Source organism: Oratosquilla oratoria, chromosome 38 (genome assembly GCF_046742065.1).
Source record: "Oratosquilla oratoria isolate Oo_2021 chromosome 38, ASM4674206v1, whole genome shotgun sequence".
Lineage (NCBI taxonomy): Eukaryota > Metazoa > Arthropoda > Malacostraca > Stomatopoda > Squillidae > Oratosquilla > Oratosquilla oratoria.
Window position 1 is genome coordinate 7,542,146 of NC_134814.1, and position 72,089 is coordinate 7,614,234.

At 39.2% G+C, this 72,089-nt stretch overlaps 3 protein-coding genes across 6 annotated transcripts; 2 read left to right on the top strand and 1 right to left on the bottom strand.

Annotated features, from left to right (window-relative positions):
- The first annotated feature begins 11,140 nt into the window (after positions 1–11,140).
- Positions 11,141–12,070, top strand: LOC143019781 (uncharacterized). The gene has a single exon (XM_076175766.1). The coding sequence runs from the start codon at positions 11,141–11,143 to the stop codon at positions 12,068–12,070; it is 930 nt and encodes a 309-aa protein (XP_076031881.1).
- Positions 12,071–15,109: 3,039 nt separating this feature from the next.
- LOC143019782 (uncharacterized) lies at positions 15,110–16,039 on the top strand. The gene has a single exon (XM_076175767.1). It carries the CDS (start codon positions 15,110–15,112, stop codon positions 16,037–16,039), a length of 930 nt encoding a protein of 309 aa, XP_076031882.1.
- Positions 16,040–24,862: 8,823 nt separating this feature from the next.
- Positions 24,863–52,576, bottom strand: LOC143019957 (uncharacterized). 4 transcript variants are annotated; one of them, XM_076175994.1, is made up of 5 exons: positions 51,780–52,576; positions 34,202–34,251; positions 33,536–33,652; positions 32,790–33,024; positions 24,863–26,776 (listed from the first exon to the last, which is right to left on the bottom strand). In XM_076175994.1, exons 1-3 carry the CDS (start codon positions 51,989–51,991, stop codon positions 33,621–33,623), a joined length of 294 nt encoding a protein of 97 aa, XP_076032109.1. In that variant the 5' UTR covers positions 51,992–52,576; the 3' UTR covers positions 24,863–26,776; positions 32,790–33,024; positions 33,536–33,620. The 4 variants fall into 4 exon arrangements, 3 of the variants coding, with proteins under 3 accessions (XP_076032109.1, XP_076032110.1, XP_076032107.1); XR_012965869.1 differs by lacking the exon at positions 51,780–52,576 and having other exon boundaries at positions 24,863–26,013; positions 26,171–26,776; positions 33,536–39,424; XM_076175995.1 differs by lacking the exon at positions 32,790–33,024.
- Positions 52,577–72,089: the final 19,513 nt, after the last annotated feature.

A 72,089-nucleotide genomic window follows, 5' to 3' on the forward strand; every position in this document is an offset into this window, starting at 1 on the left:
ATGCCGACAGGAGACCTTTTGATCCATATCTAGGTCGGATGCAAAAAAAAAAAAAAAAAAAAAAAAAAAAAATCATATTAATAATAAATTAAAACTATAACAATGTAAATAACAATTAAAATACATAAATAAATGCATTGGTATAGTTGAATAACAAACAAACAGGTAAATAGTAAATGATAATAAATTGACATATAACTAATAATAAATGAAAATCAGACAGACAAATTATAACAAAACAAAAACAAATAATATAACATAAATTATAATCATTACAGCATCTTACTTAGGTATTTATCTAAATGATTCTTAAAGCTTCGAACTGAACTACATTGCACTACCTGTGCAGGAAGTTTATTCCATTCATTAACTACACGGTTGGCAAAGTTGTTTCTACCTACTTCCAAATTGAATCTATTTCCGGACAGTTTGAGACCATTGTTTCTTGTCTGATTCTCATTCAATGTGAAAATTTGGTCACTTTTGATGTTGTCAATTCCCTTTAAAATCTTAAAGACCTGTATCAAGTCACCTCTGAGTCTACGCTTTTTTAGGGAAAACAGATTGATGTGCTTAAGTCGATTTTCGTATGATTTATTTTTGATATTTGGAATCAGTTTTGTGGCTCTCCGTTGTACTTTTTCCAGTCTGTCAATGTCTTTAATGAGATTCGGTGACCATACGGAAACAGCATATTCCAAATGTGGACGAACTAACGATTTATATAGCTTGTTAATGAGTGATGGACTTTTGAAATCAAAAGATCGCGCAATCAATCCCAGAATCTTATTTGCTTTCTCAGAGGCTGAAATACACTGCTTGGATGATTTGAGGTCGTTACTGATAATTACGCCGAGATCTTTTTCACTATCCACTTTTGTTAACGAATTTCCAAATAACTTGTAATCGTACTTGCTGTTATTTTTACCTATGTGCATTACCTTGCATTTACTTGTGTTAAATTTCATTAGCCACTTTTCAGACCATTGCTGTAATTTATCTAAATCTTCTTGAATATCTAATTGGTTTGAGTGATCATTTGCCACTCCGCACAGTTTTGTATCATCAGCAAATTTGGAAACAGTAGATTTTAGTCCATGGTCTATATCATTTATATATACTATGAATAGAAGTGGCCCAAGAACGGAACCCTGAGGAACTCCACTTGCAACACTTTTCCATCCAGAAGTTTTTCCATTTAAAACAACTCTCTGTTTTCGACCTTTCAACCAATTACTAGTCCAACCTAATAGGCTACCACTTATTCCATGCAAAGCTAATTTAGTAAGAAGTCTTTCGTGTGGGACGGTATCAAAAGCTTTTGCAAAGTCTAGATATATTAAATCTATATTGTTTCTTTTGTCAAAATTCGAGACAACTGTGTTGTAGAATTCGAGTAAGTTAGTCACGCAAGAACGTTTCCGTCTGAAACCATGTTGGCTATCATTTATCAAACGGTTACTTTCTAAATGATATTCGATAGCATCTCTGATGATAGTTTCCATTATTTTTCCTACGATCGAAGTCAAACTAATAGGCCTATAGTTATTTGGTTTCTTTTTGTCACCTTTTTTGAATATGGGAGTAACGTTAGCTAGCTTCCATTCTCTTGGGACATCTCCGGATATGATGGATTTCTTGAAAATAATTTCTAATGGAACAACAATCTCATTTTTCATTTCCTTTAAGATTCTTGGATGCCAACCGTCAGGCCCTGGTGTTTTATTAACTTTGAGTTTGTCTATACACCTTTTAATTGTTTCTTTTGTTATATTTACCGTAGTGAGTAAGTTTACCCCAGACTTTTCACAGGTTTCAGTTTGGAATTCACTTTGAGGTGTTTCGTTTACGAATACCGAGCTAAAATAATTGTTTAAGAGATTACACATTCCTTCATTTTAATATTCAAGTTGACCGTCAGCAGATAATAGTGGACCAATGTGATTCCTAACAACCTTTTTATCTCTAATGTAACTATAGAATTCTTTGGGATTCTCTTTGGATTTCTCAGCGATGTTCATTTCGTATTGTCGTTTTCTTTTTCTTATTGTCTTTTTTAAATCTCTCTGTATTGATACATAACTTTCATAGTCATTAGATGCACCCGAGCACTTATATTTCTTATAAGCCTGTCTCTTTTTAGCAATACTTTTTTCAGTTTCTTTGTCGAGCCACTTTGGGCGAGCCTGATTTGGGGGACGTCTGTCCTTAAAAGGAATGTAAGTTTGAATCATCTTAGTGAGCGTATTTTGAAATATTTCCCACATCTGATCTACAGGACTTTCGTTTAATTTTTCCTCCCAATCTGTAAGCTGAAGCTCCTGACGTAGTTCTATGAACTGAGCTTTACTGAAATCGGGTATTTTAGAAGCACAAGTATCTATTCTAAAATTGTTTAGGAGTTTGAATCTGACTAAGTTGTGATCGCTATTTGCAACAGATTCACCGACTTCTACATCAGTTGCCATGCTTTCGCGGCTAGTGATCAATAAATCGAGTAAGTTTCCATATCTTGTGGGCTCTTTTACATGCTGAATTAAGTAATTGTCACCAAGAAAATCAATCAAGCGACTACCTATATGGCCATGTTCAAGGGTCATCCAATCAATGTCAGTAAAATTGAAATCACCCATTATCAATAAATCCCGGTTGCAGAAACTAGACAGTTCTTGAAATAACAGTTTGTCGTCTGCTAATGATAATGCCTTTGGCCTATATATTACACCTATATTCATTTTTTGTCCATTTGTTTGGGTTAACTCAACCCACAAACTGTCATATGCATCCTGTTTCACTTTCTCTAAAACACAAGCATGAACATTGTTTTTAACGTACAATAGAACACCCCCACCTTTCTTGTGGTTTCTATCCTGATGAAAGTGTTTAAATCCCGCAATATTAAATTCAGCTTCGAACTCTGTACCATTTAACCATGTCTCAGTTATTCCTATCATATCGAGATTTTCGCTTTTGACATACGCCTGTATTTCTTGAAATTTGTTCCTAATACTACGAGCATTAAAGTACATAGTTTTAAGAAACTCCTGATTATTTCTTTTTGACACATTTTGAGTTTCAATATCATGTCTTATATTATCATTTTGTTTTTTATTTATGCCTTGCTCTATATTATTATTATTTGGTCCTTCATTGACATTCAATGCCTCATTAACATTTCTCCTATCAAAATTAACATTTCCCCCATCACGGACATCTGGTCGATTACGGTCATCCGATCTATTTTGTACATTTTGTCCCCCTACGTCACCGTGATTCACGCCGGCCTCCCGTCGTTCAGTGACATTATGTCCGGCATCCCTTTCTAAAATTATATTTTGTCCTCCAGTGACATTATATCCTACCGTGATATTTTTTCCTCCACTATAATTACATCCCATCGTGATCTTTTGTCTTCCACTGTCATTACATCCTATCTTGATATTTTGGCCTTCATTGACATTCTGTCCGGAATCTCTTCCTAAAATTATATTTTGTTCTTCACTGACATTATATCCTACCGTGATATTTTCTCCTCCATTATCATTACATCCTATCGTGATATTTTGTCCACCACTATCATTATTTCCCATCGTGATCTTTTGTCCTCCACTGTCATTACATCCCATTGTGACATTTTGTCCTAAGACATTACATCCTAATGTGTCATTTCGTCCTCTAGCGATATTACATCCTATCATGATATTTTGGCCTTCATTGACATTCTGTCCGGTATCCCTTCCTAAAATTACATTTTGGCCTTCAATGACATTATATCCTACCGTGATATTTTCTCCTCCATTATCATTACATCCTATCGTGATATTTTGTTCTCCTTTATCATTACTTCCCATCGTGATCTTTTGTCCTCCACTGTCATTATATCCCATTGCGACATTTTGTCCTATGACATTATATCCTAATGTGACATTTCGTCCTCTAGCGACATTATATCCTAAAATTATATTTTGTCCTATACTGGTACATTGTTCTACATAAATGCTATACTCTACACTGATTTCCCACGTACATTCTATTTCCCCTTCCACTGACCAGCATGTTTGCCATACGTGTTATCACTGCAGTCCCTAGAGACGTTATTCTTATAGGTATAATAATGATTAATAATAATAATAATAATAATAATAATGATAATAATAATAATAATAATGATGATGATGATGATGATGATGATGATGATTATGATGATGATGATGATGATGATGATGATGATGATGATGATGATGATGATGATGATGATGATGATGATGATGATGATGATAATAATAATAATAAATAATAATAAATGATAATAAATGAATTTATTTGGCAAAGAATCAATATACATGAAGTGCAGATAATGACAAGAACACATAGTTCGAAATAATAATTGCAAATTGCCGAGGATAACACAAAAAAGCGTGTACGCTTATTTCCATTGTGGTCCTCATATTGAATGGTGTCCTAATGCTGTGGTTATGCTGATAACCCCATCACCACCCTCGCTCTCAACCCCGGCCTGCAACATGCTTCTTGTGTTATATATTCAGGCCAGGACGGGTAGCCCCTCTTGGCTCGAAGAGGCAAATCGATTGAGCAGCCTAGAGTGAGTCATCAAATCAGGCACGTCTAAAGCCATTGAGCTACCGCCTGGGCCGACACCGTATTGTCTACATTCGTTTCTTCCTAGTGCCTGGGTATGTATACTTTCCGACGAACCCCGGGGCTGCTAAGTTAAAGATCCAGTGAAAAACTAAACTCTGCCCTTTCTGAGTGAGGCTAAAGAGGCTGTAAGTTGAAGAGTGGAAAGGCGGGTTCTATCTGCAACGTCTGTCAGCACAGAATTCTTAAAAAATCAGAGGTGAGACTATGATCCCTGGGTTGCATGGGGTACTGTCAGTCTTATGGCAGTCCAATACTAATCCCATTGACTAAAACAAAGGAGCTGGTTCTTCCTATCTGAGGTGGGAAAAGATATTGGCAGGGATGTAGCAATAACCACTGTATTGCATAGTGTGTCGGGCAAATTATTTGCCCATCTGTTGCTGGCACGAATTCGTTCACACCTGCTAAAGTTTCAGAAAGTTTTACAGGTCTGAGCAGTTTGGGTTCATGTCCGACAAGTCAATAGCTGATCGAACACTTGTGGTCCGTGGCCTTTGTGCTCTAGACAATCGTTTGGCGACCATCATTGAGCCATGAACGATCATCGCTGAACGATAATCGCACCGAGAAAAACGTATCTTTAAGCATACTAGTGTTGCTGATCAACTATGGACAACATTCCCCATCTAGGCGGCGAGAATTGTAAAGGAAAAGTTTGTGAGCCATATTAGTTCTTGCCTATTTCCTTCTTAAACCTGAACTTCTATTGGACAAATTTAGATTTAAAAGAGAAATAGGTAAGAATTTGTTTACCAAGAGAGTGGTTAACAATGTAGTTATCCACGTAGTGAGCGCTGAAATAATTGATTATTTTAAGAGAAGATTAGATCAATTTGATCGTCGTGTTGCCATATGACAAAAAGATAAAAATTTAAATAATTGTTCAAGAACCCTTTATAATTAAAGGGTCGACCTTTTTATACCCATTAAAAGCCTTTGTGGACCTTATTTATTTATTTATTTATTATATATATAGTTATTTTTATTCAATAATTTATTTTATTTATTTATTTATTCTTATTTATTTATTCATCTATTATTTATCACTTTTGTGCTGTTGTCATTATGTTGCCATTAATGATATCGTTATTGATATTAATGTATAATTATCTAATTATTATTGTTTATTATTGATTACATTATTACAGTTATTATTGTTATTATTATTATTATCGTTATTATTGTTGTTGCTGTTGTTGTTATTACTATTATTATTATTATTATTATTATTATTATTATTAATATCATTATCATCATTATTATCATTATTGTTATTACTATTGCTATTATTATTATATTTATCATTATTGTCATTATCACTGTTTTTATCATTATTATTACAATCGTTCTAAATTACCTCTAACCTGAACCATGTGCCAGGAGACGGGGATGACCTAAGAAAGGAAGGGACAACGAATGTTTGTATATATGCAGTGACACGGCTACCCCCCTGATAAGGGGGAATAGGCATTTTAGTACATACTGTTCTTCATGTCTTTATCTATTTACTTTTTATCATTTGTTTGTTTTTCATTTATTCATATGTTTATTATTTATTTATTATTTATTTATGTTTTTCTATTTATTTCTCTAATTATCTTTATTTATTAATTAATCTATCTATTTATCCAATTATTTATTCATTTATTTAGATAAAAAGGTCGAAGTAGATTCTCCACTCTACCCACTTCCTCATTGGTCTCTTAGAATTAACAAATTAAATAATAAATGATAAATAACAAATGATAACGTAAAGTTTCTATGTACTTTTTTGTTAGTAATATCTGCCTATATTAATCTATATCAATTTCGATCTATATTCTATATATTTTTGTTTTTGATTGATGTACATAATTATACTGTATATCTTATGAATGCAATTTGTTTTATTAAGTTTATTTCATTTAATCATTTTATTTATTTATTCACTTATTTACATATTGTTTTATGTGTTTTAATTTTTATTAATTCTTTTATTTTGTCTTTATCAATTATATTTGTATTTTCATGTTGTTGTTTTTATTTTTATTATTTATATTCTCAAGGGACAAAAACACCTTTACGGGTTTTTGGGAGGAAAATATCGACTGTATTTAAGTCGATGTGAGGAAATTACTACAGTATTTCTTTCCCGTTAGAGGAACTCAATGTGGGATTTTTTTTTTTTTTTTTTTTTTCTTATAAGACGCGAATATAACAAAAAATTAACGATTTTTCTGCCAAATGTGAAGGAAACATCGACATATAAAACCAAAATCGACGGCATTTTTCCTAGTGTGAAGATGGAAATCGACAGCATTTTTGCTGTCGATTTACATGAAAATCGACGGTAATTTTGCTTAGTGTGTAGATGGAAATCAAAGGAGGAAAATGACGGCATTTTTGACGGCTTTTTGCCCTGTGTGAAGGAGGAAATCGACGGCATTTTTACCTTGTGTGAAGATGGAAATCGACGGTATTTTGGCCTAGTGTGAAGATGGAAATCGACGGTTTTTTTGCCTAGTTTGAGACGACATGAAAGGTAAAGATGTCATGGTATCAGGGAGCGAAATTTTCAGGTCAGCACCTGGCCTTACGTAACACTGAACGAAACATTCTGAGAAAGCCGTGTAGAGAAAAAAATTTTAAGAAGAAAAGACGATGAATTTTGACAATTGTGTTTTTAATTAAACTGAGCTAAACATTCTGAGAAAATCCTTAGATACATGTAGAGAGAAACGTTTTAAAAATATAGAAGAGACGATGAATTTTGACAATTTTGTTGAACGAAACATTCTGAGAAATTTTTTAATCACATCGAAAAAAAGATGATGGATTTTGATGCGACGTGACGTCATAACGTCGGCTTCAGAGCGCGGGAAGATTTTTCGGTCCTTGTGTATGGTCATGGCGAATAAAACAAAAAATAAATGTGAAGCAAGACGTCGACATAGAAAACCAAAATCGACGGCATTTTGCCTTGTGTGAAGGAGAAAATCGACGGCAGTTTTGCTTAGTGTGAACATGGAAATCAACGGTATTTTTGCCCAGTGTGTAGATGGAAATCGACAGCATTTTTGTCTAGTGTGAAGATGAAAATCAACGGCAGTTTTGCCTAGTGTGAAGATGAAAATCGACGGTATTTTTGCTTAGTGTGAAGATGAAAATCAACGGCAATTTTGCTTAGTGTGAAGATGAAAATCGACGGTATTTTTGCTTAGTGTGAAGATGAAAATCAACGGCAGTTTTGCCTAGTGTGAAGCTGAAAATCGACGGCATTTTTGCCTAGTGTGTAGATGGAAATCGACAGCATTTTTGTCTAGTGTGAAGATGAAAATCAACGGCAGTTTTGCCTAGTGTGAAGATGAAAATCGACGGTATTTTTGCTTAGTGTGAAGATGAAAATCAACGGCAATTTTGCTTAGTGTGAAGATGAAAATCGACGGTATTTTTGCTTAGTGTGAAGATGAAAATCAACGGCAGTTTTGCCTAGTGTGAAACTGAAAATCGACGGCATTTTTGCCTAGTGTGTACATGAAAATCGACGGTAATTTGCCTAGTGTGAAGATGAAAATCGACGGCATTTTTGCCCTGTGTGAAGGACAAAATCGACGGCAGTTTTGCTTAGTGTGAACATGGAAATCAACGGTATTTTTGCCCAGTGTGTAGATGGAAATCGACGGCATTTTTGTCTACGGCAATTTTGCTTAGTGTGAAGATGAAAATCAACGGTATTTTTGCCTAGTGTGAAGTTGAAAATCGACGGCATTTTTGCCTAGTGTGATGACGTCAGAAGGGAAGGGTATATATACCCTTAACCGGATGCCGGATTACACTGTGGCTTCAACAAGAAGGTAAGATGGACACTACCAGCTCCCATAAAGAAAAGATCAGTGACGAAGAACTATCAATACTATATAGTGAATACTTTCCGTGTGCACAATACTTAGACCATTGGGACAACCCCCTCCACAATTGGGCAGCAATACAACTAGGAATATCAACAACAGAAGACATAAACACATACGACAACAACGTACACAGACTCGCCTACTGGGCCTGGGAGATAGTAAAAGAAAAAAGAATAAGACTCCAAGATATAGGTAAGTAAAGATCGGAGCGGATGATACCAATAATATAGTTCCATCGGATGAGAAGCTACATCTCTTCCATTACTAATTCTTACCATCCTTCCTCTTCCACAGATCCAGACCTCATACAAGAATACATATCAACCCCTTACACAGGCAGTTCATCACCAGACCTCAGCGAAGATGGATCCATGGACGGAGCCGGAATGCCCACCAGCGACGAACTACAAAGGATACTCGATCAACCCGAGAGTATGGATAGCGGACATAAACCCAGAAGTGAAACTAGTGAAAGAAGAACTCCAGAACCTACTATGGAACAACCCTCCAAAACAGGAATTACTTCAACAGGGGAACCCAAGGATAGAACTATGGAAGACACCAAACTATTACCAATGTCTCCTGATGATCAATATTTCGAACATATCGACGAGGAAGATCTTATCCAACTACTTACTCAAACTAGTTCACAATGGACTAGCATCCCTGATACTGATAGACTCAGCATTCAACACGGAGGAACGGATCGACTTCCCAACGCAAGAATCAGTGAAACTCCTGATGCTGGACTCAAAGAAAACGAGACAAGACAACCAAATACAAACGGATCTCCACGTTCCATCCCACTACGGAACGAAGCAATGGACGATACCACTATTCAAACCCCGGACAGAAGAAGACAAAATGATCTCAGAGCTACTAGCATCAATAATGGAAGACGAACTGAACACACCCCAAGTGACACCGACGAAGAGACGGGCAACAGAACCCTAGGACGACATCTTAGCGGAAGCAATGCTGGAAGCGGAGATTCCGACGACGAAATACGATCATCCAAGAAACGTAAACGCGAACCATCTCCCGACGTTCCTCAAGGGACTTCCAGCGGACAGAACGAAGTGGACTCCGGGAGATTGGAAGAGGATCAAAATGATCAACCAACGGAAACGCTCTGGACTTTCATCATCCACCAACGACCAGAACCAAAACGAGGAGGGAAACAACCAAACTTCACACTCACAGACCACAACAACCATTGGCACATCACCTTTCGTAGTCACCCAAAAAATGTCGCCCGTAGACGAGACCGTATTGCAAAATTCCTTCAAATATCTGCAGAAGCTATCGGAGAAGCTACATCAACTACTATGGTCGTCAGAAACCTTCAGCGATTCGTGCGTTACCTCCTACGGATGGGACTTAACAGGCTCACCACATTTGGGAATATCGATCCAGCCATCAAACGAATTATTAAATATGTTTCAGACACAGTCTACGAAGACACAGTAGATGGACCCTGCCCAGAAATGGAAGCTAAACGCGAAGAAAGAGCAATACAGGCATCAAAAACAAGGAAAGACGCCTACTACCTAGTGAAAGAAGCAGTAAAAAAATACAACATCAAAACAACATACGACATCTACAAGAAACTTCCAGAACACGAATACGAGAGACTCATAACACTCGTAGGAGACGATTTCAACAAGAAAATCCAACACCAAATCCTAAGAAACTCTGCTCTAGAATACCTAGAACAAAGCAAGACAAGCATCTGGGACAACATCAGCAACAACTTACCAAGGAAAGAAAGACCAGCAAAAATTCAACAAGAGAACAGAGAATGGCTTTCCAATCTATTCCAGAAAAACGATATCAGTATACCTGAATTCTTCGCATGGTTCACCATCATTGCAGACAAGAAACTCAACAAAATAAACACTCTCGTCCTCCAAAGTCCTACAAACACAGGCAAATCACTCATAGTAAACGCCTTCCTCAAGAACCTACAAGTGGCAACAGTAACAAGATCAGGAGACGCATCAGCCTTCCACCTACAAAACATGCTCCACAAAGCCTATGCCATCTACGAAGAACCACGCATCACACAAGCAACAATGGACGAAATGAAAATGGTCATGGGAGGAGAACGAACGGAGGTAAGTATCGGATGATAACAAATATAATATATATCTGATAGGAAGATACAGTCCTTCCCATCCTATACTAAAACATTACTACATCATCCTATCTTCCCTTCCAGATCCAAGTGAAGAACAAGGCAGCTCAACCACTAGACAGAACTCCAATATTCGTAACTACTAACCGGCAACTCGGGTACTGGATCCCACTCATCGACGAACAAGCCTTAAATTCAAGGAACAAGACATTCTTCTTCAATAAGAACATAGCCCGTCACCACGAGAACATCGACCGGGACAGTCTCCCGCCGCCTCCAAACACAATCCTACCAGAGGACCTCTACATGCTCTTCCTGGACCAAGAAGCAGATATCCTAGAAAACATAACAAGGATCATACACCATGGCGTCTCCAGTTAAATACGTCGAAGCAGACACCCACGGAACTCCTCGAAAAAGAAAACGACGCTCAGCAGACGAGGATGATCCAATGGGGGAAAACGGACACGGAGAAGGAGGCAGCAGCAGCAACGACATGTACCAATGTATGCCACTCCCCACTACGCAAACATTCGTCTTCTCAATCGTCAAACGATGCAACTGGGAATTTGCAGTGCCAGAAGCAAACCAACTTTACTACATCCCATGGGACAAGACACAATTCTACACACAAATCAACTACAAGAACGTGAACGCTCACCTTCAACCATTCAGCGATGTAATCAACATACTGAACAAATACGGAGGCAGAGTCCTAAAATGCGGCGTCTCAATGCACTCCCTCATCCCAATGATAGACGAAACAACAACAGAAGCAGGAACAACAGTAGAACGAACAACACACAGCGACACTCCATACCTAGAAATCTTCAAAGACACAAACTACCAACACGAAGCCTACAAAGTCTCCAAGAAAGCCGACAAAACTGAACCAAAACAAGAAGACTGGAACGACAACCCACAGCTCATAGAATACGACACCTTAGCCAATGCTAACTACGAAGACCCGCTGTGGAGATTCGCTGAAATGGAACAAATGCATGCAGGAGACAGAAAAGCTTTCACATACACACCTGACAACCACGGCCAATGGTATAGCGGTTGGGGACAAACAGGATTCACACAAATACCAGCATGGGGAGGAACAAAGAAAATCAACAAACCAGAAAACGCTAACGTACCGCCAACAATCTCCAACGCTAATTGCAGAGGCCAACCAGCTTTGCTTTGTAGAATGACTCCTGTCAAAAACGTAGCTAACAAGATTAACAAATTCAGGTGCCGCGTCCAAGCCGACATCTTCATGAGCATAGAAGCCCGAATCAGTCCTTCAGGACTGCCACACGACGCAGCCATGAAAACACGCATCCATCAATTCCAACAAGGAGATATGACTTTGTTATACCCATTCCATAACTAACAATTGTATCTTACAAAATAAAACAATAAAATGTATCCAATATATCAATATCCTACTCACAAGGGTGAGGCCGCCCTACTGAAGGCATTGGGATAGGAAGGGATGATAGGAAGATCTAACAAATATAAACAACGGATGGGAAGACCATACCTTCCAACATAAATAAATATTACCCCATCCGATCTTCTCTTCCATTTAAAACCACAGTGTAATCCGCCATCCAAAGAAAAGGCCGTCAGGCCGTACCAGAACCTGAAGTGATGACGTAGGAGTGACGTCAGCAGTGACGTCAGGTGCAAAGCGCTTCGCACCTGACGTCTGTGATGACGTCAGAAGGGAAGGGTATATATACCCTTAACCGGATGCCGGATTACACTGTGGCTTCAACAAGAAGGTAAGATGGACACTACCAGCTCCCATAAAGAAAAGATCAGTGACGAAGAACTATCAATACTATATAGTGAATACTTTCCGTGTGCACAATACTTAGACCATTGGGACAACCCCCTCCACAATTGGGCAGCAATACAACTAGGAATATCAACAACAGAAGACATAAACACATACGACAACAACGTACACAGACTCGCCTACTGGGCCTGGGAGATAGTAAAAGAAAAAAGAATAAGACTCCAAGATATAGGTAAGTAAAGATCGGAGCGGATGATACCAATAATATAGTTCCATCGGATGAGAAGCTACATCTCTTCCATTACTAATTCTTACCATCCTTCCTCTTCCACAGATCCAGACCTCATACAAGAATACATATCAACCCCTTACACAGGCAGTTCATCACCAGACCTCAGCGAAGATGGATCCATGGACGGAGCCGGAATGCCCACCAGCGACGAACTACAAAGGATACTCGATCAACCCGAGAGTATGGATAGCGGACATAAACCCAGAAGTGAAACTAGTGAAAGAAGAACTCCAGAACCTACTATGGAACAACCCTCCAAAACAGGAATTACTTCAACAGGGGAACCCAAGGATAGAACTATGGAAGACACCAAACTATTACCAATGTCTCCTGATGATCAATATTTCGAACATATCGACGAGGAAGATCTTATCCAACTACTTACTCAAACTAGTTCACAATGGACTAGCATCCCTGATACTGATAGACTCAGCATTCAACACGGAGGAACGGATCGACTTCCCAACGCAAGAATCAGTGAAACTCCTGATGCTGGACTCAAAGAAAACGAGACAAGACAACCAAATACAAACGGATCTCCACGTTCCATCCCACTACGGAACGAAGCAATGGACGATACCACTATTCAAACCCCGGACAGAAGAAGACAAAATGATCTCAGAGCTACTAGCATCAATAATGGAAGACGAACTGAACACACCCCAAGTGACACCGACGAAGAGACGGGCAACAGAACCCTAGGACGACATCTTAGCGGAAGCAATGCTGGAAGCGGAGATTCCGACGACGAAATACGATCATCCAAGAAACGTAAACGCGAACCATCTCCCGACGTTCCTCAAGGGACTTCCAGCGGACAGAACGAAGTGGACTCCGGGAGATTGGAAGAGGATCAAAATGATCAACCAACGGAAACGCTCTGGACTTTCATCATCCACCAACGACCAGAACCAAAACGAGGAGGGAAACAACCAAACTTCACACTCACAGACCACAACAACCATTGGCACATCACCTTTCGTAGTCACCCAAAAAATGTCGCCCGTAGACGAGACCGTATTGCAAAATTCCTTCAAATATCTGCAGAAGCTATCGGAGAAGCTACATCAACTACTATGGTCGTCAGAAACCTTCAGCGATTCGTGCGTTACCTCCTACGGATGGGACTTAACAGGCTCACCACATTTGGGAATATCGATCCAGCCATCAAACGAATTATTAAATATGTTTCAGACACAGTCTACGAAGACACAGTAGATGGACCCTGCCCAGAAATGGAAGCTAAACGCGAAGAAAGAGCAATACAGGCATCAAAAACAAGGAAAGACGCCTACTACCTAGTGAAAGAAGCAGTAAAAAAATACAACATCAAAACAACATACGACATCTACAAGAAACTTCCAGAACACGAATACGAGAGACTCATAACACTCGTAGGAGACGATTTCAACAAGAAAATCCAACACCAAATCCTAAGAAACTCTGCTCTAGAATACCTAGAACAAAGCAAGACAAGCATCTGGGACAACATCAGCAACAACTTACCAAGGAAAGAAAGACCAGCAAAAATTCAACAAGAGAACAGAGAATGGCTTTCCAATCTATTCCAGAAAAACGATATCAGTATACCTGAATTCTTCGCATGGTTCACCATCATTGCAGACAAGAAACTCAACAAAATAAACACTCTCGTCCTCCAAAGTCCTACAAACACAGGCAAATCACTCATAGTAAACGCCTTCCTCAAGAACCTACAAGTGGCAACAGTAACAAGATCAGGAGACGCATCAGCCTTCCACCTACAAAACATGCTCCACAAAGCCTATGCCATCTACGAAGAACCACGCATCACACAAGCAACAATGGACGAAATGAAAATGGTCATGGGAGGAGAACGAACGGAGGTAAGTATCGGATGATAACAAATATAATATATATCTGATAGGAAGATACAGTCCTTCCCATCCTATACTAAAACATTACTACATCATCCTATCTTCCCTTCCAGATCCAAGTGAAGAACAAGGCAGCTCAACCACTAGACAGAACTCCAATATTCGTAACTACTAACCGGCAACTCGGGTACTGGATCCCACTCATCGACGAACAAGCCTTAAATTCAAGGAACAAGACATTCTTCTTCAATAAGAACATAGCCCGTCACCACGAGAACATCGACCGGGACAGTCTCCCGCCGCCTCCAAACACAATCCTACCAGAGGACCTCTACATGCTCTTCCTGGACCAAGAAGCAGATATCCTAGAAAACATAACAAGGATCATACACCATGGCGTCTCCAGTTAAATACGTCGAAGCAGACACCCACGGAACTCCTCGAAAAAGAAAACGACGCTCAGCAGACGAGGATGATCCAATGGGGGAAAACGGACACGGAGAAGGAGGCAGCAGCAGCAACGACATGTACCAATGTATGCCACTCCCCACTACGCAAACATTCGTCTTCTCAATCGTCAAACGATGCAACTGGGAATTTGCAGTGCCAGAAGCAAACCAACTTTACTACATCCCATGGGACAAGACACAATTCTACACACAAATCAACTACAAGAACGTGAACGCTCACCTTCAACCATTCAGCGATGTAATCAACATACTGAACAAATACGGAGGCAGAGTCCTAAAATGCGGCGTCTCAATGCACTCCCTCATCCCAATGATAGACGAAACAACAACAGAAGCAGGAACAACAGTAGAACGAACAACACACAGCGACACTCCATACCTAGAAATCTTCAAAGACACAAACTACCAACACGAAGCCTACAAAGTCTCCAAGAAAGCCGACAAAACTGAACCAAAACAAGAAGACTGGAACGACAACCCACAGCTCATAGAATACGACACCTTAGCCAATGCTAACTACGAAGACCCGCTGTGGAGATTCGCTGAAATGGAACAAATGCATGCAGGAGACAGAAAAGCTTTCACATACACACCTGACAACCACGGCCAATGGTATAGCGGTTGGGGACAAACAGGATTCACACAAATACCAGCATGGGGAGGAACAAAGAAAATCAACAAACCAGAAAACGCTAACGTACCGCCAACAATCTCCAACGCTAATTGCAGAGGCCAACCAGCTTTGCTTTGTAGAATGACTCCTGTCAAAAACGTAGCTAACAAGATTAACAAATTCAGGTGCCGCGTCCAAGCCGACATCTTCATGAGCATAGAAGCCCGAATCAGTCCTTCAGGACTGCCACACGACGCAGCCATGAAAACACGCATCCATCAATTCCAACAAGGAGATATGACTTTGTTATACCCATTCCATAACTAACAATTGTATCTTACAAAATAAAACAATAAAATGTATCCAATATATCAATATCCTACTCACAAGGGTGAGGCCGCCCTACTGAAGGCATTGGGATAGGAAGGGATGATAGGAAGATCTAACAAATATAAACAACGGATGGGAAGACCATACCTTCCAACATAAATAAATATTACCCCATCCGATCTTCTCTTCCATTTAAAACCACAGTGTAATCCGCCATCCAAAGAAAAGGCCGTCAGGCCGTACCAGAACCTGAAGTGATGACGTAGGAGTGACGTCAGCAGTGACGTCAGGTGCGAAGCGCTTCGCACCTGACGTCACGGCATTTTTGCCTAGTGTGAAGGAGATCAACGGTATTTTGCCTTGTGTGTAGATGGAAATCGACGGCATTTTTGCCCTGTGTGAAGGAGAAAATCGACGGTATTTTTGCCTACTGTGAATATAGTAATCGACGGTATTTTTGCCTAGTGTGAAGAAGGAAATCGACGGCAGTTTGCCTAGTGTGTACATGAAATCCGACTATTTTTGCCTAGTGTGTAGATGGGAATCGACGGCATTTTTGCCCTGTGTGAAGAAGGAAATCGACGGCATTTTTGTCTGGTGTGAAGATGCAAATCGACGGCAATTTTGCCTAGTGTAAAGATGGAAATCGACGGTATTTTTGCCTAGTGTGTAGATGGAAATCGACTGTATTTTTGCCCTGTGTGAAGGAGGAAATCGACGACATTTTTGCCTTGTGTGAAGATGGCAATCGACGGTATTTTTGCCCTGTGTGAAGGAGGAAATCGACTGTATTTTTGCCTAGTGTGAAGATGGAAATCGACGGTGTTTTTGCCTAGTTTTAGACGACGTGATAGGGAAATCAAGATGTTGTCATGGTATCAGTGAGCGAAATTTTCAGGTCAGCACGTGGCTTTACGTAACACTGAACGAAACATTCTGAGAAAGCCGTGTAGAGAAAAATATTTTAAGAATATAGAAAAGACGATAAATTTTGACAATTGTGTTCTTATTCAAACTGAGCGAAACTTTGAGAAAATCCTAAATACATGCAGAGAGAAACGTTTTAAAAATACAGAAAAGACGATGAATTTTGACAATTGTGTTGAACGAAACATTCTGAGATTTTTTTTAAACACGTGGAAAGATGTTTTAAAAATATATAGAAAATATGATGGATTTTGGTGCGATGTGACGTCATAACGTCGGCATCAGAGCGCGGGAAGATTTTTCGGTCCTTGTGTATGGTCATTGCGCGTAGGCAACTTTTTCCTTGACTTTTGGCGATGAAGACATGTTTCTGTATTTTGGGGACCAAAAACTCGATGGAGATAATCAGGAAACTTAATATATACATATATATACAAAAATTGCGTTTTCTATCGACGTCACGAAAATAATGACGGCAATGGAGCGCGGTGCATTGTGGGATTAATGACGTCTTTCCCAATGTGAGAATCTAAAAATTAGTGTTTCTCTTTTTCTTTTTGTCATCTATGCATGAGCACAGTCGTATGATTAAGCAGTTGTTACACATAGATTATATTTCTGACAACATATTTCCACCAAAATGTAAATATTTCTTGTCCAAACTGACCCTTTTTGGCGCATTCCGTATACTGCAAAGTATATACATTAAATACAATGTCTTCATTTGATTTCTTCTTCTTTAAAGAACCTAATATTGCAAATTAATCGACAAAAGTAATTATAAAGATACCAAGTATCAAGATGGTATAATGTTAATCATCAAAATTCGCAAACACAATAGCAAATGTGCTTCCAACCTCTATTTGAATAACGACAATATGACTTCCGTTGCAGACATCTAGACGTCTCTAAGGACATATTCAACAGCATATGACGGAAAGATAATTTGTTGTTTGGAGCTTTGAAAAAATTGAAATTTGTAACCATATATCAAAACCCCACGAATCAAAATACCATAGTCAATATTATCCCATTGTTCATAATCACACACATAATATTCCAGGATGTTGATAGTATTAATAAACACTATATGTTAAAGTATAATTTCATTGGATAAATTTATTAATGAATATAGGCCTAGGTTAATTGGCGTGGGATTTTTACCAATGGGATTATGACCTTCTGGGACTCTGTCATGGATTCGACACAGGCAAGGTCATCATATCAAGACAACAGGTCAGGACTCGCAGTAATGGATTTAAACTGGACAAATTTAGATTAAGTTGTTTTAAGAAACGGTTAGACAACTTTATGCACGGGGATGACAGGTGGTAATGGACATGGAACTGCCTAGTGTAGGCCACATGGTCTCTTGTAATCTCCTTCGTTCTTATGTTCTTAACCCACTGGGCGCCGACGACCGTTGAGAGTTTGTCCGAGTCAGAAACGACTTCGGTGCCAAAATTCAAATATTCAAATATTTCCGTTACATCTAGCAAAGATGAAGGATGAACGAAGAGATTGTGTAAACCTAGATACGGATGTTAGACATACTGTTGAATTGTTCTTAGGGATGTCTAGGTTTCTGTAATAAGCGAAGTCATATTCTAGTTATATTCAAATGTTGGAGGTTGGAGGTAGGATGTTGGAGGAAAAATAGCCCACTGTGATAACCTTCCTGGAGGTCAGCCATATTGGATTTGCAAGTCTGCACCTAGATGCTACGCAAGTTTGACGACAATTATTAAAAGATCAAACTATTTATAACGAAAATTCCCTTAACGATAAGAAATATAAAATAATGATAATAATATATATTTTGGCATCCGGCGAATTCACCGACAACAATTCATCGACACGCTTAGTTCATCGATGTACACAATTCATCGAAAAATAAAATTAAAAATATTCTAATTTGAAATATATAACTAGGTCGTGTTTTCATCCTTGATTTAGCATAATTTTACTTTTGATAATTAAATAATTACTTTCATAACCTTTATTTAGGATAAGAATTTCTTTTCGTAGTATCTATCAAGAATAGTTAAAATTCTTTAATTACAGAACTATTGAAAATGACAAATTATTTTCAACTAAACTTATAAATTGGTTTACTAGTGATAAAGCTAGGTTATGGGCTATTGCCCGCAAATAATCAACGACGTTGCTATATGAAGGATATCTCTACAATGTTTTTTTTTATCCGTTCAGAAGTCACGATATTTCTTTCTTTGTGGTTGAGATGAAGTACCAGCCAAGTATTGATCGACTTTGACTTCATTATAGTTTTGTTCTTTCTTCAGGCAGTCGAAAAAATTCCAAATATTAGGGACGTGGTGTCCAGCAACATGTGTCTCAAATGTCCTATGCAATAGTTTTAAGTACTAATTTGTCATTTTCAATAGTTCTGTCATTAAAGAATTTTAACTATTCTTAATAAATACGAAAAGAATTTCTACCTTGTTTTTGTAGTGTTCTAAATAAAGGCTATGAAAGTAACTATTTCATTATCAAAGGTAAAGTGTGCTAAATCAACGAACAAAACTATAATGAAGTCAAAGTCGATCAATACTTGGCTGGTAGTACTTCATCTCGACTACAAAGAAAGAAATATCGTGACTCTTCTGAATGGAAATAAAAAATAAAACATTGTAGAAAGATATCCTTCATATAGCAACGTCGTTGATTATTTGCGGGCAAACATGTTTTGAGGTGATGTTTGACCGTGTGAGTGGTTGTCAAACATATTTGAAGTTATGTTTGACCGTGGGAATGTTTGACAAACCGTTTGACCGTGTGAATGGTCCTTTATACGTGAATATCTCCCTTCGACATGTCGATTTGTACACAAACATTTCACATCGATACGTTTAGTCAAACGGTTTGTCAAACACGTTCGACAAATGTGTTTGAAGTGACGTTTGACCGTGTGAATGGTTGGCAAACGGTTTGTGCAACGTGTTTGAAGTGATGTTCAACCGTGGGAGTTTGACAAACATGTTTGTCAAACGTGTTTGAAGTGGTGTTTGGCCGTGGGAATGTTTGACACACATGTTTGTCAAACGAACTTGAAGTGGTGTTTGACCGTGAGAATGTTTGATAAACCGTTTGACAAACCATGAATATCTCCCTTCGACAAACATTTCACGTCGACACTTTTGTCAAACATTCCCACGGTCAAACATCACTTCCAACAAGGTTGACAAACATATTTGTCAAATGGTTTGTCAAACATATTTGTCAAACATTTCCACGGTCAAACATCACTTCAAACATGTGTGTCAAACATTCCCACGGTCAAACATCACTTCAAGCTCGTTTGACAACCATTCACACTGTCAAACATCACTTCAAACACGTTTGTAAAACGTGTTTGACAAACCGTTTTGGAAACCGTTTGACTAAACGTGTCGACTAAACGTATCGACGTGAAATGTTTGTGTACAAATCGACATGTCGATGGGAGATATTCACGTATAAAGGACCATTCACACGGTCAAACTGTCAAACGGTTTGTCAAACATTCGCACGATCAAACATCACTTCAAACATGTTTGACAACCATTCACACGGACAATCATCACTTCATACACGTTTGACAAACCGTTTGACAACCATTCACTCGGTCAAACATCACTTCAAATACGTTTGACAAACCGTTTTACATGCGCGTTAGACAACCAAATACTCCATTCACACGGTCAAACATCGCTTCAAACACGTTTGACAAACGTGTGTTTGAGAGCCACCATTCACACCAGTGCTACACTTGTACAGCATCTTACTTAGGTGTTTATCTAAAGACACGGGAGCGCCATTATTCGTACCAAATAATCAAGCCTGAACAAATCAGGTACGCGGCTATAGGACATCCATTGTGATCGTTTTCTTCCATGCCCTGAGGCACCCAAACTCCTGCATACAAGGTATTCCTTGTCAATTAAATACTGACGCCGTGCGAACTCTATTATCTTTTTTCGTCAGATATGCAATGCCGAACCTTGTGAGTGGATGTGTGATTCACTACCATTGTCTTGGATCACGTGTTGGACTCGTGATCGACAGCTGTTTCCCTCCCGGAATTGAGCTCAGAGCTCGTATGACCGATCTATGGGTAATGCACGCACACCCACACACAACTCCCTGCCCAAGAGAGTTGGAGTAACGACTCGCGACGTAGCGACACTGAAATTATTTCAGCCCTGGGCGGGATTCGAACACCGGACCGCCGTAGTGGCGGCTGGGAACTCTATCACTGCGCCACGAGTGTGCTATAGAATTAGTGTGTGTGTGTGTGTGTGTGTCTGTGTGTGTGTATCTACCTAGTTGTATTATACGAGAAGGGAGCTATGCTCGTGGTGCCCCGTCTTTGCATCTTTCAGCATAATTTTTTTTCTTAAAATCTTGAATGGTGTTTGCACACACTGCTTCTTTGTCTAATTTGTTCCAGGTATCTATCACTCTGCGTGGAAAGCTATTTTTTCAGATTTCTTCTGTAATTATCTTTTTTGAGTTTCTTTTCGTGTCCTCTTGTTTTTCCATTGTCCCATTTCAATAAATCATTCTTATCTAAGATTTCCATTCCTTTCATAATTCTATAGATAGTTAGTAGGTCTCCTCTTTCCCTTCTTTGTTCCAGAGCTGGTAATTCCAATTTTGACAGTCTTTGTTCATATGTCATTTTGGAAAGAGTTGGTGCCAGTTTTATTGTTGTGTTCCTTCTATTTTTTTTTTTTTTTTTTTCTTTTTGGTACTAGGTGTCCATGGTGTTGCTACGTACTCGAGTTTTGGTCTTATTAGTGTAGTTATTTATTTATTTATTTACTTTTTTATCATTTCCTCATCCAAATAGACAGATGCCACTTTTATTGACCTCAATAAATTGTAGGTTTCTCCGACTATTTTATTAATATGTTTGTCCGGTGTCATGTCTTTGCTGATCATCACTCCAAGGTATTTTTCCGAGTTTACGTTTTTGACCTCTTCTTCACCAATTTTATAATCTCGATATTCTGTTTTTACTTTTTCCAAATTCCATTATACAATATTTCTTGATACTGAATTTCACTTCCCACTTTTGAGTACATTTCTAGATCCTGTCCAAGTCTTTTTATAATGAGTTGCAATCCTCCTCCGTTCTTCCTTTCTTTAGTATTTCTCCGTCGTCTGCAAAGAAATTCAAATAACACTACTCCTTCATCCATGTCATTTATGTATATGGCAAACATGATCGGGGCCAGTAATGATCCCTGCGGGACACCACTTATCATTTCTTTCCAATTTGAGAATTTATCTCTAATTACTACTCTCACTTTCCTCACAGTCAGGAAGTCTTTCATCCATTCCAATAATTTTCCTCTGATGCCACCTATTGACTCTATTTTCCTTATTAGTTTCATGTGTAGTACCTTATCAAATGGATTTTGTAGGTCCAGAAAGGCAGTCTGCCCAAACCATCTCTCTCTCTCGAATTATATCTATCAATATTGAGTAGAAGCAGATCAAGTTTGTTGTACATGGTCTTCCTTGTCTGAATCTAAATTTATTTGGATTCAGTATAGTTTTTTCTTCCAAATTTTACCCATCTATTTTTAATGACCTTTTCACAAATGTTTGCTACTGTGCTTCTCAGGAGACCGGTCTGTAATTTGATGGATCTTCCTTGTTTCCTCCCTTATAAATCGGTACAATATTTGCATTCTTCCAGTCCGTGGGTTAGGACTAGGTCTGTGTTTTGATTTTAAATTCACCAATATCTTCAAATAAGTCTCTGTATGATACTAAAAGCTTAAAAACAATGTAAAAACGTGTGAGCGTACTAAAGAATAAATGCAAAAAAACAAAATAAAACTAAAATGTCTGTAAACGGAAGAAAACAGTGATTGTCGTTTGCTAACTGCCCTGCCCACGTCTAAAAAAATAATAAATCGTTCATTTACAAGAGTGTTTATTTGTAGACTCCCATGTCGTTTTCTTGAATATAAGTATTATAAAAGAAAATGTGGAGATATTACGCCACTCAGTGCTGATCGCACCCATCGTTGTTTACGAAACAAAACCGGTAAAAGATGACCGCAAAGACGTGGAATCTGTTTTGGGGTTCTTCTTTTGTCAAAGCTCCTTTTCAAAATGGTGTTGGTCGGTACGTTCAACAGTTGCAACGAATTGCTTTTAAATTTTGTAAAAACCATGGAGGAAGCAGAGGAATGAGGTAAGTTCACAGCCTATTCGTTTTTATACTAATTCTTAAGCAATTAATACAGGTCGTTTCGCTACATTGCCAGTTCGCTACCAACCAGTTCGCTAGATTCTTTGGTCGTTTCGCTACATTCTTCGGTCGTTTCGCTACATTTCTTCGGTCGTTTCGCTACATTCTTCGGTCATTTCGCTACATCCTTTCGGTCGTTTCGCTACATTCTTCGGTCGTTTCGCTACACTGTTTTTTTTTTTCGCATTTGAGATACGAATATGATAAAAAATAATATAATGCAAGTTTATAAAGTACCTGTTACCCATAGGACGTTTCGCTACATGGCCAGTTCGCTACTAACGATTTGCTACATTCTTCGGTCGTTTCGCTACATTTGGCTACGTTGTTCAGTCGTTTCGCTACATTTGGCTACGTTGTTCGGTCGTTTCGCTACATTCTTTCGGTCGTTTCGCTACATTGCCAGTTCGCTACCAACCATTTCGCTACATTCTTTGGTCGTTTCGCTACATTTGGCTACGTTGTTCAGTCATTTCGCTACATTCATTCGGTCGTTTCGCTACATTCTTTGGCCGTTTCGCTGCACTGTTTTTTTTTTAACGCATTTGAGATATGAATATGATAAAAAAAATACGATGTGTGCAAATTCATAAAGTAATTTTGTAGGCTACGGAAGCATAATTTGCAAACTGGCCATGTAGCGAAACGACCTGTAACCGCTACAATCTTCGGTCGTTTCGTTACATTCTTCGGTCGTTTCGCTACATTCTTTCGGTCGTTTCGCTACATTCTTTCGGTCGTTTCGCTACTTTTTTTTTTTTATCGCATTTGAGATACGAATATGATAAAAAATGCGATGTGTGCAAATTTATAAAGTAATTTTGTAGGCTACGGAGGCAAAATTTGACTAATGTGGCGATTTGGCGATAGATAAAATTGTTTTCATCGGCCCTTGTTTTATGCAGTCGTCAGGCAGATTAATTATTAGGCAGGTAATTATAAAACTGACTTATCGTGCACATTACCAGAGCTGGGCGCGTTCCGCTTTAGTTTCGCCGCGGCTAGCGCTCCCAAAATATTAAAGCAATACAGGTGCCGGTATAGTATGTGGCCTACGAAAAATTTCTTTGGTATAGTGTTGGAACAAGTTTTGTGGCTGGCCGTTGTACTTTTTCCATTGTCAATATCGAGATTCGGTGACTATACGGATACACCATATTCCAAATATAGACGAACAAACGATTTATATAGCTTGTTTGATGCACAAAACATATTGATACTTCTGTGAAACTATTGTGACAAGCTGAGGTAAGGGGAGATGACACAGGTCTTGGTCAGATTTTCTTCCAGATTAGTTCTGCACTGAAGAGTCTCCCTCAGTGAGAAACAATCTCAAACAACCGTTTCATCATCACACAGTGGGAAAATAATGTAGCCATATATAAAATTTGAATTTTTATTTACAATTGCAATTTCATTATTTCAAGAACCAATTATTGTATTCTTGGGATTTGGAGAACATTTTGCATCCAGCAACGAAATATCGTTACGTCATTTTTATTATACTTATTGTATTTCACATCACTTTAACTTAACATTTTCACGTAATTTAGTTACTAGTCGGGAGCCTAGAAAAGAGGGAGAGAGGGGAGGTAGGGGTGTGAATGGGAGTGGGGTATGTGGGGATGGAGCCCTAGGTACATGTAATTTGGGCAGGCCTAGATATATTTTCCGGTTGCGAAATGCTCACTGTTAAGCATTTACCCTAACCTGGTGTATGTACTGCAATTTCGTGGAAATGCTTCCCGGTGATCAACATCATAATTTCCACACAACGTTTCTCGCGAGTTACCTTGAATTGTATATGCTGGTTTAGTCGAGGGTATCTATAGTTTGGCCAATAGTCATGTTTACGGTATCAAGTTGTGGAGAGGGGTATTGCGGTTTTGTAGCCCTGGATTTTGATGAAGATGTTGCCGATTGACAGTACAGTATATATGAGATTAGGTACTTGTGGCAGGGTGCTGCGTACATTGGTTGTCTAGCAGTGTATGTGTTACTGTAGCGGGAGCCTTTCACTGGTGAACGGGTCTTGTCCGATCAAGTGGCCCAATCTGGACTTCAGGTTATTGCTTGTACATATATTTTATGAACATTTTAATTATTGCATTGAATGCAAGGGGGGAGGGTTGTGGATAACATAAGGCAATAGCGAAGAGTTGTGAATTGAAGACAGAGGCAATGGGATCCAGCTCGTAGCAGTTCAAGACATTGCTACTTGACCCATTCCCAAGGTCGACCAGACGCTATTGATCGTTGATGTTTGTTGAGTGGGTAGATGGGTGGGACCAATTTTGACCGGATGGTTTCAATTGACATTTGATCATGTTGGTGCGGTTAAGATGAGACTGGGGTGTATCGAAGGAATACCCAGGGACTGGGCGTTGTTGTGGGGTTTAGCAATTTCCAGTGAGGCTGGTCTGACATTTCTTTTATTACATGGATATTTATCGAGTTATTCTTAATTTAGGTTTTCACGATGGGGAATTTTGGCTTGTAGGTCTACTGTTGGTGAGTTAAGGTTTGGCTCACGGCGCTTCTAATTTTGTGGTCAATCTCGCGCACCTGTTGTGAATTATATTTCATGTTGGTTTAGTTAGTCCAGGGTACTTGGTTTGGTTAGGAGAGAGGTTTTGGTGTCCAGTTATCGTTGTTTGACGGGTTGAGTGAGTATTGTTGAGGGGTGTACATTACCTCAAATCCTAGGCCCCCACCCCCCCCAAGTTCACGGTGCAGCACTTCTGGTACAGCCGTACTCTTTCGGTTTGGGGGGTACCTGTAATTCGATGTTCTTTTGGTACATTGGATGTTTGTGATCATCTATTTGCTATAATTTTGGTTATTTGACTTAGAGCAGGGGGGTGTTATAGTAATTCTTCTTGCAATATTTTTGAGATGCGAGGTTTGGGAGGGGCTTATATATCCAACTTTACCACGAGTTTTGACGTGCTTGGCGTATTGTCGGCCTTATGCTCTTGCAGTTTTGTAAAGTACGGAGTTTCCGACAGCTGGGAGATTTAGAAGTTTGCAGGCCATTTTGCTCTATGGGCGTACAATCTGGATTCCACCAATGTACTGTGTCGTGTAGACGATGAAGTTTTTGGGACTAGTTAGTCAATTGCTAAGGTGTCTTGTGAGGCAAGCTGTTGTCAATTGCTAGAAAGTTTTCTACTGTACTGGTTGAATATGGAGCCGTTTGAGAAAATAATTATGTTTGTTCACGAAAGGTACCATCAAGGTTCTTGAGGACTGGGTATCAAGAGCAATGAGAAATAGTTACTCGGTTGTAGGCCTAGTATAACCAATCACTGTTTAAGAGTAGATTACTTGTTATGCACAAAGGCAGGTCTATGGATGTGCAAGTCATTGTTTGAAAGTGAAAAGGCTGTAAGTTGGTTTGTGTTGTGATGAAGAGCAATTTGTTATTTAGGTGGATATTAGTTTTCTTTGAGGGTTTGTGATGGTCCAATGGGGAGGTATCTTGCACCAAGTCTTCTAACTGAAGATATGGGGAAGTTGACCAAGATCTGGTAGCATTTCTATAATTAAAATATATATATAAATAAATAAATAATTATCATTATTGTTGTTGGGGGAGGTACAAGCAGATTTTATTGGGAAATGTAGGAAAATTGTGGCTGTTGTTTTTGGAATGCAAGTGGTGGTAACCAGATATTTTAATAGATAAAGGTTGTTGTACTGCCTCATTTGGCTTGGGTTGGGAGAACTGGGGATAAGTTAAATAATATAGCCCCATCAGGTGCGTGTGTGTGTGTGTGTGTATGTGCCTTGCTGTGCTTCTTGTAAGCAACTGCAGTCACGTTTCTTTGGTATTCCGACACATAACAGCTTGACTGGGTCATCACTGTACAATGTTGGGCATACAGTGAGAAGGCACATCATTCGACATTTCAACATACCAACTTTCTTGGTGATATAATGAACCTTGCTCTTTCAGCTGCATATTTTTAGTATTGTCATGGTCAGGTGATTCTGAGAAGACAAAGTGGATATGCTGCATCATGACTATCGCATTCCAAGTTACCAAGAATCCGCTGCCAGGAACCATCCCAATCCTGGATTACCAAGTACAGGAACAGGTCAAAAGACTTATAAAACGCAAATGGAACAGTCATCACTTCAACTGAGATGGTCAGCCAGCATGAACAGACAGCAATGTACTGTCGGAGGAGTTGGAGATGTATGACACGGGAAAAGGTGTCAATGGCACTCAAAAACTTTTAAATTTGTAGTAGAGTTTGTGTTAGGGTTGGAAATGATGTGAGTGGTTGATAAAGATGGGTTTACATCATGGGTAGTTTAACGTGTACATGGATAGGCTGGTACAGGAGGTAAATGCAAAGGTGATGGGCAAGAAGAGACTTAATGAGAATGGAAACAAGAGGCATGCTAGCCACTTGTTTGCAGATGACATTGTGATTGTGACTTGGTTGGACGAGAGTCCAAGGCACTCAATGATGGGGTTCAAGAGGATATGTGAAAGTTGTAAGTAAATAATGGGAAAATACTGTATGATGATGAGATGTACAAGGTGTGAAGGTAAGTTGGGGGTAAAGATTAAAGACAGGTTAGGGGAAGTGGATAGTTTGAAGTATGAGGGTATGCCAGGTAATGTAGTGGGGGTGAAGGTAAACTACGAGTATGTCTAGTGGAAACAACAAGTCTCGTGAGAAACTGGTACGTAGGAATGGACACAAATGGAAGACTATAGGAAGATTGTGCCCTCAACACTATATAAAGCAGACACTTGGAATTTGAGGGAGGAAGTAAGGATGAATAAACATTTGAGAAGTATGGTGGTCATAAGAATAAATAGAATCAGAAGTAGACCAGGGGTGGAAAGAGATAGGGTCAATAAAAAGTACTGTGATGGTTTGGGCATGTGGTAAGAACAAGTGAAGAGAGATTAGCAAAAATGAGTGCTGAAGGCAAAAGTAGATGGAGTGAACTTGAGGGAAAGACCAAGAATGAGATGGATCAATGGGGGTAAGATAGCCTTGGGTGAGCATGGAAGGGAGAAAATAGGTGTGGGTGGAGAGAGGTTGTCAATGGATAAACTGACATGGTCTAAAGCAGCATTTCAAAACCTACACTTGCATAATCTTTAAAACAAATTGCATACCTCAAGGAACCCCTGTGCCCCCCCACCCCAAAATATATATATATATATATACACATACATATACCAAGGCTTTTTCCCCCTTACAAGGGAGGTAGCCAAAAAGGAAAAGGCATAAAATAATTTCCACCCATTCCATCCCTGAAAACACTCCACACCCCTCCACCCTCCCTCCCTTCTTAGCACCTCCTAGATGATGGGTCATCCCTGCACCCTGTCCACTGCCCTGGGTCAGAAGCAGTGTTGCAAGACACAGCACATCCACAGCAAGGCCGCTTCATTAAATCGGCGACCCCCCCTCTCCGTCCCCCCATATAAAGGAGAGGACGGGGAGAAATCCCTTCAGGCTGCGTCAAAATTTTGCTCACACACACTACCTCACCCATCCCCCCGTCCATTCCACCTCATGCTTCACAACATTTTCCATATACAACCATTCTCCATTCACCCCTGTCTTCTGTCCTCTCCTGTCCATTCTCAATAGACATTCCCCTCTTCCCCAAAGCCCCCTTCACTCCATCCATCCATCTCATCCTAGGACGTCCCCTCATGTTCACTCCCTCCACATCTGCCTTCCATACCTCCTTTACTAATCTTTCTTCACTCAGTCTTTCCATGTGTCCAAACCATCCTAATACTCTTTCATCAACCCTATCTCCCAGCTCCCTTTCCACCCCTGTTCTCCTCCTCACCTCCTCATTTCTCACTCTATCCAGCCTAGTAACCCCCATCATACTTCTCAGACACTTCATCTCAAACACATTCAAGCTCCTTCTCTCTTCCTCTCTTATGTTCCATGTTTCTGCTCCATACAGTGTTGTTGGCACAATCACTTCTTCATACAGTCTCCTCTTAGCACCCATTCCCAAATTTCTATTCCTCATTACACTTTTTAATCCACCAAGGCATTTACTCGCTTCTCTCAATCTACATCCTACCTCCACCTTTTCCTGCCACATTTGCACCTAAGTATCTAAAACTATCCATTTCCTCCAGTTGCTCTCCCTCAATGCTCACTTCCAGATTACTGCCACTTTCACCCATTGTACATCTCATCACCTTACTTTTACCCACATTTATCTTCAGGTTTCTTCTATCACACACTCTCCCAAACTCTGTCACCAACTTCCTCAGTCCCTCCTCCAATCCTGCCACAAGCGCAGAGTCTTCCGCAAACAACAGCTGGCTCACCTCCCACTTTTCTCCATTTTCTTTAACCATCTCCAATCCCTGACCCACTACCCTTGCATTTACCTCTCACACCACTCCATCCATGTATAAGTATAACAGCCAGGGCGACATAACGCATCCTTGACGAAGTCCCACCTTTACCTCAAACCACTCACTCTCTCCATTTCTAATCCTGACACAAGCTCTACTACTCTCATAAAAACTCTTGACAGCTCCCAGAAGCTTTCCTCCTATCCCGTATATCTGCATAACCTCCCACAGTGCCTTTCTGTATACCCTGTCATAAGCCTTTTCCAGATCCATAAAGGCCAAAAAAAATCCTTCCCCTTTCCTATAGCTTTCTCACATATCTGTCTTACCACAAAAATCTGATCTACACAACCTCTACCTGTCCTAAATCCACACTGTTCCTCACCAATTACTCCCTCTGTTCCTCTCCATCAAGATCCTCCCATAAGCCTTCCCAACTACACTTAACAAGCTAATCCCACTGAAACTACTACATTCACACTTGTCCCCCTTTCCCTTGTAAAGTGGAACTATATGAGGGAGGAAGTAAGGATGAATAAACATTTGAGAAGTATGGTGGTCACAAGAATAAATAGAATCAGAAGTAGACCAGGGGTGGAAAGAGATAGGGTCAATAAAAAGTACTGTGATGGTTTGGGCATGTGGTAAGAACAAGTGAAGAGAGATTAGCAAAAATGAGTGCTGAAGGCAAAAGTAGATGGAGTGAACTTGAGGGAAAGACCAAGAATGAGATGGATCAATGGGGTAAGATAGCCTTGGGTGAGCATGGAAGGGAGTACAAAATAGGTGTGGGTGGAGAAAGGTTGTCAATGGATAAACTGACATGGTCTAAAGCAGCATTTCAAAACCTACACTTGCATAATCTTTAAAACAAATTGCATACCTCAAGGAACTCCTGTGCCCCCCACCCCGATATATATATATATATATATATATATACACATACATACATATACCAAGGCTTTTTCCCCTTTACAAGGGAGGTAGCCAAAAAGGAAAAGGCATAAAATCCTTTCCACCCATTCCATCCCTGAAAACACTCCACACCCCTCCACCCTCCCTCTCATCTTAGCACCTCCTGAATGACGGGTCATCCCTGCACCTTGTCCACTGCCCTGGGTCAGGAGCAGTGTTGCAAGACACAGCACATCCACAGCAAGGCCACTTCATTAAATTGGCGACCCCCCAATTGCATAAAAGGAGAAGACGGGGGGAAATCCCTTCAGGCTGCGTCAACTTTTGCTCACACATACTACCTCACCCCCCCATCCCCCCGCCCACTCCACCTCATGCAATCACAACATCATCCATATACAACCATTCTCCATTCATCCCTGTCTTCTGTCCTCTCCCGTCCTTCCTCAACAGACATTCCCCTCTTCCCCAAAGCCCCCTTCACCCCATCCATCCACCTCATCCTAGGACGTCCCCTCATGTTCACTCCCTCCACATCTGCCTTCCATACTTCTTTTACTAGTCTTTCTTTACTCATTCTTTCCATGTGTCCAAACCATCCTAATATTCTTTCATCAACCCTATCTCCCAGATCCCTTTCCACCCCTGTTCTCCTCCTCACCTCCTCATTTTTCACTCTATCTAGCCTAGTAACCCCCATCATACTTCTCAGACACCTCATCTCACATTCAAACTCCTCTCTTCTTATGTTCGATGTTTCTGCCCCATACAGTGCTGTTGGCACAATCACTCCTTCATACAGTTTCCTCTTAGCATCCATTCCCAAATGTCTATTCCTCATTACACTCTTTATTCCACCAAGGTATTTACTCGCTTCTCCCAATCTACATTCTACCTCCACCTTTTCCTGCCACATTTGCACCTAAGTATCTAAAACTATCCACTTCCCCCAGTCGCTCTCCCTTAATGCTCACTTCCAGTCTACTGCCACTTTCACCCCTTGTACATCTCATCACCTTACTTTTACCCACATTTATCTTTAGCTTTCTTCTATCACATACTTTCCCAAACTCTGCCACCAACTTCCTCAATCCCTCCTCCGATCCTGCCACAAGCGCAGTCGTCCGCAAACAACAGCTGGCTCACCTCCCACTTTTCTCCATTTTCTTTAACCATCTCCAATCCCTGACACCACTACCCTTGCATTTACCTATCGCACCACTCCATCCATGTATAAGTTGAACAGCCAGGGCGACATAACACATCCTTGACGAAGTCCCACCTTTACCTCGAACCACTCACTCTCTCCATTTCTAATCCTGACACAAGCTCTACTACTCTCATAAAAACTCTTGACAGCTCCCAGAAGCTTTCCTCCTATCCCGTATATCTGCATAACCTCCAACAGTGCCTTTCTGTCTACCCTATCCTAAGCCATTTCCAGATCCATAAAAGCCCAAAATACATCCTTCCCCTTTCCTATAGCTTTCTCACATATCTGTCTTACCACAAAGATCTGATCTACACAACCTCTACCTGTCCTAAATCCCTCTGTTCCTCTCCTAATCCTCTCAATCAAGATCCTCCCATAAGCCTTCCCAACTACACTTAACAAGCTAATCCCTCTGAAACTACTACATTCACACTTGTCCTCTTTTCCATTGTAAAGAGGAACTATACAGGCACTCCTCCAGTCCTCTGGCACTCTACCCTCTCTCCAGCAAACATTAAATAACCTCACCAGCCAGTCCACCATCACTGTACCTCCCTTTTTCAGACATTCTGCATGGCATCCATCCAGACCAGGTGCCTTACCTGCTTTCATCATCTTAACAACTGCCTTCACCTCATCCTTCCTTATTTCTCCTCACTCTCATTTTCTTCGCATTTCCCACTGCAGCTATCTTTCCCTCCCTATCCTCCTTCACATTTAGCAACTCCCTAAAATATTCTGCCCATATATATATATATATATGCCCACCCTCCAAATGGCAGAGTACTAGTTAGAAAGCTTGAGAATACCCATAAGAAGATTAACCTCCTTAATGCTGTCGACTTTAATAACGCATGCATACAAGAGAATCTGCTCCCTAGATATTCAAATATATATATATATATATATTACCATATCTCTCATTTCATTTTCATCGTAATAATAGGTTAGATAGGATGTTTATATTACATTATTACAATAACCAAGAATATGTTGTGCGTGTTTAATTATATTACGTATATGAAATGAAATAAAAAATCAAAAGTGCATAAGCTTATCTCACTTTTCACAGAACCCCTGGGGACCTTTTGCAGAATCTTAGGGTTGGTTGAGAACACTGGTCTACAGGAACATTTTGTTTTCTCTAATTGCTCACAAGTGAACAATGGAGGGTCACCATGTAGTGAAGCAGTGGGGTAAAGCAACTTAGGCTGTCAGGCTCTGCTGTACTGTGTCTTGTTGCATTACATCTCATCTAGGATGTGGGTGGGGAGCAGGGATGGTCCTTCATGCACAAGCTGGAGGGGCATATGTATATATAGGTATATATATATATCAGCCAAATTACCTGCACGTAGCTGTGTGTTCGTGAATCATCCCTAACCTAACCATACCCCACCTAACTTTAACCCTTAACCCTAACCAAAATATATATATATTTTTTAAATGAAACATAGTTATCCTAGTACCTGGAGTGATAGGATATCAGAATATATATATAATATATATATATAATATATATATATATAATATATATATATAATATAATATATATATATATAGAATATATATAGAGATAATATAATATAGAGAAGAGACCTGGTATATCAACAGACGATGCTATCTGGGTACAAGGTTAGGGTGGAGGTGGATCAAACATTTGTCAGCAAGGTTAACAGGGGCATACTATAAATTCCCTGCTTCAAAAAGCTGTCAAGATAGTGGCACCATCCTAGCCCACTACAAGAGGAAAAGTTCACAACACTAAACTGAATCAAACAGAATTATGTTTAAGGCACCTTTTCTTACCCCTTTCCCATACTGGATGAGCAGAGGGAATCCTGAATAGGGCTGCTCAATTGTGTAGACTGATGTCGAGCTGTTAATCCCTATCCTAACGTAGGGTGACCATTGGGCCTACACCATCTGCCATGTGGGTTACAACAAAGGGCTTCTAGATCATCTGCACCCACCACAACCAGAAGATTAATGTTTGTTAGTTGGAAGAATTAGAGTTTTCAGTTTGTGGGAAAAATTGAATATTCTGTCAATCTCAGTCACTCCCTCATTCATGATACCACTTGGATGTAGTGTACAAGCAGTTGGTTTCTCTTCAACCAGCTTTCAAATCTTGTTTCGGAATCTTGCCTCCACTTGCATAGGTAGAGATAGGATGGAGAGGGAACCAAAACCTCAAAACAGGATTCAAAGCCAGTATGGTCAACCTCACTCCCAACAGCATTCATGGCAAGTAGGAAAACACCCTCTGAGATACTATGGTTGCAATTGTATTTGGAACAAACACTGAGAATTAAGAAGTTCCACCACAGGCCTAATTTGTTCAGTTTTCCAGAAGATAAAACGATTATTAGCGTTTCCAATCATACCAGTTCATTAGGTGTTTAGGTTGTTTGGTTAAAACTCCAAAAATGAATAAAAAAACTTTATTTCATCACTAAATTTACAAAAACTAACCTTTGAGAATTTGCGAGAAGATGCCGGAAGGACTATGCCTCAGACACAATCTAAATGGGTGGTGCAGATGTTATTAAGTCATACTGGTTCAGATTTGGTTACTGCTGCTTTTTGGATTAAAAGTTCAGAAGTGATAAAGCAGGACATTCTTTTCTGCTTTTTTTTTTTTTTTTTTATACATCATTACAAACATTTTGGAAAGGCAGTGTATCAAAACCACACAATTCAAAATTAGAACTCAGAACAACTTAAAAAGAACCAAAACAATACTTACAATAAATACTTCAGAATATAAAACAATAAAAAAAGAAACAGACACAAAATAAAATGACAAAAATAACTTATGGTATGCATGGTAAATTTACGAGAAAAAAATGATCAAAGAAAACAGGCTCATGCAGGACAATGTTTCTTTTGTTATGGGACTGTAGTTACCAGTGTTGCTTTCCTTGTGGATAATTTCACACCACTATCTTTTATTGTGTTGGCTTAGTCAAACTCCGATTCTTTTGAGGGCCAATTACACTTAGTTATGGTCTCAAGACATTAAATATTTGAGGACTATTGTCAAATTTGTAACAAAACAGCATTATTGCTAGCAATTACGTATAAAAAAGAAATAATAATAATAATAAATAAAACACAAAATAAAATAAAACAATCACACGTATGATTAAAATTTATTCATGTCTCGATAGGTTTATTTTCCTCAATTGTAACAATTATGGTAACTGTTGTCACCTTAAGACCATCTCCATATATATATATTCCCCCCCCCCAAAGTTCTGAGGAAATAACTGAGGTATTGAAATTTGAATGCTCAAAATTTTGTGTAGTGTCATTGTTGCTTGGGGGTGATGACTGAGAGAACACAGATGTTGTAGTGTTTTGTAAATCGGATATTCTCACTCACTGGTGGAGGGTAGTTTCTTGTCATACTTGGTCATTATGAACTGTAGGTTATGAGCACTTCTATTCTTGCGGACAATCTTGTGTCACTGTCGTACATAGTATTTCACATGTTGGTTTATTTATTTGAGGGTGTTTATAGTTTGGTTAAGAGTCCTGTGTTTTGTACAAGGTTGTAGGGAGAATAGAGGTATTGGTGTTTTGCTCCCCAGGATTCATTGTATTATCATAGTTATCTAAGGGGGTAGATAACAGAGAACATGGTTGTTGTGTAAATTATTCTAATATGTGTAGTATTGTGAGGAAAGCTTTACACTGAAAGGTGGGGGATTTGCTTTATATCATCTATGGCTACAGTGAAAAAAGCATGAAGAGGTTGCTTCCTTGAGGGACTTTTTCTGGATATATGGTGGGGATACGGTTGTTCTTATATATATATATATATATATATATATATATATATATATATATATACCGTATTTTCCGGCGTATAGTGCGCGACTTTTTTCCGTTGGAAGGACCTAACAATGGGGGGTGCGCATTATCTACGGCCTACGATAAAAATTCTGTGGCTGTGTGTGTAATTTTTTTCACAACACACTTCTCCGTGATGTTCCGTGAGAACAAGAAGAACAGCCATGGTGACATGAAAGAATACGCCAGCATGGGCTACCGTATATAAATATTTGGTATAGGTAGGTATCTATTGAATCTTATTTTTCATGTTTAAATAGGCCTAAACACCATGAAACATGATCAATATTCATGATATTTGCCCACGTTCACAGCATCTTAGTTGAATTTTATGTTGGCTTTGTTGCTTCACTTTAGGTATGGTACAAATTCCGTTGCGGCCGTTCATAAACTCGTGTCAAACACCTGACTACAACACCCTCTTTCGGGAGTTATATTAACTAGATGTCACCTCGATGAGAGACTGTCCTATTTCACCACTGTCATTGCAGGTTCAAAGCTAAAACGAAACAGTCTGTAGTTTGTTTCAGTATTAAACAAAAAATGGTAAAGACGAATTATTTCCTCAAGATATAAAATGAAAATTTTCTGTAAAAATCCCGAAATTTTTCTGTATATTTTACTTTCAATAAACTTTTTTTAGATCATATTTCCTACAAACTATTTAAGCTACAAAGTAATAAGGGACCAACACACAACATGAGTCATATACTGGTACATGTAGTTCCGACTTTTTCTCAGTTGTGTCCTGATTGATGCCTAAACTGACATTTAATTTAGTGACAAATCAACAGATTTCCCAGCGGTGGCTCTAGCCAATGAAAAATACTTCTCCATGTAACCTCGTTCACATGATATAAATACCGAGGGTAGGCCATCTTTGCCAAGCCTAGCGCCACGGAGCGTTGAGATGTGGAACTAAAATTGGTTCTCGATTCTCTCGCTAGATGGCGATCGGGCATGCGCGTTATACGTCGGTGCGCGCTATCTGTGTACTGAGATAACGAAGTGCATGGGTGCGCATTATAACCCGATGCGCATTTTAAGCCGGAAAATATGGTATATGTATATATACATATATATCCAGGAGGTGCCGAGATAAGAGGGAGGGAGGGCGGTGGAGGGGAGTGGAATATATAGGAAATGGAATGGGTGGGAGTGGTTTCTATGCCTTTTTCTTTTTGGCTACCCCCGTGTAGGGGGAAAAAGCCTTTGGTATATGTATGTATATACGCAGAATTTTCTGTGGATTAAGAATTTAATTATCAGGGTGGGCATAGTTCCCTAAAATCCTTGAGGATAAAGTTCATGGAGGATTCATCACCTCCAGGCTGCACTATATATTAAAATATATATATATATATAAAAACTGCAAAGGCATATTGTTCATTAACAAATGCAGTGAGGCTCATTTTCATTTTTGTTTGCACTAATCGATAGTGCTGCACCCTATTTGAAATTCCGTTTGAAGGGGGGATGTGAATAAGAAGGTTTTTTAGAGATTTGGAATGATAATTTTCAAGTAGTTTACAGTGACAATAAGTGATTGGGTAGTTTTTGTTATTTCTTGATTTGAGAGGGTGTGTTCTATCCATATTCTGTTGAAGATGTTTAATCTTAAGTTGTTAGTTTTTACAGACTATAGTTTATCAGTTCTATCCTCGAGGATAATTCTAAGCAATTGTTGTGTGCTATATACTGGTATGGTTAGGGGTATTTATAGTTAAATAGTCCTGTTTCTGTGGGATTGATATGAGGTTTGGGCGTTTTGTTGCCCAGGATTGGTGTAGTCGCTTGTTTTTATGGGTCAGAAGCAGTGTCGCAAGACAGCACATCCACAGCATGAAGCGGCCTTGCTGTGGATGTGCTGTGTCTTGCGACACTGCTTCTGACCCAGGGCAGTGGACAAGGTGCAGGGATGACCCGTCATCCAGGAGGTGCTAAGATATGAGGGAGGGTGGAGGAGGTGTGGAGTGTATTTAGGGATGGAATGGGTGGGAATGATTTTATGCCTTTTCCTTTTTGGCTACCTCCCTTGTAAGGGGGAAAAAGCCTTGGTATATGTATGTATGTAGTTGTAGAATATGTAAACTGGACATCCCAGTAGTATATGATATTGTAAAGGAAGCTTTCCATTACCAAATATAAGGGTTGCTTCCTGTCCCAAGTTTGAGAGTATGAAACAGGAATGTTTCAATTTATGGTATACTAATGCTATTTCAAAATGTTAGTTGTGTTGATAAGATGACAGCCACGGAATGCACATGAGCTTTGATGGTATTTCTGACATTCCTGTATATTATTCCTGGCGTCCTTTCCATATGTTCAGTTTTCCTTATCAAAGGATTGGGTAATCATCCATTATTGACTGTGGAATAGAGGCATCAAAAGGTGAGAGGACATCAAGAAGATTGCTTGTAGGGTAGTTCATGAATATGAGAGGATAAAGTGGCGAGTTGTCTGGTTATTATTCATTATTGTTGTTTGGTTATTAACATCAGTACTTGTATGTTGTTCTGGGACTCTGCTGGATTATGTTCAGGGCTCTGTTTTAGGGGATTTTCTCTGGCTATTTTCCCACATGAGGTGAACAAAGCAGATTCTGAACTGGGCTGTGTAGTTGTGCAGGTTGTTGTCACCTGTGTCTCTATAATCTAACTAAAGGATTACCACAGCACCAACACTGCCTGCCATATGTGTTCTGCCAAGGGGGATTTAAGTAACCATCTCCTGCCCCCCCAACAATCACACACCATCACTAAGGGACTCAAAAGGTTGGAAGAATGATATTATTGTTAGTTAATGGGAGAAGTTTGTTATCAACTGAATACACTGTCAGTCTCAGCCACTTCCTCGCTCTTGGCATAACCCAGGGGCACCACTTGGAGGTGTTGCGATAGCAATTGGTTTTCCTTCAACCTGCTTTGTGGTCTTGCCTTCCTTTCCTTCTTACAGACAGATAGGTCTGCAGGACCTTGAAATGGTGCTTAGGTCAGTTGATAATGCTGACAGCAGCTCAAAGGAAAGTGTTATGGGGCAGGAAAGAGGGGATGGGGTGTAACAGAGGAGCCTTGGTTTTGAAAGGACTGTTGCTCTGTCTTGTTGTTTGGTTATCATTACCATTCATGCTGTATTTTAGCAAGTTGAGGGTCTACAGCACGGTTTGGTTTTGAGATAAGTTTAGGAAACTTTTTCTAACCCCTTTCCCATGAAGTGTATACTGCTGCCAAGTTGACTTGTGCCTTAGTTCCATCATAGACACTCGGCCTACACTGTTTGTAATAAGTTGTGACTACAGGCTTCCAGAGATCATCTTCCCCCACCATCAACAGAGAACAATTAGTTGTTTATTGGAAGAAAGTTATAATTAGTGAGAGTGATGACTGACAGGGACTGAATACACTGTTAGTCTCAGTCATTTCCTCACTCTTGGCATCAGTTCCTGCATAGGACTTTGACCTGGAGACAGCAGTCGTTTTTCCTAAAGCTTGCTTCATATCCTCAGAGATCTTGCATCCAACTTCTTGGGTAGGATATGAAACAGAGGCAAAACTTCAAAACAGGATTCCTAACAAGTAGGAAAATTATAAACCTGTGATACAGGTCTAGGTGGATGCATTGAAAGGGGATAATACATCCCGAGCAAGCTTATCTGTTGGCTATCAATTATGAACTTGGAGGAAATTCAGGAGCCATAGGAGTTCATGGAACAACAAGTGGTGGAAATGGAGATAGAGAAGAGCTTCCAGGACACTACACAGATCAAGAGATGATTATGAAAGACAGGGGAAGGGAGTATAAAAAAATTATATATATATATAATAATAATATGTATATATATATAATAATAATAATAATAATAATAATAATAATGTGTATACATTGTGACGAATGTGGATAGGAGGTAAGGGAACACGGGCTGAGGGAAATACTTTTATTCCTGACTAGTTTCGCCTGAGTGGCTTCTTCAGAGGAACATAGTTTGAAGTCAAGTTGGTCAATATATATGGCAAAAGAAGGAACGTGGCAAAGTGTCAGGTTGGTCCCCCACTCGACCTCATCTGTCGGTGTGGCGGATTGTCACAGCGGGTGGACCAAGTATCCTCCTGTTGTTCTCATGGCTGAAACGTCCATCTGGATCAGGGGCTCTGTGTTTATTATTCATTACGATAAAGTGTGCTGCTGCTTTAGCCCATATTAAATCCCCAGTCCTCTTATTGATGTTATCATGGATGTTGATAAAAACGGACTCCATCGCCTTTCTTTCCTGCCGTGTAATGTTATCCATGAGAATTTTTGCCTGGTCCCATTTTGGTAGATGGCCTCTTTCGTCGACATGGTTAACTAATGCACTACTAACCCTGTGGTGCCTTACATCTGCTCGGTGTTCTTTCAATCTGGTGTCTAAGCCTCTGCCGGTTTCACCGATGTATTTTCTGTCACATAAATAATAAACACAGAGACCCTGATCCAGACGGACGTTTCAGCCACGCGAACAACAGGAGGATACTTGGTCCACCCGCTGTGACAATCCGTCACACCGACAGATGAGGTCGAGTGGGGGACCAACCTGACACTTTGCCACGTTCCTTCTTTTGCCATATATATTGACCAACTTGACTTCAAACTATGTTCCTCTGAAGAAGCCACTCAGGCGAAACTAGTCAGGAATAAAAGTATTTCCCTCAGCCCGTGTTCTAATAATAATAATATGTATATATATATAATATGACACTACACAGATCGAGAGATGATTATGAAAGACAAGGCAAGAGAGAAAAGAAATCATATATATATAAAGGTAAGAATAACCGAGTTTTGTGGTAACGGAGGTGAAAAGTGGGTGTAAAGATCTAGATTGGGTAGAAGATACAACTGCATGGTCTACTGAATAAGTGGGCAACAGCTTTTGATACAAAAGAGTTTAGTGATATCAAAGAACACAAATAATTTATATTTCGGGATGGAAAAGATGGCAGAATGATGAAAGAGTATTAGGATGGTTTGTACACATGGAAAGAACGAGTGAAGAAAGACTAGTAAAAGAGGTGTGGAGGGCAGAGGTGGTAGGAGTGAATTTGAGGGGACGACCAAGATGGATGGAATAAAAGGGGTGTTGAGCTAGGAAGGGAGAAGGCAGGAGATATTAGTGAGTGGAGAATGTCTGTGTATACACAATACTGTGATGCAAGGAAGGGAGGGGATGGGGGAGGGTTTTAGGAAGTGGTATGTGCGAATGATATTTTGATGCAACCTGAAGGGATTTCTCTGTCTTTGCCTTTTCTGCAGGAGGGGAGGGTTGCCAATCAAGTGAAGTGGTCTTATTGTGGATGTACTGTGTCTTATTGCATTGCTTCTGACTCAGGGCAGTGGGCAGGATACAGGGATGACTTGTCATCTATGAGGAGCTACAATGAAAGGGAGGAAAGGGTGGTGGATGGGAGTGAAATGGGTAGGAGTGGGTATGTGCTTTTTGAATTGGCTACCTCTCTGGTATTAGGTTAAAAGCCCTTGGTATACAGATAGACATTGGGTTCCAGTGACTTGAACATGGATGTCAAGCTAACTCCTCTGTTACATTCAGGGCTCACAGAATGCTAGAACCTGTACATTCTCTTGGCCTTCCACAGAAGTCCACTAAAAAGTTTGTTTGCTTTTACTCGAGATTAACTGAGATAATACAAGGAAGAGATGGATGGGCAGATTGCGCCTTCTTGGATTTGCAGAAAGCATTTGACAAAGTACCACACAAAGAATTAATCAGTAAAATTGAAAACATTTGAGGAATCCTAGGCAAACTGTTGGAATAGGTGAAGGATTTCTTAACTGGGAGAAAAATGAGAGTGGTACTTAGAGACAAAAATTCCAAATGGGAAGATGTGAAAAGTGGCATCCCACAAGGCTCTGTTTTTGGCTCCTTTAATGTTTGCCATATACATAAATGATATGGATGAGGGAGTAAATTGTTACATGAACTCTTTTGCTGACGATACCAAATTACTCAAGAAAGAACAAAAGAAGATTGCAGATTGCTGCAAGATGACCTGGATAAAATATGGGAATGGAGTCGGAGATATGAGATGAACTTCAACATTAAAAAAATGTAGCATAATAGAATTTGGAAAAAGTAAAAATAGAGTTTTGGGACAATATATAATTGGAAAGTCAAAACAGTAAACTCAGAGAGGGACCTAGGAGTAATCATCTCAAGTGACTTGACACCTGACAAACATGTAAATAAATTATTTGGAGAGACTTACAACTTATTAAGATCAATGAAAGTGGCCTTCAACTACATAGATGAGGAGATGGTTAAAAAAATAGTTGTTACACTGATAAGACCAAAATTAGAATATGCTGTATCAATGTGGGCATCTAGCACAAAGAAGAACATAAGAAAATTAGAAAAAATCTAAAGAGCAGCAACAAGAATGTCACCTACAATGTCAAATCTGACATATGAACAAAGATTGGAGAAATTAGTTGTCAACACTAGAACAGAGAAGGGTAAGAGGCGACTTGTTGACCATTTTCAGAATTATGAGAGGGATGGAAGTTCTCAATAGAGACGATTTATTAAAGTGGGACAGAAAAGAGACAAGAGGACATGAAAAGAAACTAAAGACACTTACAGAAGAGCTTCCCACATACAGTGATCGATGTCTGGAACAAACTGAACAGAGAAACAGTGAATGCCAGAACTGTACACTAATTTAAGAACAAAGTGGATGTGGAGAGATACGAAAACGGGTCACTACGAGCATAGCTCTCGTCCTGTAAAATACAACTCAGTAAATACTCCCCTCCCTTTTCCCAAGCTATCCACCAAATCTTTACCATACTAAAACATCTCTACTACATCATAAACACCCTAACCAACCCAATCTTCCATACCTAAGAAGCCTCCAATACACCCTCCCTCAACTTAACCACCAACAAAATATCAAATGCCTACAAACATTTAACAAATATCAATACATACATTGATCGATCCCATTTAAACCATGGAGTAAGTTATGTGGCAGCCTCCGCAACTTTAATAAGACCTGGATCTCTCTCCCCCAGTTGCCTCAATCTTCACTATCCTCAGTGCCTTGTGTGTTTACAGCTCCTTCCTGTATCCTATACAATTGTATCAGATTTGTGAATAGTTCTGTGTTATGTTCACCCTCGAGTCCCACAAACCAATGACCCACAAAATCTATTTATGGATTGTCCACATTTCTAACCACTTCAAATCTGTATCCTTCGGCTGAGCAACACCATATGTATACATCCCTAGCAATGAAACTCAAGAGGGGGCCACAAAAGGTACCATGAACAGCAACAGACTTACCCAGTTTAAATATCTGGCAAGGATGTAAGTGAAGCTACAAATCATCTAAAAATAATCAAACCCCCATGTACATCCATGGCTGTCTTCACATCAACATAACTGACATTTTGAAATTGCACCAGTATGCTTAAGAACAGGACAATCCAGCCTTAAACATGGTCACCTTATGACAGAAAACAATTCTCTTATTTGCCAATATCACAAATACTACCAAACTCCCCAATTTACACAATGCCCCATATCTGCCTACTGTCATCTACCCCCATCAAATAATAACTACAAATCCTGAGCAACAAAACATCAAAACCTCTGTCATCTACCCCATCAAACAATAACTACAAATCCTGAGCAACAGAACATCAAAACCTCTGTCATCTACCCCATCAAATAATAACTACAAATCCTGAGCAACAAAACATCAAAACCTCTATCATCAAACTTCCTATGGTAACTTGGACTATCAAGGATATCAGATGCCTCAAAAATAGATACTCTTCAAATATTTGTCTTTCTGTGAAAAGTCTGAATGCCACAGTAATACACTTCAAGTGTTGATGTTCCTCCCCTACTGATATATCTATTTTCTATTCACCTTTCTTACATTTCCCTCTTTTTCTCCACATTTTTTCTATTTAATGCCATGTGATCATGTATCTGGCAACAACAAACTATCTCTCCACTGAGATTGAGAAGCAGTGGATAGTGGTAAATGTTCACTTGCAGGTGAAGACATGTCTTGCATTTACTCAGACTTTCCTTCCTATATGCAATTATCATCTATGCTGTATCCATTGCACACCATGGGTATAAGTTGTTACAGGAGTAATTGCAGTGCAACAAGGACACAAAGATTAATGTTCCTTATAAAAGGCACCACCCTCCCCTTCTGTGACTTCATCCTTAACTCTGCATAACCTTTCCCCTGCTTTCAATGCCATCACCCCCTAATGCTAAGGCATTCTTAAAAACCTTGATATTTTGAGTTTTGAAGTCACTGTATGACAACTGCACATCAAACAGAAATCAGATATACAATTCTTTAACATCTGATGAACATCTCCATTAGTTTTAAACATAGCATAAAAACAAATATTTCTAGTGAGCAACAAACTGTGATTATTTTGCATGTTTATATAACACACACATGTGAGTTTCAGGTGTCAAAATTACTACCATATAAATCAAAAGAAAAATGCGAATTTCTCATGTTTTTAGTGGTCTTTTTCCCTTAACCTATGACTTTATATATACATACATACATACATATATATATATCATATATATATATTAAAAATCAGATAAATTGAAAGGACATGACAGTATCCTGTAAGAGTATGCTGCAGGAAGTCCACTTCATCACACTATAAATCCCCTTGACTAAGCCAACATATGAAATATAAGATAATGCATGAAGGTGGTGTGAAATTGTCCACATGAAATGTTGGTAAACTACAGCCCATAATAAAAAGCAATCTCCCAACACCATAGCTAGAATATATCACCAAATTTCTCATTTATGTAGATGGTCACCAGATTATAACCCAACAGAACAACTATAAAACATCAGCAAAGAAAATGCTTTATCAAATGAGAGAGAGATATGGGGGGATGGGGAGAGGGAGAGGGAGGGGAGGGAGGGATAGGGAGAGAGGGAGGGAGGGAGGGAGAGATAGGGAGAGGGAGGGAGGGAGGGAGAGAGATAGAGGAGGGGGAGAGGGAGAGGGAGAGGGAGAGAGTCTGACAGCAAAAATAAAAAAGAAATTAAACAATTGCTTCACAGGCTTTGGACAGTAAAAGGAAACATTAATTAGTCTATAAATATCCATATACACTATACTTCCACAGCATTGTTCCCAATCAATTCAATGCCTCTGGTCTTTCTTGCAAATGACCTGGCCTACAGGTAACTGGTAGCAACCTCAGAGTCCTCCATTGACTCAAGGAAAATAAATTGTGTTGTTGTCTAGGAATTCACAGTGTGAGGCATTGTAATGTGTTCTGTGTCCTGTGTATGGTGGTTCCATCTGGGGGCAAATCTGTGGCCAGGGCTATTTTGTGTCAGTACTGCTTCAGTGCAGCTTCAATTTTCTTTTTGGCTACCCCCCATGTTAGGGGGAAAAAGCCTTTGGTATATATATATATGTGTGTGTACTGCTTCAATGCTGGATGGTGCCCCGAGCACAAGCTAGCCAGTGTGGTTCTAACCATATTCCGAGCTTCTGATGTTTTTTAACAGCCCTCCCAACAATCAAGAAAACAAACGTTAAGACACTTGTGGTATGAAATAAAGAATTCATAACATGATGCGCCACAACCAATCAAAACACCTGCAAGCAGAAACCAAAATCCTCTCCATAGAATGTCACTTGAAAATTACTGATGGGGGAATCTAACTTTTTCATGGTATTGACAATTCTCCATATTTATCCATTATCAGTTTTTCCATCCATTTTGTTGGTTTTTGTTTCATGTTCATTTGATTTGTGAAGCCATCAGCTAATTGTTGTAGGTGTTTTTTTTCTTGGTAAGCCATTTCTTTTTTAATTTATTCCTTTTTCTGTAAATTCCATCTCTTGCAGATGCTGTTGAAAATTTTCCTATGGCCTCTGGGAGTTTTTCTCGCTTGCCTTCTGGATGGTTGCTACTATTTTTTTCACCATTTCCTCTATGATTCTGTCAACATCTGAGTATTCTTGCTAGTCTGCTTTTTGGTAGTTTATTAATGTTCTCTTTGAAGTGGGTTGTATCTTCTCTTCTAGTTTTATGGCAATCTTTATTATGAAGTGATATGATGAAATATCTTGTATAGTTCCCATGTTGTCATTCCCTACTATGTGTTCTTTTCATTATCTGCGCTTCATGTAAATTGATCCAATGCCAAATAAACTTAGGGTACGCATACCAATGGAGATGCACTTGCCCTATGCAGACGCATTTGACACATAAAACTTCTACCTGCCGATGGTGAATAGATAGTATACAAACTTCTACCTGCCAATGGTGAATAGATAGTATAATTATAGGCTCAAAAAATCACTTAACTCTCCTATAACTATGCTCCTATCTATTCACCATCGGCAGGTAGAAGTTTTTTGTGTCAAAATGCGTCTGCATAGGGCAAGTGCATCTCCATTGGTACACGAATCCTACTAAGGCTGTCACACCAAGCAGTCCCATCTCCATGCAGAACACCACAGCTGGAATGAGGTTTTCCCACAAATCCTTTATACAGTGTATATTATGTTGTTGGCATACATGATTGTGTACAATGCAGTCTTCCATAATGTGTTGTGTTGTATGGAGTGAGGTATTGCATTCTGGACAGTTATCTGTGACGTGGTCGTCCAACCTCCTCTGGTAGCTTAGAAGGGCTGGATGATGACAGCACCATGGTCTACCATGGTGAACTCTGGCCTTTTGGGGGAGAGATGATCCAGAAGGATGGATATAAAGTTGTTTGTGTTTATAGGCTGGATGAGCACATTGGTGTCAGGGTATGTTGGTTGAATGTTGAAGAGGTTGTCTTATGGTGTTGTTGCTGGAGTTATTCTGTTTAAGGTTGAGAGTTGTTCAAGTATTTTGTGTCCTCTATGATCTGCAGTTTGTACATTGAGCCATACCAGGTGATGTGCATTCAGATCACCTGCCATCATGTTGTTTGTTAACAAGCCAATTGGTTGAAGTGTTAATCTGCTGTCTGTCTTCTTGGGGCAGTGCTATCCACACATAACCCTCTTGACATTCAGTCCAGCTGCTTGAAAGCTGGACATTATAACACCTTGCATTAGTACAACCAACACATACAAAAAATCCACACTAGCATGAAACTCAAACATCTACAGCATTTTCCTATTTGTACAACACAATACTTCCATGCAAGAACACATTCACACTTGGATCCCAAAACAAGCTAGGCCTACCAACAAACTCCCTACTCCATCAAACCCCCCCTTGCCACACACACAATCCTGGTAATCCATTTTATTCCAAGCTGTTGTCTTGGGGAGGAATGTATGTGATCATAATGTCCCTCTGGTTTTAATTTTCAGATAAACTGCCTCAGCCTTGTCCTCATTCTGATTTACTTCTTTCACCATTAAGTCATTCCTCACAACAATCACCTCACTTCCCCATTCTGTCTTGCCTTCAACTGTAAGTCAACAAATTTTGGTAGCTCTTTCTACTAAGCACAAAATATCAATTAGTAAATCCTAGAATCATTTATCTTCAACTTAGTTAAAAGTAATCCATCTACACTTGCATAAACTATTATTTCATTGTACTGCCTACTGCATCATCATGCCCTCTCATTTTTGATAAAATGTCTTCAATCCCGTCAAAATTTTGATTTTCTTTTTTCATTTTATTCTGTTTTTTCTTTCATATCCTTATTATACAAGTTCCTTTACCTCTGCTTGTATGTCTTCAGTGGCAATGAGTGGGTGGTGTTTCCTAGCTGTACCAATGGCGGATATTTCCTTGTAGTGGTCCTGCAAGATGAACAGCAGAGCTGCCAATTTTCAAAACCTGCCAGCCCCTCACCTCCATAAGGAGGTGCATCCCTGTGGGGCTGACAATTGTTTTCTGGACCAGGTCAAAGATTCCATCATCTTCAACTGTATTTCTTACCTTTTCACATAGGATAAGCTCACAACTAGTGACAGCTCTCCTACTTTCAGCCAATGACACAAAGTCCCACATTAATGCAACATTCCAAAGTTTCTTCCCTTTGAAATCTGTGGGAAGGCCCAAGGACTGTTGTTGGCCACTGTGCAGCTGCGGGTTTTCCACCAAGTAAAGTGGAAGTGTGATGGCGATGGAATGGGTGGGAGTGGTTTTATGCCTTTGTATTTTGGCTACCTCCCTTAAGGAAGAAAAAAACCTTTGGTATATGTTAAGCTCAAGAAAACAATTCTTATCAATGGGGTATTACTGCAACATCACTGTTTAGAGAAGTGCATGGTGAATGATTTTGAGGAGAAATTTGATCTGCCAACCAGTTTCCTTCGGTAACAACTTTTCTGGTGAAGGCTGGTAACAAGGTGGGTTTGATGCAGAATAGATTTAGGCAGTCAACATATGGGTTTGCTTGCAAGTTAGTTATAGCTATACTGCTAAGGTGAAAAGTGGAATATTGTTGTCCAAAAGTGTACTTGGAATGCCGAGATATCAAAATTATCAAACCTTCCTGAATTCCCAAGATCTTTTGTGGGTTTCATCTTTTTCAATCAATATCATATTCTTTTCCTGAATTAGAAAACACTGCATGTGTAGTTTGTTGGCAAATGCAGTGTGACTTTCTATTTGCATTAGGATATCTGTTGTGCTGTGGCTGGTTCAAAAGCCTGTTAAAAAAAGTGGTACAAGAGAAAGACATTCCAGTTGCTATGACTGTGAGAATGAGACAATTTTTCTTCTTAAGAGTTTGCCGAGGCAGTTCGTAAGGGCAATTGGGCTAGAGTTTTCTGGTGAGAATTGGTCTTTTCCTCATTTGGGGAAGAGGATGAAGTCTTATTTAGTTGAAACTGTTTACGGATGTTGTGGTTGGGTAAGGCATCAAGTGTCATGGTGTACATTATCTGGGCTCGGGGTTGCTCTATCTACATGAGCAGAACTGTTATCAAACTGTCATAACAAATACACATACTTATTGGATGATTCTCCTTAATGAAACTTGGTAATATAAAACTATTTCTGCTGCAAGAGAGTAGATGTTGGGGATTACTGAACTAGTTCTAAACTGCCCCTTTGGCACATCCATTGTGGCACGATTGGTAGTATCCTAACCTTGTACTTCTTGCTGCATTGAAAACCCACATTAAGGAGGAAAAGACATACCCCTAAACTGATGACTGGTATCTGACTAGCACAACATAGAAACAGCAAGATAATTGTAAAAGAACAGTGCATTAAATAACTTAAACAGATCAGCATTTTGATGGATAACCAATCTGACTTTAGATCTTGAAGATCATGGGTGTTGAACATGTTAAGTTTTTATGCATGGAGGACTGATGTACTGCAAGAGATTGCATTTACCTTGAACTACTGATGGTCTGTGATAAAATACCTCACAGATGATTAATATGGAATTTAGACCATACTAGGAAACTAAGAGGTAAACTTCTTGAATGGATGAAAGATTTCCTGAAGGGCAGGTAGATGATGACTAATGAGGTCTGGATATCTGCCTCTGCAGTGAAAATAATGTCCCATTACTATCTGAAACTTTGTTACAGAGAACAAAAACTCGTCATTTACCTGTTGCTGCATTTTGAAATTATAAAAGCTCCTCACAAGCATCTATTTCCATGTCAAAGAACCACAGAGGTTGCAGATCTCCACCCATCCATTATTTCTCCTGTCTCTTTTTTGTCAGATACTTTTCTCTGCTCTTTTCACCTGTTTTTCCTCTCAATTCTCTTCATTAACTGTCTTTTTCCCTCTAGTTCTCTATTAGATCTATCTACATCTCTCCCTCTCAACATATATGGTATGTTATAGACATCTGGACACCAATTCAAGTATGACTAGGATTCTGCTGTACAAGAAATTCATTAAAATATTTTAAAATTTCTGATCTCATTATATATATTTTCCCTTTCTCTCCTATGTTTCAGTGGATTGGAGCTTTGTACTGCAGCTAACAATGCATATACACCTGCCTACTTGTTCCTCAGGTAGCGGCATTGTTGTAAAAAGATGTGTTTATCTAGATGGCATTATGTGCATTGTTTTTATTCAATGACATTTAATCTATTCTAAATACCCAAATGTCATACAAAAATCCACATTCATGGGATTAATACAGTCATCCCTTAACATTTGCAGTTTTTATTATTGAACAATAACCACTAGGACAGGTTGTTCCCATGTTACAGGAGAGCAGGGTGAACTGGAGAAAAGAAGTCAGGAGCTATCCAGTTACACACAATAAAACACCAGTATTTTCTTCCACTGTACAGTTTAAAACTATCTTTATGCCATAATGCTATGTTAAGCATTTAACATAATTATACACATGGTTTTCCTGTACTTTATTATTAGAGAATAGGATGTCTAGGGATCTTGGTGGGTGGCAGTAATTATTTACAAAGTTCTCTGGTCCCTAACCCTTGCAAATGTTAAGGGACTCCTGTATTACCAAATATGTAAGTATTTTTGCTACATGAATGCATACACGATACCCTACATTATGCCATCACATGTTGAGTAAATGATTAAGGGACCCAGTACCCAGGATGTCCCCAAATATTTACGTCAATGAAGAACCTTGTTGCCACACAGACCATGGCAACCATGATTTAGTATAAGCAGTGCTATGTGAAATTTTTTCTTGAAAGAAGCTAGCAGAAATGCTCAATGTCATTTGTATAACTAAATCTATTCATGAAAACATGGCACAAGTAATTTGAAAAGCCATTTAAAATCTAAACAGAAAAAATGCAGAAATGGAATTTGGTAAAAACTCTTTTGCAAATAGTTAAGCCTGATAATCAAAGGTTAGTTTAGGTGCATTTTGGAAATGTTTAACCTACAAAATGACCCTTATCCTAATAACAGTCTTACATTAGAAATGTTAGTGATGGATGATTTCTTATTCTGCTATGTTGAAGACACAATTTATGATGTTTATGTCCATGGCAGTTACCAGTTGGACTAAAACAAAATAATTTCTACTCCACAATAATCTGCAAACATTTATAATGTTTTGTGCTGATAAATTGGGATGATGCTAATATCACAAATACTATGAATAACAGTATTTCACTCACTACAGACATGTGGTTGTCGCAGTTGGTGTTTCAACTAAGACTAACAGCAAATGCCATCAATCGTGATTTTGAAAATGCAAACTGTGCTAGCAGCACGGTTGTACAGCTATTAGAATACACACTGGAGAAAAGGATGATTCTCCTTAATAAAACTTGGGGATTGTGTAGTAAGTGACTCTGGAGCAAACATGAAAAAATGAATAAATAAATGAACAAATGAAATAAATAAAATAAATATAATAAATCAAATCAATAAAATTACTAAGTTCTGATAAATTTGGACTGTGCTAAGCATAACATAGCTGTTAATCAAGCCAGTTAGCTGTTAAATATGTTTTTTCAGTTACAGAAAGCAGTGTATACAACTTAATGGGAGGCTTGTCACATATTTTCACCACAATCATGGCACTGGATGAACTAAAGATTCACGAATAGTTATGATTGCCCCACCCAAAAGGTCTCCATTGTATTTTGGAACAGTCCAATACATTATGCTCAAAAGAACTGAAGAAATTAGTCACTTTTTGTATGAAAGAGTGAGAGAGAGGGAGGGGGAGAGAGGGAGAGGGGGAGGGAGGGAGGGGGAGAGGGGGAGGGAGGGAGGGGGAGGGAGGGAGGGGGAGAGGGGGGAGGGAGGGAGGGGGAGAGAGGGGGGAGAGGGAGAGAGAATATATATATACACATATACACACACACACACACATGTATGTGTATGTATATATATAGTTTATATATAATATATATTATACATATATATATTTTAATGTATAATCTAAAATAACAATAAAAATACATATATGTAATACCAATAAATGCAAATAGTCATAGTGAACATGTCACAGTGTGTAAAAGCTTTATTACCATACAAGGAACTTACCAAATGAATGTATATGCATCAGTAGCTGACGTAATTAACCCCACCCCCATTTCATCATGTATCAAGAATACCTTCTGCCAAGAATCTGCACCACTAGATTTTGACTCGATCAAAATTACCAGAAAGACGTATACTATATGAAAGAAACAATGAGACAGATCATTTGAAGGACTAGAAATTGGCAACAACTACTCGATGGAAACTTACCTTGAACCTCCATATAGAGGTAAATTTATTTCTTCTTCACATATTACACAGCAGGTGCATGGAACAGTAGCTCGCCTTTGCGATGAGTTTGCAAGTGTTAGTGTGGGTGAAGATGACAAACCATGAAAAGAGAGAAAAAGGAATGAAGAACCCAAAGCCAGCTCTTCAAACAGCACAGGCAGTTCTATAAAAAGTGCATTGGCATTGATCATAGCATCTAGTTGTGATGAAGAACCAGAACAGAGAACAAAGACAAACACATTAGACAGGGTTCATAAATACCACATGGAAAAAAGACTGGGGGCAGATAAAAAAGATCCACTGAAATGGTGGAGCAAACATTGTTGAATACCCTATATTAAGAAAACTTGCAATCAGTATTTCAGTTGCTCTTCAAGCAGTTTTATCAGTGAAAATCATCTAGTAGTCCTGGCAACATACATGATGAAAAGAGGAACTATTTTCGACAAGAGAAAGCAGAGAAAATTTGAAGAAAAATTTCACACTTTTAAATTTCTAATATTAAATGTGGGAATTTGTGACTAAACAACAGCAGTCAATAATAGTAATTTGTTTAGTACTTTCCAAAGGAATGTAGTTGGTAGGATATATTGTAGTAGCAAACACAAGTGTACACTATGTGGCTGAAAGTCATCACTATATTGCATATATGTACTTTAATATGTAAATTATATCCATAAAGAGCTAAGATGAGAGGGAGGAAAAAATCCCTTGGTATATAGCTAGATTGATATATATATATATTATATCCGTTGGAAATTGAAATGTGGACGAGCCGAGGATTCGAACCCAGCTAACCCATAACAAAGCTACAGTGACGTAAACCAATCCATATTGGTTTACATCACTGTAACTTTGTTACGGGTTAGCTGGGTTCGAATCCTCGGCTCGTCCACATCTCAATTTCCAACGGGTGCCTCCTTCGAGCGACTCTCAGTCTTGATTGCAATGATATATATGTGTGTATAAAATACCAAATGTGAAAAAATAATCTTGAGTTGTGTCAATATCCACAAAATTAACATCTTAAACTATGCAAACCTGCAGCTACATTTAATGTGAAATAGACATCTAGCTCTACTGCTCCCTAAAGAAGCTCTTTGGTATCCAATATATCACTAATGAACATGGAAGTGAAATATGTCTGGTTGGAAGTCTGTGACTACTGGAGTCCCACAAGGGTCAGTACTAGCTCCTGTAATGTTCCTGATCTATATAAATGACATCATGGGAGGTACAAACTATACTAATGTGTTTGCTTTAGATGCCAAAATCATGAGATGAAGATTGTAGGTTGTTACAAATATATTTAGACAATATATATGCCTGGGATCATGAACAATGTATTACAATGCAAGAAAGTACATAATAAAGGGGAGAAAGGAAAAATAAATAAATAAATGGTAAACATGGAGACTTATAAAGATGTGTGTCACCTGTCAAAAAATAATCAGCAATATGGCAGGGTTGGCAGTTGGGACAGACTATTGAAAACAACAGTGGTAGTAGGCATAAAGCTGGTGGATCTTGCTGTGGAGGTGCTGTGTCTTCCTGCAATGCTTTTGACCCATGCAGAGGGCAAGGATGGTCCTTCATTTACAAGGACCTAAGAGATATCTAATAGAGCAACATATGGGTGTTGGATGGATGGAGGGTGTGTGCATGCCTTGGTTGGCCACCTCACAAGGGAGAATAAGCAGTGTGTGTGTATGTGTGTTTACCTAATTGAAGTACAGTACTACCTCTCATTAACGGATGTTAATTAGCTGTGTTTGTGGTGTTTTCGCTATGTTTTTGGTGCTGTTGTTTAGTGCGTGCAATCACTATGCCACCCAAAAACCACTCCAAATCAACAGATTATTCACATCAATGGACATCGTTACCCCCCTTTTAGTCTGTTCATGAGAGGTAGTACTGTATAAAGGAAAGTAGCAATGCTCACTGGGTCCAGTTTCCTACTCTCCAATTTATAATACCTTACCTCAAATTCATGTACAATTTGAATATAATCTATAATCTTGATTTCCAATTATCTAAATTAGATTTGAATTCATGTATTGTTCTAGTCTGGGCTATTTAGTCAGTGTTAGGGTCCTTAGCCCATCACAGGATGAAATTCATGCTGGTCATATGGGAAAAAATAGGTTACGTTCCCAGACCCTCTTCAGATAATGGTGCACAACACAACCCAGTGAGCTATTCAAATCATGCTATTGTGAATCATTGTCCTGTTCGGCTTATGCTGGGATATTTTATCTATTTGTGTTAACATGAAATTTCATGCATGAAGTCATTTTGGGCAAGGTCTGATAGTATCTCCTAAACCATTCCAAGTATTTACTTATCTATGTGGAAAACTGTGTACAGACGCTCCTCTACTTATGTTCATTTGTTTTACGTTCTTTCGATTTTATGTTTGAACTTAAAAAAAAAAAGAGTAAATTTTTTTGTTTAGCGCGCTCTCCGTAGTATGAGACGTTCAAATGATACTTACGCATAACACTGTGTTCATTGTTTACATGGCACAAACGACAGACTGAACGTGCCTTGCTCTCCTCCACCATCTCACTTTAAGCACCACTGCCAAAGGTAAGTAAATTTGAATAAAACTCATTTAATTGAAATTATGTTGCTTGAATTTAATTCATTTGAAATTAATGTTATTATTTTACAATGTTATGTTTATAATTAATGATTTTTGGGTGTTTTATAAGATACGGTAATAGAATTTATGGATGTGTAGTACAGTATGAACATTCATACATTACTGGAACGTACAGTAACAACATACGTTCATTTTCACGTTACATTCGGCCGTTCGGAATGTAACTAAAATGTAAGTTGAGGAGTGTCTGTATTTACCTAATTGTAGTATACAAGAAAGGAGCAATGCTCTTTGGGTCTGGTCTCTTATTCTCTAATTTTCTAACACACCTAGACTCAAATTCATGTTTGGTTCCAACTTAATTTATATCTTTGATTTCCAATATCATATCTACATTTGAACTCATGTGTTGTTTGAGCTTGGGCTATATCACCTTCTAAGCTATTCCACAAATACATCTATATGGAAAACTATTTCTTCACATCCTTACAACAAGTGGTCTTAATTTACTTCCATGACCTCTTAAGGCCCTCCCATCTTTAATCAGATCTCTTTTATCAATACAATCTATCCCCTTCAGTGACCTGAATACTGTAAGCATATCACCTCTTTCTCTTTAATCTTTCAAAGTTGGTAGATCCAGTTCTTTGTCTTTCCTCGTATGGTTTATCTGCCAGACTGGAGACCTGGTTTGGTTGCTGCCCTTTGTATTCTCTCAATCTTGTTTACATCCTTCACTCTGTGTGGGGACTGTACTACTGATGCATATTCCAGTTTTGGACATATCAGGGTTTCAATTTTTTATCATCATCTCTTAATACATATAATGGAATGCCACTTTAATCTTCTGCAGTAGTCTATATGTCTCTCCCACAATCCTGCTGATGTGTCTGTCAGGTGAGAGGTTGTCTTATATAAATACTCCTAAGTCTTTTCCTCTTTTGCTTTTGTTATGTGTTTGCTTCCTAAGGAATACTTTAAGGATGGCCTTTTGCCACTATTGTCCATTTCCAGTGCTTGGCATTTTTTGGTATTGATTTCTCATTCTTGGTTCCATGCAAAAATAATATTCTTTTTGTAATATTCTTACTGTCCTCTTCATTCTTCACTCTTCTCATGATTTTAGTATCATCTGCAAACATCATGTCATTAACATAGACAAGAAACATTATTGGTGCAAGTATTGAACCCTGTGAAACTCCACTTGTTACAGCTCTCCAGCTTGATATCTTGTCCTTTACTACTGATGTCCTCATGTAGTGTATTTAACTAGTTGTTGTATTCTACAGGAAGGGAAGCTATGCTCGTGGTGTCCAGTCTTTTATCTCACAACATCTGGATTGTTCTTACATTCATGTATGGAGTTTGCACACACTATTGTTTTGTCCAATTTGTTCCAAACATCACCTGTGTGTGGAAAGATCCCCTCTACCCCTCAGATCTCTTCTATAACTGTCCCTTGAATTTCTTTTCATGTTCCCTTGTTTTTCTTCTATCCCAATTAAATAAGGTCTTCCATGCCTTTCATAATTCTATAAATGGCCAATAGCTCACCTCTTTCTATTCTTTGTTCCAGGCTTGGTAATTCCAGTTTAGACAATCTTTACTCATATGTCAGTTTTGGAAGTGTTGGGGCCATCTTTGTTGTTGCTCATTAGATTCTTTCTATTTTCCTTATATTCTTTTTTGTACTGGGTGTTCATAGTGTTGCTGTGTAGCCCAGTCCTGGTGCAATCATTGTGACTATAATTTTCTTTACCATTTCCTCATCCAAATAATTAAAAGCCACCTTTTTTTATCTTAACAAATTGTAGGTTTCTCCAACTATTTTGTTGATCTATTTGTCTGGGGACAGGTCTTTGGTAATGATTACTCCTAAGCCCTTTTCTGAACCAACTTTCCTTACTTCCTTTGCACTGATTTTGTATTGTCCTGATATTCTTTTTTAACTTCTTCCAAATTTCATTACACATTTCTTAATGTTGAAGTCCACTACCCACTTGACTCCATTTCCAGACCTTGTTCAAACCTCTCTGTAGCAATTCACAATCTTTTTCCGTACTTTAGTAGTTTTGTGTCATCTGCAAAGCAGTTCATGTAACATTCTATACCTTCATCCATGTGTATTTACCTAGTTGTATTTTGCAGGAAGAGAGCTATGCTTGTAGTGACCCACTATTGTATCTTTCCATATCCAGTTTTTTCTTAGTCATGTATAGCTTAAGCACTCACTGTTTCCTCATTCAATTTGTTCCAGATATCTATCACTATGTGTGTGTGTGTTTACCTAGTAGTACAGTGCATGGTTGCAGTAATGCTCTTGGAGTCTCGTCTCTTTTCCTCCATTTACCAAACCTTGCCTTGAATCCTTTTATTGTGTTGGCTTGGGTAACATTTTCATCTTATTCCACAAGTCTACATTTCTATGTGGAAAGCTATATTTCCTGGCATCTTTAACTATAATTTTTTTTCTATGACCTCTTGTCAATCTTCCTTCTTATACCAGTAATTCTTTTCTGTCCACTTTCTCTAAACCTGTTTCCAGTTAATATCATTTTCAAGCCTCCTTTATTTGCTCCTCCAAAGTGGGAAATCCCAGTTTGATGTTGTTTAGACCATTCCACTTTCTCCAATAAAGAAATCAGAAAACTTCAATGAAGGCCCAGATAACCTCTCCAACATCTACCTAAAACATTGAAGGCTTTGACAGATACTTTTAACCACTCCTGATTGTACAAAAAAATTCCTACAAACTGGAAAAGACCGATATAATACCCATATCAAAACCACACAAACCACTAGAAAACCCAGCACTCTACACACTAATCTTATCATTATACACCATAACCTAATGGGAAGACCGCTGATCCACAAATGAACTTCCCACATACCAACCAACATAGATTAAAGAAGAGCATCTCTCACAGCACATTTCTCACATCACACCACATCTACTTGAAAGATTGGGACACAGTTTTGAGTATCTGCGTGTTAAACCAAATTGGGTGGTGAGAGTTGTGGGATGTATCCCCAGGGAGGGTGATGTGATGGGTGGTATAAACATTTGTGATGTTCTCGGTCATTTTCATTATTTGTGTTTGGATTATGATTTTTTCAATTGTGTTGTCTGTTTTTGTTTTGCTGGAGAAGCGTATACTGTTGTGTATAAATGCAGAGTCCACCTCTGTGTTGTGGGGAGTGTATCTAGTTGTAATATATGGGAGGGGAGCTATGCTTGTGGTGACCCGTCTTTGTATCTCTCCGCATCAAGTTTTATCTTAAAATCTCGTATAGTGTTAGCACATACTGTTTTGTTGTCTAATTTGTGAATTGTAGTGTTTGTTTACTTTCTTGTTTTAGTGTTATATGTATCCTGTGTTTGTGTGGGAAATGAAAGAAGCAATATGTTCATTTGTGATACCATTAATGTTTACTTGTATATATTTTTGCTGTAATATATTTGAGCATCTTCATCTGTGGTGGTTGCTCATCGTATGGCACATATGAAGTGAACCCATGTATAACTGGTGTTACACTTAATGATGTAACTTGTAGGTTTCCTGCATATGGGAATGTGGGATGTGTATAGCCTGGGTTGGTCTCTGAGTAGGTGTGAGAGGACAAGCGTTTGAGTAGCAGTGGTGGTGGTGAAGAAATAGAAGAAGAAAAGAATATAGTCATAGTAGTAGTAGTAGTAGTAGGTTGAAGTTATAGATGGTACCTAGTTTCTGAGCCAACCCAGAATTCAGGTACCAGCCCCTTGGTATTATATTTCCTTGAGGTGGTAAGGATGATACAAGACATCTATGACTGGGAGGCCTTGGCATCTTCTCTACTGAATCTATTGCTTCCTTTTGGTCAGCACTGCTGCCATTTGATGGCGTGTCAAGTAGTGCCTTCATTACTGTGTAAACCTAATCACATACACACATAGACAGGGCTGAGAAGAATCACACTGCAAGCTGGGGCAAAGGAGTTAGAGTGTAAGCATGCAAAATCATAGCATTACCCGAAAATTGGATGGTATGAGCTAGCTTTCACCCAAAAGGGTAATGGCCATCAATCAAGACCACAGTGAATTACATACACTTGTTTCATGAGAACAAGTTGGGAGATGGAGATGTCTAAAGTTGGTCAAATAATATAGCTTTCTATGGCTGCATTAATTCCTGGAATAGCCTTAGAAATATCCCAAGCTAAATCCAAACATAATTTCAAAGGCAAGTGGAAGTGGAAGAAAAACAGATGGGATCTCACATACACACACATCTTTCCTGTATATTACAATTAAGTCAATAATACAAAGAGGGACCAACAATGAGTATCTATATTTGGTGGTCTTCAATGATGGATGTCAGAATTATATCCATGCCACCTATTGATAAAACTCGTCAACACTAAGGTGCAGCCTTAAAGGACTAATCTTCACAGGATTGGGCCAAAGATCTTTTGTTAATTGACACAACTATTTCTTCCACCCTTTAGCATAAGACAACTGACAACTGGTGACTAGTCGCAAATGATTACTATAAACTTGTGACAGAAAAAGTCTCATACTAGTACAACACAGACAACACTCCATTTTCCTTCCCAAAAAGATCTATGGGAGGACCAAAGGAATGTTGCTGGACAATATGGGGTTTCAGGTTTCTAGTCAGGGAAGCTCAATGTAGCAATTACAAACACATGACTACTGATTCATGGAACAGTTTGGATGACAGAATAACACAGTTAAAACACGGGACAATTTTAGATTACAATTGACCAATGGGAAAGCAGAGACCCTACAAGCATAGCTCTTTTATTGTAAACCCTCAATATACTGAACTAAGGGGGGGGGGGACTTGTTTATTATGGCCGAAAATATGTACTGTACATAAATTTTCAATGCAATCGCCATCCACACCAAACCTTGCACTGCATATACCAACTTCATTTGCTATATCTGACGAATGGTCATTATGTCTTGCTAGGGTAGATAGAACAAAAATTCAGTGTAGCAAGGATTTATCATGTGCTACAACTTGGAAAAACCTCTTGCAAGTTGGTGCTAAATTGGGAAACCATAAAACAAGAAACAGCAGTGAATATTAAAATAATCTAAACCAACAGCATTCCCCTTAGTAAATTTGCAATAGGTAGATACCCCTGTACTGGGCATCTGACTGTATGGTAATAAGCAGCCAATATTTTAGGGACTTAAGTCATGCCTATGGACCAGTCACACAATTCAAGTTTACAAATTTCTATCCGTAAGGAAATGACGATACTTTTGTTATTCTGCTGTCACTAAGTTATTCCCTTGTGGAAAGGGAGAATTCTGCCACTGTATTCTCATCCAAGGAGACTGAATTGGTCAGGCTATGGGAATTAGGCTTCCCTCCATCCTGTATTTTCCTCCTGCTGAAAGTCGAAGCATAAGAAGGTCTGGTACAGCAACAACCAGAACCCCAGAATTAAATATGCCTAGATGTGATAAAGATGAGACTAAATCGGAAGAGATTGATAGTATATATGTGAGAAAATTATGGTGTTACCAATGAGTGAAACTAAGTTGAAAGGGAGAGGAGCTATGCTTGTGGGGTCCTCTCCTATCCTCTAATTATAATTTTTAATTAATTTATAGTTCCAGGTTGAGCTATATCTTCTACTCTATTCCAAGAGTTCACCTCTACAGCTAGATGCACTTTTTCACATCCTTTGGACATGGTCTTTTTAACTTGTTCCTAGGACCTCAAGATGCCCCTCTCTAAAGACTCAAATTTGTTTTCCCCTTCAGTGATATATACATTGCAATTAAGTCCCCTCTTTCTCTTTCATCCTTTAATGATAACCTGTCTAGTGCTTCTAGATTATCTTTATAATACTTATCTGTAAAGCTACCAATAACTTGTGGTTCTGTGTCTTATGTCTATGCCTTATAGCAGCAGAAGAGCTATCAAGGATGGTCATATTTCCTCATGTGGAAAGGTTGAAGAAATATAGTAAAATTGATAGAGAACTTGGACCCAATTCATTAACAATTTGACGAGGGACTGCACCTTTTAATGACGGCAAGGGTGACAACAGATTCTGAAAAAAGGCAATAGAAAAACGATTCTCTTATGTCTGTCTCTAAGGCAGCCATTGCAGGTGCCTAACATATCAAACATACCTAAACCTGTCAAATGTAACTTGAGCTTAATATTCAAAGCTGGGCACATATGAACATAAATTTTGAATTGGAAAAGATGAAAATGAAACAAATAACATGTGCTAGTACAAATTATGCAATGGCTGTTCAAGAAACGTTCTAGTCCTCTGGAAATAAACTAAGAAAAAGTATATGAATAACAAGAAGTCAACTCAAAGCCAAATTGGGGTATAAGTATGATGGTGTCTACATCTACAAACAAAATAAGGGGCAGAATTAAATACAAAAACTAAAATGCATACAAACTATCAAGTAATATGCAAATAAATATTAAAATCCACGAACTGTCAATGATATGCAACAATACTTACTCTAGTCCCTCAAAAATACATAACATTTATAAATCACAACTATAGCTCAAATTGGTACTCGACAAAAAAAGTTTCCATGCACCAAAAGTAATCACATTAAGGAGAAATAATTTAGAAATGTTCCTACATGCACAAAAAACAACATTCCAATCAATATTATCTGTACCATAATCAAACTATGAATGTGCACTTAGCATCTACAAAAATGGGGACGGTTGGTTTTACTGTGAAAATGTGAAAGTTGTCCTGTTCACTGAAATCAAACAAGACTGGAAAAATATTTTTACTGTGAAAATGTGAAAGTTGTCCTGTTCACTGAAATCAAACAAGACTGGAAAAATATTTTCACAACAGTCAGCAACAGTCCTTGTCCTCCCCCCATAGATCTCTATGGGAAGAGACTTTGGACAGTTGTGTGTTGTATTAGCAGTAGTAGGGGAACAGTTGGTGGTTGTCATCTCTATGTGAAGGGGCGGAAGAAATGCAGCTGATAAGATAGACCATGTGTCAGCTCCCACAGAGCTACACTTCCAGATGGGCATGGGGATTGACTGGTTTTGAAAATGGGCAGCAAAGTTTATTTTCTTTGCCATCCATTTTGCATGTCAATCAATCTGTTACCCCATGTATCTTGCAGGAGATTCATGATTTCCTGGTAATGGCAACAACTTGCACAAAAACAAAATAAATGGCAGGACCATCATGAACAGGTACCAGTCACTGGTTCCTGTTCTTAAATACAACTGCATTTACTTCCAAGGTCTTTGTGTTTGATGTGAGGAGCTTGTATTTACCTACAGGATGATTTATCATTTTCACCTTTCCCACCTCATGACTGTGAACATTACACATTTTACAGGATTGAAGTATTTTATGTTTAGAATCTCACTTGCCAAATTTCAACTGAAGAATCATTTCCCTTTCATATTCACAATTTTCTAAAATTAAGAGAAGATAAGAGGGAGGGAAGGGGGTGGAGGGGAGTGGAGTATGTTAGGGATGGAATGGGTGGGAGTGGTTTTTTATGCCTTTATTTTTGGCTACCTCCCTTATAAGGGAGAAAAAGCCTTTGGTGTATATATATATATATATATATGACAAGATGTATTGCTTTTGACTCAATCAATACACAGGCCATACCTTCACCACTAAGATGCCGAGATTGGAGACTGAATAATTTAAGTTTTTAAACACCTTTGTAAAGGCAGAAAAGGCTGAGCCCTGTGGTACACAACTGGTTATCTTTTATCTCTCACTACTGTTCTCACATCATCCTTCAAAAACTATTTTATCCATTCTAGTATGTTTCCCCTGAGGCCTATACCTTCTGATTTATATATCAACTTCCTGTGTGGCACTTTGTCAATTTTTTGAAGTCAAAATATACACAATCTGGCCATTCCTCAAGTAAATGCTGAGCAGGTTTACGCAACAGCATACCCTTAACCCATTCAACTCCGATGACAAGATGTCTTGTCATTTGGTCAAATAAAACAAAAAATCATAAAACACCAAAATGTTTGATCAAACACCAGAAAAATATGACGTCAATCCTCGCTTCGCTCGCAGCGAAGCGAGGATTGACGTCATATTTTTCTGGTGTTTGATCAAACATTTTGGTGTTTTATGATTTTTTGTTTTATTTGACCAAATGACAAGACATCTTGTCATCGGAGTTGAATGGGTTAAAAAAAAAAAAAAAAAAAAAAAAAAACCAGCAGACACCATAAGCCCCCCAAAGGATACATTCTTCAACTACAACCTCTCAATTAACAAACCACATACTAACAGGCAGCATTAATGCACATCACTCAATCTGGCTGAACACACAAGATCACACAAAGAGGAAGCAAAATACTAGGACTTTATCCTCAATATACAAAACTCCTGCAACTACTCCCATCAAAACCAACAATCAACTCTAGACATAATGTGTTTACCTCCCCTCAAGAAGAAACATGGAAAAGCATACATGACCCCTCCTTCATACAATTTCCCGATTGAGATCACAACAGAACAAAAGGGAAAAATTAAACCAACAAATAAGCAAACTGACAAAAATATAAAGAGGAAGTAGAAAATAACAAGGGGAAACCTTTGCCATAGATCATTTCCCATCCATAGACAGTAGTCACTATTAAGATGGCCAGCAAGAGGTACAAGAGGCTAAAATTTTTTTACAACCCCTAATCATCCAAAATGGCCACAAGAAGAGGGGAGGGAGGGGCTGGAGATAGGGGGTTTGCTCTTTAGCAGGAAATCCATAGCTATCCAGTAACTAGCAAAGGTCACCTGCTTGACCCAGAAGTAGCTCTTGTAAACCTGATAAGACTGTGCAGGGTATGTTTTGTGTCTTCAGTGTGTTGATGGCATCTGAAACCATTTGATTCTGTGGCTAGTCCTAATCGGTGTTGGTCTGGGTTGTGGTCTGAATGCAATTGTGCCAGTGTGGTTCTTGTTTGTCATGGAGATTTCTCAGTTAGGCCAAAATGGGGGGGGGGGGGGGCATGTGTCAGGGGGTCGGGTGAAGTGTGGAGTTTGGTAGTCAGTCTTGGCATGCTTGTTTTGTAATTTGCATGTGTCTCTGTTGGGATGTATTGCTAGGTGCTAGTGGTAGATGATGTAGATTTCAGAGTAATATGCTGTTGCTGTAGAATTCAGCCTTGTTTAAAATGTGGTGATGGGATGGGTAGGGTTGAGGGCTCTTGAATAGATCAATCTCCCCCACTTCTTGATGTGGGGGTCGGGGGGGGGGGTATGATAATATCTTTCCCTCCCAAGAATTTATGAGGAATTTTTTTTTTTTTTCTAGAATACCAGTGTTAGTCAAGTGTAGTTCATACAAGTTTTCGGTATATTGTAATTTGTGTAAATTCTTCCTTGCTGAAATATATTTTCACAGGTTTTTACTTCTTGTTAACTTCACTGAAGGCTAAAGTACATGTATCAAAAGTGAGGAACAAGATTTTAGGGGTTTTCTACATTGGAAGAAATTGAGCAATCAGTAGGAGTGTTGAACATTTATGGTATGGTTGTCTGGAAGGAGCAATGCTACTGATGATATACAATGGGAGGCTGCCAATATTTTCTGTTTCAACTCCCATTCTATGTATGCTTGGATGTTCTTGGGAGCTGTTTTGTGGTGGTTGTGCTGAGCTATCAATACCAGGTTCTGCTCAGATATTTGTCAGCCATTTCTTGACATTAAAGATGACAGCATATGACTTTGATATGTCTATGGACTGTAAATGTCTTGGGACTGTAAATCTCCTGTATGAAGGAAGAAAAATAGGAAAGACATAGTAGTAATAGTAGTAGTGGTAGCAGCAGCAGCAGTAGTAGTGGTGGTAGCATCAGCAATGGTAGTGGTAATAGTAGTAGTAGTACTACTAGTGGTAGTGTCTCACCTACTATCCTAATTTGTCTACACATGTCTGGGAGCTTTTGGGAGCCATTTTGTAGCTGCTGTGCTGAGCTTTCAATAGCAGGTGATCTGATCAGAAGCTTGTCAGCCATATCATATGGCAGTCTATGACCTGGATATGTCTAAAAATTGTAAAAATCTTACTTGTGTACAGCAAGAAGAAAGAAAAAGAGGTAGTAGTAATAGCAGTGGTAGTAGAAGTAGTGGTTGTGGTGGTAGTAGAAGTAGTGGTTGTGGTGGTAGTAGAAGTAGTGGTTGTGGTGGTAGTAGTAGTAGTGGTGGTTGTGGTTGTATTTAAGTTGTAATCTGTCCTCATAGTGAAGCCAGATTACTTTCACAAAGCCAAAAACTTCTTTAAAGATGGTGAGGTGAAGGTAACTAAAGAGGGGGAGGACATCTTACTCCAGTGATCAGTTCTGAATCTTTTAAAAACAATATATCAAAGAAAGTTAACAAATGGGTGGCAGAAGTTACGCTACTAGCCAACTTCACAAAGACTGAACCACAGGCAGCACATGCCACATTCATGTATGGTGTTAAAATCAAGTGGAATTACATCTCAAAGATGGTATCAAATATTAAGTCCTCTTGAAGAAACTATCAGAAATTAACTAATTCCAGCCATCACCAACAGATGGATACCAAACGAACATGAAAGAAAACCAATTGAACCCCCACCAAGAATGGGAGGGTTAGGTATCTCAAACCCACTAAACCTCGCTAACACAGAACACCAAAATTCCCCAAAACTCATGTCCTCCCTGACAAACATGCCACAAGACCAATGAGAAAAATGTGGAAGAAATCAGAGAAATTGTAGGAAACACATCAAGGGGCAGGGAAAAAGAAGCAGAATAGGAGCTTTTGCACCTTATAAGATCAGCTACTGAATCATATTAAAAAGAAAAATAGTGAGGGCACAGGAAGATGGTAAGTCCAATTAGCTGACAGCACTACCAATTAGGGCAAACGGATTCAAGCAGAAAAGAGAATTCATGGATGTAATTGCCTTGAGATATGGGTGGCCATTGGAAAGGCTGCCTAATAAATGTTCCTGTGGTGCATAGTTTGATCCAAACCATGCAGTGGTTAGTAGTAGTGATGGGTGGTGGTGGTAGTAGTAGTGGTGGTGGTGGTCGGTAGTAATAGTCGATTAAACAGTGGCGGTAGTAGAGAATGTGCTGTTCTTTGTTGAGATTATAGAGATTTTATGGTGAGGGGTTAACAGAAAATGTAATAATGAAAAGAGTGGGTGCTCTGAAAGTGATATGTATGTGTGTATATGTGTGTGTGTGTGTGTGTATATATATATATATATACAATGTACACACACAATAAACTGCTTAGAACAGTGTTAAAGGTGCCAGCAGGCCCAAGAAACAATAACCCCCCTACATACCACCCTTATGAGTAACCGTCTCAAAGCACTAAAGCCACAAAGATGTGTGAGCATAACAGGTATGGTATTGTAATTCTTTAAAAATATCAACAAATAAAACAGAAATATCCAGATATTTGGAGGTATCTTGAGCTATTTAATCACTTTTTTCTTTCACCTTTTCATTAAGTAGAAACACAGTTATGCTCGACATCCTATCCACACAACACACCTGGTTGCATCGATTCATTAGGTATAAAATGTATATACTTATCTATTTCTCTTCTTGTCTATATCTCCTTCATATTGGTCTCATGCTCTAGGCCAGTCTCTATCCCACCCTCTCCATATCCTCACTCCCTCTCTTTTTCCACCTATAGAATACATTCAAGAGTCACAAGACTTTAGCCAAAATTCAATGACAGCTTCAGTGCATAGTGAGGTGGAGTTAAACATGACAAACGGAGTTAGATTGTGCAAAGTCCACACAGGCCCTAAAAATAGGTATCTACACTACCATGAGATTAAGGTAGGCTTAATGGATAATTGTGTACATAGGTTTGGGTCTTTTAATGTGTGTAGATGTGGTACAGATGAGGGTAAAAGGGAAGAGATAAGCAGTATGTTTGTGAGAAGAAAGATGGATGTGTTAGCATTGAGTGAAACTAAATTGAAAGGGAGGGATGAGTGAGAGTTTCAGAGTGTAGCTGGAAGGTTCTCAGGAGTGAAGAGAGGACGAGGGAGAGAAGGGGTGGCTATACTAGTAAGTGAAGAGTTAGGCAAGCGTGTAGTGGAGTGGAAGGTTTCATCATGGTGTAGATGAAGGTGAAGCTGGAAAGGGAGATGTGGGTTTTTGTAAGTGCATATGGGCCTGGTAGTGAGAAGAGTATAGAGAGGGAGGCTTTTTGGATGGATTTAAATGAGTGCATAGAGGAATTTGGGAGAAAAGTCAATGTAGTGATTGGGAAGTATGGAGTTCCAGGAAAAAATCATAGTGGAGAGTTGATGGTGTTGTGTCTTGAGAGTTGATGATACCAAATACAGTGTTTAGGAAGAAAGTCAAGCATAAGTACACATGGGAGAGGGTGGTAGATGGAAGGATGGAAAATTTTGAAAGTAATAAAAAAAAAAATTGGAAAGAAATTAAAAGAGGAAGAGGAGGTAAATCAAGTAGAGAAGAAAAGATAAAAGATGCAGATGGAGAAATGATAATGAAAGAGAGGGCAGTGAGAGGAAGATGGGCAGAGTATTTTAGGGAGTTGCTAAATGTGAAGGATAGGGAGGGAAAGGTAGTTGCAGTGAAAAGCACTAAGAAAATGAAGTGAAGGCAGCTGTTAAGATGATGAGAGCAGATTAGGCACCTGGGTTGGATGGATGCCATGCAGAATGTCTGAAGAAAGGAGGTACAGTGATGGTGGACTGGCTGGTGAAGTTATTTAATGTTTAAGAGAGGGTAGAGTGCCGGAGTGGAGGAGTGCCTGTATAGTTCTACTTTACAAAAGGGGACAAGTGTGAGTCTAGTAGTTTCAGAGGGATCAGCTTGTTAAGTGTAGTTGGGAAGGCTTATGGGAGGGTCTTGATTGAGAGGATTAGGAGGAACAGAGGGAGTAATTGGTGACTGTGGGTATAAAACAGGTAGGGGTTGTGTAGATCTGATTTTTGTGGTAAGACAGATATGTGAGAAAGCTATAGGAAAAGGTAAGGATGTATTTTGGGATTTTATGGACCTGGAAAATGCTTATGACAGGGTAGACAGGAAGGCACTGTGGGAGGTATTGCAGATATATGGGATTGGAGGAAAGTTGTTAAGAGCAGTCAAGAGTTTATACTAGAGTTGTAGAGTTTGTGTTAGGATTAGAAATGGAGAGAAAGAGTGGTTTGAGGTAAAGGTGGGGCTTCATCAGCGAGGGAGGGTAGAGGGGAGTGGAGTATGTAGGGGACGGAATGGGTGGGAATGGTCTCTATGCCTTTGTATTTTGGCTACCTCCCATGTAAGGGGGGAAAAGGCCTTTGGTATATGTATGTGTACATAGATATAAGTACAAATGTGTAGATAACCACAGATGATATGCATTACCAGTACACATGGGGGTGGACAATTGTTAATATTGGTTTATTTGTTAAAGTTTCCTTGCAAGTTCTTATTCAAAAGTGTCCATCAACTCACCCTGCTGCCACTTTCACAAGCAAGTTGAAGTAACATGGCTCAATGTACAGTACTTGCCAAAAGTATGCAGCATATCCTTTGCAGCTGCATATTTAGTGAAAAGAGGAAGGAGTTTTCCGAGGTGAAATTATGTAGACATAATGTATCTGGCAACCACCTGCTGTCACACTGGGCAAACACAGTGGCACATGAGGGAGAACCCAGCCAGTCACTCCCACACTACTGTGTTAAGAGCAATTACAGGTAATACCTCTCTTTGGAACCTTGCCTTTTTTCACACTGGTTTTCTTCTTTTCTCTATGGTCTGTATTGTTACCATGCCCCCTACAAAGGAATTAACTGAAGATATAATTGCCCAATCATTGGATAGAAGGCAGCCCATGGAGAGAAAAAAAAAAAAAAAAAAATTATCCTTCAGAGATTTTGCTTATGTTTGTGGATTTGACTTTAAAGTTTGCTTTATGATGTTCAAAATCTTTGGAGAAGTCTTCTTAGGATCCCCTGTTGTAAGTTTCTGGGATGGTATCTCCAGCCCGACTCCCTCCCAAAATTGCACCATGTACCTCTCGACTTTGGACTTTGTCAACTTCAACATTTCACTGACTTCTTTAATTCCATGGGCTACCTTCTTTAGTCCAATGATTTGGGCAATTATATCTTTAGTTAATTCCTTTGTAGAGGTCATGATAATGATATGGACCCTGGTGAAAAGAACTGTGTGAAAAAAAGGTAAGGTCACAAAGAGTGCAGTTACCTATAAATACTCTTTCCACAGCAGTGTGGGAGTGACTGGTTGGGTTCTCCCTCACGTGCCACTCTATTTGCCCAGTGTGACAGCAGGAGTTGCCAGATACATTATGTCTACATAATTTCACCCAAGAAAATGCCTTCCTATTTTTGTCTTACACATGTGGCCACAAGGGGTTAGGCACCACATAATTTTGATGAGTACTGTAGGCCCATAACAACATATGGATTTTATTATCACAGTAAAGGTTCGTACTTTCTTCCATCCCCTTTCCCCCCCCCCCAAACCCATAGGTCTGCCACTAGCTGCCAATCAGCTACCCATCCCCCTTATAGTGGACATTCACACAAGTTTTACAACCCATACCGCTTTCACATCCATTGACCTGTCCCCCCTCCTGCCCTCTGCCACTCTCCTTTCTTGTGTCCCCTGATTTCTCGTTCTCTCTTTACCTTTCTCCCCAAACCTTCTCCCCCTCCATCTATCTGCCTTCCCCCTCTTTATCTACTTCTTTCTCTCCAAACCCTTTCCCCTTCTATCTTCCCTCTCTTATGCTCTTTACCATACTTTCTCCTCCCCTCCTGATACCACCCCCTTCTATCCACTTCCTCCCTTTCCACAGCATGTCTCTCCTCTTGCTAAATCAGTATCCATCATACTCACATAACCTCAAAACCCCATGCCATGCCTCTCTTTCTCCAATTGCCACTCTCATAATATCTATGTAATCTTAATGTTGGGCACCCTACTCCTTCACCTCCCTTATTCAAATGTTTCATTTCTTTCCCTTTCCCCTGTGTGTTCTCTCGGACAAGCACGAAAATTTGTGAACTGTCATCTGTGAATAGTGTTGGCAAACCAGGGGGGTGAACGAAAATTGTTAATTGTAAGGAATTATATCACCAAGGTTGCACTCTGGGGCTGTCGTAGGTGGACTGGTGGTGTTAGCATCATCAATTTAAGGGACCCAAGGACTAGGAATCCCATCACCCAAGATGGTTGGCAAACCATGCTGTGTTTGTGCAACTGTGTAGCAAAACTGCAAACAATGTGCATGCGTCAAAGGTGAAAGGTGTTTGAACTGCAGAAGAGGAGAATGCAGAAACTGGAGGCAAGGAGTGGCTAATTGGGAGAGGGTGTGGAGGATGGGAAGGATGTGAAATGAATATGGGTGGTGGTCAGGTGAGTGAGGTGGACTTGGAAGAGGAGAGTGATCCCACAAGATCAGGGTCAGAGGACATAAGCCCGGATCATCAAGAGCAACAGAGTAGGATGGTGGGGGCAAGTTCTGTCAGATGTGGCAAGAGCCCACACTTGAGAAGCAGCTGGACGGGGCCTACAGCAGGTTATTGCCTTCTTCCCAGGAAACCTCTTCAACTAACTTAAATGGAATGCAATTGAAGGCCTATTAGAGGAGATAACCGGCTTAATAAGAGCATATATAAAACTCCCCATGTTCCCACAATATTAAAAAAAACTGGCTGTTCTTCCACACCTTACATGTCAGAGGACGCACAGAAAGTTCAAAGTATTCAGAGAATGTCCAGGTGCAAAGGAGGATGGAGCATTGGAGGAAAGGAGAAGTGGAACAACTAATGATGGAGGCAAAGGCTATTCTAGATAGTCTCTATAATGGTACCAGTGAAAAGAACCAACCAGGTGATGGAGCAAGGAATTGTACAGTCAAGATGAGGCATGGACAGGTTGCAGCTCCCACAAGGTCACTTGTAGGGTAGAACATATGAGGAGTTCTACCCCTAAACATGAAATACTGAAGACTGAAGGAAAAGCATCCAAAGGCAAGACAAGCAAATCTGGAAACTGAATTCAATGGTGACTATCTTCCATTCCACAAAGTGATCTCAGTGCATTGGGCTAGGATGCATCAGGATGGAAATCTCTCCTCAGCACAAGCATGTTTGGGGCAACAACCTTGCCAAAATAGAACACCAAAACTCCCTGAGACTCAAGTCTTCCCTGACAAACACCATGTCACAAGATCAACATGGATGAAATGAGAGAGAGAGAGAAAATCAAAGGGCAGGGAAGCAGTGGCAGGAGTAGGAGCTTTGCACCTAATTGCATCAGCCACCAAATCATATGAAAAGATGCATTGGCACAGGTAGATGGGGCATCCAAATGGCTGACAGCACTACCAATCAGGGCAAAGGGATTCAATCAGAACAAAAGAGAATTCATGGATGCCACTGCCCTGAGGTATGAATAGCCAATGGAAAGGATACCTAACCGATGTTCCTAGGGTACATATACAAAACCTCAATTTTAGCACACTAGTACAAAGTATGATAAATGAACTTTTGTATTAGGCTTCATTTAAGTGAAAAAATATAAAATATATAAAGGTAGTCGACCACAGTCACTGGCGAGAGAGGGGCCAATTAACTGTGTGTGTGGGAGACAGATCCTGACTGCTTTCACCACATAGTTCCACGAGGATGGAGATAATTTATACACACACACATATATACATAAAAATAGTTGTGGTAGTAATAGTATCAGTAGTAGTACAAGGAGTAGTAGTGGTAATAGTAGTAATGGTAGCAGCAGTTGTGGTAGTAGCAGGAAGAGGGAAGAAAAGGTAAAGAAAAATAAGTACATAAATCAAAGCCAAGGCATTTTTTCCAAGATTGTGCTCCTTCCGAAAGTTGTTTACTCAAACCTTGCTCATGGCAAACAATAGTAGCTTTACAGGAAAGGTTGAGTGGTCTGGTGAGTCTTAACCTCAAAGCATCAGAGAGAGCACATTCTATTCTTTAAGAGAGAGTGGAGGAACAAATGACTAGTGCTGGTGAGGCATACAAATAACAATTAATGGTGAGACTTCAATGTACTTTGGAAGACAAGCCAAGAGTTCAACTGAGATTTGTTTGCTTCGCAATACTAAGTTGTTCAACTTATAGCTACTTATAGCCCCAAAGGTGCTAGCAACTCTGGGAAGAAACTTCAAACTGATGTCTGCATAGTATAAGTGCAAAACTGCTTCTATGTCAGCAGCTTCTGTAGTAGAAGGGAAGCAACTGCTGGTTGTGTGTGAAATTGGGGAGGAAAAGCAGTTCAAACTGATAGATTTTGGGTGCACCTCTGCACTAAAGTAAGGATGCTGGCAGGTTTTAAGTTGGTCAAATGGATAGATTACTTTAACCAAGATCCACCCCATTTTATATGGGTCTCCTGTCAATGCTCCCTCCAATAGTGAGTGAACTTTATTGGTACTATGGGCATATTTAGTATATTTTTGTGTACTATATGACCGATTTTTTTTTTTTTTTTTTTTTTATCTTCAGGTATAGTTTCCAATTTTAATTTGATGTGAGCAAAGGGAGGTGGTGAGTTAAGATGCTAAATCACCCTGTACATGGTAATGTGTATACTACATAGTTGTGATGATGACAATAAAGAAAAGAAAAAATAAATTAATAAAAAATAAATAAATACATAAGAC

Excerpts from the sequence above, each read along its gene's own strand:
- LOC143019781 (XM_076175766.1), top strand. The coding sequence starts at position 11,141 with ATGGGGGAAAACGGACACGGAGAAGGAGGCAGCAGCAGCAACGACATG.
- LOC143019782 (XM_076175767.1), top strand. The coding sequence starts at position 15,110 with ATGGGGGAAAACGGACACGGAGAAGGAGGCAGCAGCAGCAACGACATG.
- LOC143019957 (XM_076175992.1), bottom strand. The coding sequence starts at position 51,991 with ATGATCAATGCCAATGCACTTTTTATAGAACTGCCTGTGCTGTTTGAA. Across the intron at positions 34,252-51,779 it reads CCTCTATATGGAGGTTCAAG|ATTGTGTCTGAGGCATAGTC; the intron begins GTAAGTTTCCAT and ends CCACCCATTTAG. Across the intron at positions 26,777-34,201 it reads CTTCTCGCAAATTCTCAAAG|AAATGCTACCAGATCTTGGT; the intron begins GTTAGTTTTTGT and ends TTTTAATTATAG.